Source organism: Benincasa hispida, chromosome 6, assembly GCF_027475165.1.
Source record: "Benincasa hispida cultivar pf3 chromosome 6, pf3_genome.v1.1, whole genome shotgun sequence".
NCBI lineage: Eukaryota > Viridiplantae > Streptophyta > Magnoliopsida > Cucurbitales > Cucurbitaceae > Benincasa > Benincasa hispida.
In genome coordinates, this window is record NC_143483.1 from 24486578 (window position 1) to 24558666 (window position 72089).

At 34.6% G+C, this 72089-nt stretch overlaps 2 protein-coding genes across 2 annotated transcripts; both read left to right on the forward strand.

The window, feature by feature from the left end:
- Nucleotides 1–3480: 3480 nt before the first annotated feature.
- On the forward strand, nucleotides 3481–6097 carry LOC120079365 (sphinganine C4-monooxygenase 1-like). Its single transcript, XM_039033528.2, has 2 exons — nucleotides 3481–3947; nucleotides 5350–6097. Exons 1-2 carry the CDS (start codon nucleotides 3726–3728, stop codon nucleotides 5887–5889), a joined length of 762 nt encoding a protein of 253 aa, XP_038889456.1. The 5' UTR covers nucleotides 3481–3725; the 3' UTR covers nucleotides 5890–6097.
- A 28322-nt stretch (nucleotides 6098–34419) lies between these two features.
- Nucleotides 34420–56508, forward strand: LOC120079810 (putative apyrase 6). The gene is made up of 8 exons (XM_039034220.2): nucleotides 34420–35434; nucleotides 35591–35703; nucleotides 41251–41358; nucleotides 43482–43539; nucleotides 54971–55153; nucleotides 55266–55363; nucleotides 55547–55743; nucleotides 55838–56508. The coding sequence occupies exons 1-8, from the start codon at nucleotides 34840–34842 to the stop codon at nucleotides 56115–56117; spliced, it is 1632 nt and encodes a 543-aa protein (XP_038890148.1). The 5' UTR covers nucleotides 34420–34839; the 3' UTR covers nucleotides 56118–56508.
- The last annotated feature ends 15581 nt before the right edge of the window (nucleotides 56509–72089 follow it).

Below are 72089 nucleotides of genomic sequence, written 5' to 3' on the forward strand. Positions count from 1 at the left end.
GATTTAAACATGAGACAACATGGGTGGTTAGAACTAGTGAAGGATTATGATTATGAGTTTTTGTACCACCCAGGAAAGGCAAATGTAGTGGCAGATGCTTTAAGCAAAAAGGTAGTTCATTCAACAACCCTTATTACCAGACAGAATCGATTAAGCAAGGATCTTGAGTGGGCTGAGATTGCAGTAGTAGTGGGGGAAGTCACAACACAGTTGGCACAGTTATCAATGCAGTCGAGTTTAAGACATAGGATTATATTGATGCTCAGCAGAGTGATCCTTACCTAGTTGAGAAAGTTCGCAAGGCGGAGTCATGACAGGGTGGTGAGTTATATGTATCCGCGGAGGATGGTCTTCTCTATCAAGGGCATTTATGCGTGCCCACAAACAATAATGATTTGTTGTTGGAAGCTCATAATTCCCCATTATCGATGCATCCTGGTAGTACTAAGATGTACAAAGACTTGAAGCGTTGCTACTGGTGGAATGACATGAAAAAGGAGATAGCTGCGTTTGTCAGTAAGTGCTTGGTGTGTCAGCAAGTGAAAGCCTCAAGGTATAAGCCAGTAGGCTTGTTGCAGCCCTTAAGTGTACCAGAGTGGAAATGGAAGCACATGTTTATGGATTTCATTGTGGGGTTGCCCCAAATAGTAAAGAGTTTCACCGTAATCTGGGTTGTAGTACACAAGCTCACTAAATTAGGAATTCTCGGTAAATAAGTGGGCACAAATATACCTGAAAGAGGTGGTGAGATTGCACGGGGTACCTGTGTCCCTTGTGTCAGACAGAGATCTTCATTTTACATCCAACTTTTGGAAGAGTCTTCAAACAGCATTGGGTACTCAGCTGGATTTTAGTACATTTTTTCACCCACGGACTAACGGGCAGACATAACGTTTGAACCAGATCTTAGAAGATATGTTATGTGTCACAATCGCACTTTCAGAAACTTCACTTAGCATTTGTGCAACACTTGTTCCCACTCACAAACAAGTCGACCAATTCGAAAACGAAACGTCAATGACACACCAGGTGCCTCTTGCAACTTCCACCCCCATTTTAGAGAAAATGGGTTTGGAGAAAAGGGCTTTCGCAAACGTTTTGAATGTATGAATAGAGAAGAAAAAGATTGTAGTAGGCTAGAAAGCAATAAACAACAACGACGACTTTATAGCATACCACTCTGAGTATGGGGAAGTGATGGTTAGTCTTATCCTCATTTAGTGCATTATGAACAAAAATAGATCTGTCACCCTTGCCTATGGAAATGGGTGAATGGTCACTCACTAAGAAAAATACATATAAAACCAACTACCTAACAAAAGGAAATATATAGAATGAAAGCATAGTAAAAAGAGGTGGAGAGGGACATGTGGCCATGGGCAATACGCCCCTAGACAAGTATGACCGTGACATTCTCCCTCACTCAATTGGTTAATGTCCCCGTCAACCGACTTTACTCAAACTCAGCATATTGTTGAGTAAGCCTTTGAAGTATTCCACACGCTCCCAACAAACTTTTCTGTCTTGGAGGCTTTCTCCACTTCTTTTGAACTCTTCCTAGCTTGGTCATGGTCTTTCAGTTATGTCGTTTATTCCAACAAGTCTCTTGCTGGCTTCTTCTCCTACCATTCTCTTCGTCGTGGCATGCAGACGAGCATCCGATTTAATTTTTCACCTTTATGCATTATCCAACTCAAACCTTGAACTCTAGACGGTCCGAATTAACAAAAACATGAAAACCGAAACGAAACAAACTCGAAGTCCAGCCAAACATGCAAGATATGAAAACAGAAATGAAAACCGTGTCGATCGAGTATTGAGTAACATGGAAGCGCATATCAAGGAACTTGAGGCAGAGATAGTCGAGTTTTGAGTGAATGATGCCAAAATACAAATAAGGAGAAGAATGTTACCTGATGTAGAGATAGTCAAGTTTCAAGTGAATGATGCCAAAATACAAACAAGGAGAATAATGTTACCTGATGCAGAGATAGTTGAGTTTCGAGTGTAGAGGTGTTGTCGTCGAAGGATATACAATCAGATGAATAGAGAAAATAGTCTGAGCTCGTTAGAAGTGGTGAAATAATGGACTTCAAATGCCTTCAAACGGGTTAAGAATTCAAAGTAATTGAGTATAAAATAATCGAGCATCAAGTATGACGTGGATATGATCAAGTATACATGTGTAGATTGCAGCCGTATCGAGTGACTATGAAGTTGGTTATCGAGTGACCATGCATTGAGAAACGTGTAACGAGCCATCGAGGATTGAGTAAATTCGTATTGACAGGCACACTGGGGTGCATCTCAGGGGTAAATCGATAAAATCACATGCTTATGACGTAAGCAGAAGACGACTTTCTATTACTTTGTTTACAGGTGACCATTTTTCATTTGGACTTCCCAAATGAGGCCATTTGTACAAAAACCCACCACCCTTTAGTCCCTTTACTTTTTTGAAGTACACATCTCACTTAGGAGTTATTTGTCCCTTTTTTTTTTCCAATAAAGACTAAAGAAAAAAAAAACATGTTTTGATTAAATAGTTTCATACTGGCTTTTTCAATTTATTTTTAAAAAGCAGTATTCTTCTAATTAACCTTTTTTATTACTTGAAGTTTGACAAACACTGTCCCTTACTTTCTTCAAAATATAGACAAAAATGATTAATCATACCATATTTTGAGTTAGTTTGGAGTGATTTAAATGCTTAAAATATGTTTTTAAGTAACACCTTAAAAAGTCATTTCAAACATATCATCAATTATCTTCAATAAAAATAAGTCATAGTAAAAACTAACTAAATCCCTTCTCGAACATAGTTAAGTTAATTAAGTCATATGTAAAATGATTAAAATGTCAAATGTTCAAATTTTCATTTTCTCATATTGTATTGAACTCAAATAAAAAAAATAGATAAATTAAAATTATGATTCAAATATACAAACAATAAAAGTAGTTACTAATTCTTTTTGCAGTCCACACATTTGTCTAATCACAATTTGTCACGTGACAAACTCTTTTTTCTTGTTTTCATAAGCGCCATTGAATTTTTCTACTATGTAATTGGAATGAACCATAAAAAGATAGAATGCACCAAATATTCCTATTTAGAAAATGATTGTTTTTAAATATAAAAAAATGAGCCAACATATTTACAAATGTAATAAGATATCACTGTCTATTAGTAATAGATAATAATAGATATTTATCAGAATCTATCTATTATATTAATAGAGAGTGAAGTTTGGTTATATTTCAAAATATTTGAAGAAATAATTATCCATTTAAAAATGTCATGAGTTAGAGTTGTATTCAAAGTTTGACACATGGGTAGGCGAGGAAACAGAGGGGAATTTGGATTTTATTTTATTGTTTATTTTTTCAGTACTGGCATTTTGGATCATTGATATCATCGGTCAACGGAAATACAAAAATACGAAAGAGAATATAATAAAAATAAAATTATAAATATTGTTCAAACAAATTTAAAAAACCGTCATTCGGGTTTTTCCCCTAAGTCAAGGATTATTGTAATTTAAAAAATTGTGAATTAGCGATTGCTTTCCTGTTTCCTTCAGGAAAAAAAAAAAAAGAAAAAAGAAAAATCTCTCTTCCTGTAAACCAGAGTGGGAAGGTTATTCCCGATTTCCTTCCCAAACGCCCTGCGAATTTCTGATTTGGGGATTTATGGTTTTCTCTTCCAATCTCTGAAATCTCTATCAATGGAATTCACTATCTCCGATGATTTGTTGGGTACTTTCGTCCCGATTTTCGTTTATTGGTTCTATTCTGGGATATACGTGCTTCTCGGTTTCTTCGAGAATTACCGATTGCACTCCAAAACAGACGAGGATGAGAAGAACTTGGTTTCAAAATCTACTGTTGTTCGGGGCGTTCTCTTTCAACAAATCATTCAGGCTATCGTCGCCATCATCCTCTTTAAGGTTAGTTTCTTGTTTTGTTTCTTTTCTTTTATCAGTTTTGCAATTCATAATCACCGTCCTTTCCCGGCTTTGTCAATATTATTGTAATTAAGCTCATTTCTGATCCTAATTGTTGCTGAAACTTGCCCTAGAAAATTTTAACTGAGATTGTTTTTTTTGCTCGTAGACTTTGGTGAAACTCTTAGTCTGATCTTCTTGAAATTTCCTCAGTATAGTAGCTCTGTGTGGTGTATGTTGATTATAGTCTTACTAGCCTAGATACAATTCATTGTAGGTTTTGTTGTTTGTGGACCTATGGAGTTTGACAAAATCAAATTTATAACTCCGCTTCTGTTTTCATGTGTTTTTTTTATTTTGATTTAGAAAAGAACAGACTAGACTACAGCTATGTCATAATTGACCTATTATCAAATTTCGGTTTCTTATAGTTATAACTATTGTATATCTTAAAGAATATTTGTTGCTTATTTTGGTAAAGTGAAATTGCTATTTCGAATTGATGAAACAAAGATCGAAAAATTTCACATCAAAATAATTTAGATGGCAATTGGAAAATGTTAATTTGGTTCAAGAATAAGGAGTTAATGATTCAAGTTAGGAAGTCGAAAGACAAAATCTCGCTGTTAGCTTTTGACTGTAAGTATTTTTTATATTGGACACTACAACAAAGACTTTTGGTGATACCTTACTTCTTCGTAGATATGGACAAAATTTTAGGCTATGACTCCTTTTTCATAGTTAAATTGTCTATGACATCCTTTTTCTGTTTTGTTTGAAAATTAGATTCTACTTCCTTTAACTATATTATCCTTTGGATACTATTTATTTTAGGTTACATATTTATTCACAACGTTTAGTACCAATCCCATTTTGTGTTCTGCATCGGCACTTGGTAGGATGTCACCGACTTAGGCAAACAAAAAATTTTGGACTTCCCTTTAATCTTGTTGTGTGTTGAATGTATTTGCTGCAATGTTGTTGCTATTGCTTCAAAGCCGTCTAGTTCCTTTTTTTTTGAGTCCCATGCTAAATGAGATGCAGAACGGTAGTTTAGTGGATGTCCATGTAAAATATTATAGAGTGAACTAAAACTATCATTATTATTAACCTCATTCAAATGTTGCTAAATGAATTATTTGGGTTCGTCCCTGTGGTTTAAGTAGCAAATCCTGAACACAAATGTTTTGAGCTTATGAGCTCAAACTAAGATGCCACCTATTCAGGACATCCTTAGAAATTCATTATAGTTGTCTCATGAGATTGTTCAAGATGTATGTATACTTGCTCAGACACTCCCAGTTCTTGAAAGAGAGAGAAAAAAAGGGAATCAATGTTAACTCTAGCATAACTCATTGATATCTAGTTTGCCTCTGAATTTATGATTGCGTTTTGTTATGTTCAGGTGACTGGAAATGATGATGGGAGCAATGCAGTTCCAAAATCGTGGCCAATGGTTGTTTTGCAATTTTTAACCGCGATGTTCGTTCTGGACACGTGGCAGTACTTTGCTCACAGATACATGCATCATAACAAGTTTCTGTACAAACATATTCATTCACAGCACCATAGGCTTGTTGTTCCATATGCATTTGGGGCTTTGTATAATCACCCTGTGGAAGGTCTACTGCTTGACACAGTTGGTGGGGCGTTATCATTTCTAGCATCTGGTATGACTCCTAGAGTCTCCATCTTCTTCTTTTCCTTTGCGACTATTAAGACAGTAGACGATCACTGTGGATTATGGCTGCCTGGTAATCTCTTCCACATCATATTTGGCAACAATACTGCGTATCACGACGTCCATCATCAGCTATATGGCAGCAAGTTTAACTTTTCACAGCCCTTCTTTGTTACATGGGATAGAATACTTGGTACGTATATGCCTTACTCCTTGGAGAAAAGAGCAGGCGGCGGCTTTGAAGCACGGCCAAAGATTGAATAAATACTGTAAGCAGCAATCAGTTGCTTATATTATATTATTTGTATCCCACAACTATATAATTTGTATATTACTCCTATTGTTCCTTTTCCCCCTCCATTTTCCCTCTCTTCCCTAACGTAGTTTTGAAACATGAGTTAAAGATGAGCTAGGTTGTGTTTTGATATATATCTTTTTTAATTTTTAATTTTTTTTTCCATTTTACTCAAAATCATTGCGATGACTTTTCAATAGTTGATCCAATCCAACCGATAGCTTCTTGTCTTTGTTAGAAGGTCGTCATAAATGATGGATAGGTTGATAATGCAATGGGATCAAGCAAATAAACGTTGTGTTTTTTTTCTTAAATAATAATCTCTAGCTTTCTGGCAAACAAATCAAAACAAAGCCCACAAGATAAAACTACATAAAAATAAAGACACAAACCACAGGGAGAAAACCAGAGAAAAGAACCCAAAATCTCACAAACTAGGGACAACGACAAAACAAAGAATAAAGATAAAAAAAAAAGAAATATTTGTAAACATACTAGATAAGACCAAGAAGGTCAACCCGTTAGGAAGCAGCACGAGCACGAACGGTAGAGATCATAAGGTGAACCACTGATCGACCACCCGATGCGACGAACCCAATTGACGCAACACTTAGACCACACCTCTCTCCTAAACCCACACTCAATATTATAAAGTAATTATGATAGTTTGAATGAACTTAGTTCAACAGTAACATAACCTTACTTCTTAGAGGTCGAAGGTTCGATCCTCCCTATAGTTGTACTATAAAATAAAAGATAAGATATATTTTATAAAATATACCTATACGGATTTTCTCTAATTAAGTGTAGGTTTGAATTTGATCGTATATTATTTTTGAAAAAAATTATTAGAAATATATGATGGTTTTCAAACATTAAATTTATTAGAAAAATAAAAGCTGAAGCATACTTATTTCTTAAAGAGAGAGGATGCAGATATTATTAAGTAGTAGTTGGTTATAGTGGGTAAGAGGATCATTTAACTAAGAAATATTTAGCAAAATAGACCATTGAGATTGTAATTTCATAAATGTCCAAATATTTGAATTTTTATATAAATAGATTTGACTTTATTTAGTACCATTTAGGGGTTATTAATTGAAAAATGTCATCCAATTTTGTGCATGTCTCCACATTAAATAAAAAAAAGAATATTATGAATACTTTCCTTACTTGTAGGTAAATTTTTACATGGTTAATAAATATATTCTAAACTTAATAGGATATGAATTTAGAATTTATGGATCTTAAATTTATTAATAAATTATTTCCTTAATTATGAATTTTATGCACTCTTTTCTTTGTTAGTCTAAGGTTTTAAAATTCTAAATTTAATTGATAATTTTCAATGATTTTTATTTTGGATGAAATATAAAAGTGGTCCAAAATGGAGAGGACTTTCTCCCTAAAAATTTCCATTTTTAGCCAAATAATTCAAGATTTTAGAATATTTTTAATTCTATCCTATAAATTTTATGTTTTTAGCATAATAATTTCACGATTTTAACATATTTTGTTGGGTTGTTTTTAAATATAGAAAAATAAATCAAAATATTTACAAAATATTGCAACATTTTAGAACTTTCAATAATAGACGCTAATATTGATAGTATCAGTGTCTATCAGCGTCTATCATTGATAATTAAAAAAATTCGCTATATCTTATAAATATTTTCAACTGTTTTACCATTTGAATAATATCTCACTCAGAATTTCTTCCGACTAATTTTTCGATATTATGTACGTTGGGTATATTCATTTTTTTTTTTAAAATAATGTTTTCACAATATATACCGTATTCTACCTACACTTTTGTAAATGGCAGTTGCAGTAGTAGCCAAATAAGTTTTCAAAATTAAGTCTGTGTCTCTAATTCTTTGAATTTGCAACAATGGCAAAAAGACAAGACCAACCCAATTACTAAAACGAAGAAGAAGTCCAAAAAGCCCACCTCTTTGTGCCTTCTTTTTGTTCCTCAAATTGCAACTCCCGTCACTTTTCAACCTAATTGGAGCTTTGGGTTTTCCAGAGTATATTTGGTATACATTAACAAAAGACCAAGTATATTAGCTTGCTTATATACTTTTTCTTTTTTCTTTCTAGTGAAGCTTGTTAGGTGGTTTACCTGATACACTCTTCGTCTTTCCCGATACATTTGATATACTTTATTGATATTATTATTTATAAGCTTGTCAATTATGTAATGGTTTATACCGTTAGTATACTTGATACACTTGACCGATATACTTGATATATTTGATCATGATACGCTGCACTGATATACAATTGTCAATTATTTTATTTTAGGTTATCGTCTTAATGATATACTATCGATACACTAATAATATGTTTGATATATATATGATATACTACTGATGTACACTTGATTACACTTGATTGATATACTTGATATATTTGATCATAATACAATGCACTGATATACTACTATCAAGTACTTTATTTTAGGTAATCATCTTAATGTTATACTATCGATACACTAATAATATATTTGATACATTTGATACACTACAGATATAGACTTGATTACACTTGACTGATATACTATCGATACACTAATTATTTTAGGTAATCATCTTAATGATATACTTCTGTTTTCATGATATACTATCGATACACTAATAATATATTTGATACATTTGATACACTACATATATAGACTTGATGCGCTTGACTGACAAACTGATGATAAATTAGTCAATCATTCACTCATTTATACTGCTGATAAACTTGATACACTTGATCAATGTACTCGCCATTGATACATTTGATTGATATATTACTGATAAACTTGATAATTATGCACTATTTTATAATGCTTATACATTTGACTTATATATTACTAATACACTTGATTGATATACTGGAAATTTCTAAAAAAATGTCGTTTCCATTAATTCAGATAGCTTTGTTAAGATAAGAATGACTTCTTCAATGGCGGAACCAAAGAGCCCACCATTTCAAATCGGGGAAAACAAATAAGTCATCAATGATAGCAAGTGTTCTACCTTCGATTTCGCTCTGATCGTGCGATTCTTCTTCCTCCCTTCGATTTTACTCCAAAATTCAAAAGTTACGTCTCTTCTTCTCCATTTTTCGCCTCTTCTTCCTCGTTTCTTCGTCTCTTCTTCACTGATAACAAATCTTTGAAATTGTAGAGCATCATTCTTCTTCCATTGACAGTAATAATTTTGATTCTTCCTAAAATCAGTGTGAGTAGGTTTGATTCCAATTTCAAATGGTATTTGTGTTGGGATTTGTGTACTAAATCTCTTGTATTCTCATAGTTTGTAAACATTGTATAAAAAATATTAATAAAATAATAATTATTTTATGAACATACACACAATCCAATAAATTAAGATCCTAGGTTATTTTATGTAATTTAAACAAGTATGTAAGACATACAAGTGGATCTTGTTTAAATAATACCTAAATAGTCTGTAGTAGATGGATAAGGTTGGGTACCTTATCTTGGTGACACTATGGATACGACTCGCTTTATAGATGTTACAAGTGTTATAAAGTGCTACAAATAATATGATCCTGATCATTCATATGGAGACATGTGAGCAAGGATATCCTCTATACAAAGAGTTTGTATAAGACCGGATAACAAAATGATTAGTCTTATTATATATCAGCATTAATAGTAGAGACTTACATTTCACAAGGATGACCATAGGTGACATGACCTAAATCCTGAGTCAGTTGTGAACTTCTTTTTATGAAGGCAGTTGATAACTTGTAGAAATACAAGTTATTTATACCATCTTATTTAGAATATGTGGCAAAAAAAAGGAAAAAGTTGCGTCGAACGTATAGAAATTGGCTTATAAACGCAAAAGTTGTAAAGTGTCGGAAACACACCCGCTAACCCCATTGCAATGGCAAAAAGGGATGTCCAAGTCTTTGTTTTGCAGGAAACAAGTCACCGCATGCGACAACCGCTCAAGGACAAAAAGATCAACGTGTTTGCACCACATGCTGATAACGGGCAGAAATGTACGTTATTACAGTACTAAGTTATTAAACAATGCAGGTTTGCGTTGATAAAATATATAAGATTGCGTCCAAAAAGCATTAAGTTCATGACATTGCGTCGTATGCGTTCATCGCACGAAAAAAGTTATCTTTTGTATTTTTATGCAGAATATGCGTTGACGCAAGGCGGAAAATGCGATCATAAGAAATCAACGGTCGAGCGCAGCGTTACCGCAAGGCTTTGTGGTGATTTGTGCTCGCAAACATCTGCTCAAGAAGGATTGCCGCATAGAGCCGGCGCAACTTGGTGGGTGCATCTAGGTGAAAAGCATAATTATCACGATGGGACAGAAAGCTGATGACGGTTGAGTCTGAATTAAGTTGACAAGCCGCTAACGAACTATTGTAGCAAGTACACTCAACATTTCGGTGACAAACATTTGCCGCATCAAACAGAGAATTAATGTTATCCCATCAGTGCAATCATAAGAGAAAAGATGTCTTTCACCCCGAAACTCTATAAATACCGAAGGTAGCCTTCAGTAAAGGAGTTCAGATAGTTAGAGAATTTTTCCTTAGATAGAACAACCTTGTTCATAGTTTTCCTTTTTATTTATAAGGCTGAGCGAGAGAAGAGAAGAGACGTCGAAAGATCGCTCTGGGCAGCTCGAGAGAGAACCCAAAGGCGTGGAAAGCAGAAAGAGGGCCGACTCTCGCGAGAGCGAGACTATCTTTTGAACAAAGTAGAAAATACAGAGTAAAAGTCTTGGGAAGCAAGAGATTGCTATCAGGCTCTTTATTCTTATCTTGCATTGTTATTTTGTATTTCAACTCTATATTTATACAATGGAACTTCTTTATCTACATTTGTTCACTCTCATAAAAGCACGCATGAGTAGCTAATTTTATTGAATGGGTTGAGAAGAACTAAGCTAACATGACCTAGGATCTTCATTGCATGCGATTATCTTGTTTTATGCTGTACCCAACAACCCTTTAGAGCTACTCGAGAGAGAGTCTAAAAAAAGAACCTAAGACTTGAAAGAGTTAGGTTAGAATCTAGACTCGAGAAAGTGAAATTAGATTTGCATAAGCAAGAGATGAGGACTTAGAGATAAGCTCTATTTGCCAACCTGCATCACATGCACCCTAGAGATAGGTTATGATATTATGTGGTCGCCTTATTTGTGTATGTGTCATTTTGTCATCACATAAACTAGAATAGAGGCTTATGTGTAGGTCCTATAGACTCATCGCATTTATCGCATGTGTTCTAGTATTAAAAGCCGTAGCATTTGCGTCGAGAGATGATTTGCTATTGTATGTGTGTTGCATGATCGCATAACATGAACGCATCCTAGGAAGTGTTAGTTGAACCACTTCTCAACCCTTTCCCTGCATATTCATCACATCTTCCGTATTATCAACTCTTTTCGTAACTCCACCGCATACATTTATTTTACACCGCAACAACAACCCAAAACAACTATTTGATTGATTGGTTACCGCAAAATCTTCTTGAAAACTATCACCGAATACCGTTTTCTTTAGTCCCTGAGTTCGACCCCGGACTTACCAAGAAACTCAGTGGAATTTATACTTGGATTCCGCTGAGAAAACTTGTTGCTCAACGCATTTCCATCACCGCATTCCCTTCCATAATTTCATCACATAAAACAACGCATCAATTTTTTTGTGCCGTTGTTGGGGACTTCAGTGTGCTAATGGTAATTTTTCAGATTTCTTTGCAGCTCTCAATCTTTGGCGAATTACGACCCGGAGATTGAGAGGACATTTCAACGAAGACTGAGAGATTGCCGCTAGCAACAACAACCAGATAAAGACGATATGGCGGAACAGCTTGGAAACAGAACACCAAACGAAAACAATGTCACGGCGCATCCAATCCTACTGACAAACGATTGCAATAGGCCCAGGAATCATGAGGCCTGCCCTTGATGGATCTTGATTCGAAATGAAATCGGTGATGCTGCAAATGATCCAGACGGCTGGATAGTTCAGAGGACGGCATGGTGAGGACCCGCATGCCCACTTCTGGAGCTTCATAGAAATCTGCAACACTTTTGTGTTCCCGCATATCTCTACTGAAGAAGTTTGACTAACTCTATTTCCATTTTCGTTGTGTGATCAGGCACGAATATGGGCATATTCTCTCGAACTGAGATCACTTACTGGGAACAAGTTGTAGAGAAGTTTATGAAGAAATATTTCCCACCTACTAAGAATGCTAGAAGAAGGAATAACCAATTTTGAACAAGACATGGACGAATCGCTCAGCGATGCCTGGGCGAGGTTTAAGAGGCTGGTAAGGGACTGTCCACACAATGGATTACCAGACTGCTTGCAAATGGAAATCTGTTGTCACAGATTAAATCCCGCTTCACAGACCGCTGCCAATGCGGTAGCCGCTGGTGGTCTACTAGACAAAACATATGATAAGGCTAAGAACATCCTCTATCGCATCTCTAAAAATCACGAGGACTGAAAAGAGAGAGATCAGAGACTGAGAATAAAGGATAATGACGCAAACAATGGTGCTATCGCATCACTTCAGAGTCAAATGACTGTAATGATGAACCTAATTCAGGGAATCGCAATCAACAGCCTAACACCGCATAATGGACAAGTAAACACAATTAATCAGACTATCACAAGGTGTGCGACTTGCGATGAAGGACATGCAATGGAAGAATACCCACAGAACCCACAGTCTATTTATTTTGTGAGAAACAATCCATTATCTAATATCTACAACCCTGGATAGAGAAACCACCCCAACTTTGCGTGGAAAAATCAGCAACAAAATTTTCAATCAGTGGCGTAAAAAGAAGGGTCACCTGGATTTTTCCCGTAAAACAACGGTCAGACGAGTAGTCAAGCTAGCAATTCGCAACCACCGCAATCTTCCTCCTTGGAAAGTTTGTTGAAGCAGCATATCGAGAAGAACGAAACTGTGCTTCAAAACCAGACGACGTCCATCCGCAACCTGGAATTACAGATAGGCCAGATTGTAAGCAAACTTAAGAACAAACCGCAAGGGGCCCTGCCGAGTTCAACAGAATTCCCACTCAACCTAGGGGGATCAAGTAAAGAGCAATGTCAAGTCGTGACATTATGGAGTGGAAAAAATGTGGTTAGGGAAAGAAAGAAGCCCAGCCGGATGACTCCAATTGCGTTGGAATCCAAAATTGCGGTGACTCGAGAAGAAGAAGGAGAAGAAGAAGCGATAGAGCTAGAAATTGCGTCCACTTCAGAGCCAAGAGAAAAAGGGATCGTGAGAGTACAGTTGCCACCTTTCCCGCAAAGACTCAGAAAGAAGAAAAATGACGAGGTACAGTACCAACGCTTCATGACTATGTTAAAAAAATTGCATATTAATATTCCATTCACTAAAGCGATTGAAGAGATGCCCACAGATGCGAAGTTTCTGAAGGATATGGTAACCAAGAAGAGAGGCATTGGTAAGTTTGCTACGGTGGCTTTGACCTAGAATTCGAAATCAATAATCCCGCCGAAGATGAGCGATCCTGGGAGTTTTATTATACCTTGTTCCATTTGAGGATTGTACATCGGGCAAGCATTGTGTGACCTTAGAGCCAGCATCAATTTGATGCCTCTGTCAACTTTTAAGCAACTGAATGTGGGGCAATTTGCACTCACGACTGTGACTTTCCAACTAACAGATAAATCTCTGGTGCATCCAGAAGGGAAGGTGAAGGACGTGTTGGTTACAATTGACAAATTTATATTACCACCTAACTTCATTTTCTTAGATTACGAAGCCGAAAAAGATGTGCCCGTCATACTGGGGCGACCATTTTCATCAACAAGTCGTGCCCAAATTGATGTGCACAAAGGAGAAATCACCTTGAGTGTAAAAGAACAAAAGCGCAAGTTCAACATCATCCGTGCCATGATGTTTCCTGACGAAGAAGACATGAATGAATCTGACGACGACTAGAATTTGAATGAAGAAGAGAAGCCTGACAATGAAACCGAAGATGAGGATGCAAGCACATCCATTGTTGCATGTAATGCGATCATAAAAAAAATAAACAAGGAAGATGAGATGATCGCAACCCAAAAAGAAGAGCTAACAATAAATGAAGAAAGAAAAACAATGCAACCGTCCATAAAAGAACCACCAATAATAGAGTTGAAGACCAGGAGAATGTGTTGGTGAGCATTCTGAGAAAGTATGCGCGAGCGATTGGATGGACACTCATAAACATTCGAGGAATCAGCCCCGCATACTGTATGCATTGAATTCGTCTTGAAGAAAACCATAAAAGGATCGATCAAATATCAGTGCAGGCTCAACCCTGCAATGAAAGAGGTTGTTAAGAAGGAGATAATCAAGTGGTTAGATACGGGCATCATTTATCCGATAGCAGACAGCACGTGGGTCAGCCCCGTGCAGTGCGTGCCGAAAAAAGGTGGGATGACGATAGTCCCTAATGCAAATAATGAGCTGATACCGCAAAGGACCATCATCGGATGACGTATTTGCATGGACTACCGCAAGCTGAATGCGGCCACGAAGAAAGATCATTTTCCTTTACCATTCATTGACCAAATGCTAGATCATCTAGCTAGAAATGACTTCTACTGATTTTTGGATGGGTATGCCGGCTATAATCAGATTATAATTGCTCCCGAAGATCAGGAAAAGACCACATTCACCTACCCATATGGAACTTTTGTTTTTCGCCGCATGTCGTTCGGCCTCTGCAATGCGCCGAGCACGTTTCAAAGGTGCATGATGGCCATCTTTTTAGAATATCTTGAGGACTCTATTGAAATATTCATGAACGACTTCTCTGTCTATGGGCACACATACGTTTTTATGTACACATATAATAGTCAAGGGACTTAGGTTATTAGATTTCTAAAAAACAATATATTCAACAACAACTTTATTGAATTCTCAGAATAAGTTCAAATGTTTACAAACCACGAGTTTTAGGATATAAAACCCAACAAACTCCCACTTGGACTTAAACTCCAGTGGTAATGTATATATCTGATATATAAGACTGAGTTTCTAAGTTTTACTGAGAAATACAATAAACTAGAGCATCCTATACCCATGGTTTTACCATTCAGTATTCCTGATATTTCTCCCACTTGCCCTAGGTTATTAACCTCTGGTTTTTCTAGTCTTACTAGATGATTTTTAAACACTTTAGCTGAGAGAATCATTATTAACATATTAGCGTACAATAAGCTTCTTATGGGGAATTCATCTAATTCTCAATAATGGCTAGGAAGCACATTTTCCTCCCACTACATTGAGGTACTCTAACTCTTTGATTAAGATGGTCTGACCTGCCTTAACAACTATTGTTAACAGTCAGAGCTAGAAATCTTAAATTCATTATATTTCGATCTTAACTGTTTAAATAACTAAATATTCGCAGATGGCTATTAACAGTTTGATTCTCAACAGAAGTTGCTATGAGATAGAACAAACATATTTCTTGAAAAAGAACATTTCATTCTAAACAAAAATATGTACAAAAGGTTCATTACAAGTTTTACCAAAACAGGTAATTTATATCTTCATCAGCAACTTCTCCTACTGAATGAGCTGAGCAAACGGTCTCCAGGATCTAAGCAGCCTGTTTTCCTTTCTCTACTCTCTTCTCTGCAAGATATTTAGGACAATTTCTCTTCTAGTGCTCTAGTTCGTTGCAGTGTTCATTTCCCTTTCTCTGCAGCGATTTTCTTGCTTTTCTTGCTAGTAGGCTTCTTTTTCCCATTCCCTTTGTCTTTCTTCGCTGGAACACTCTTAGTCTGCGAAGACGAGGCAACTTCAGGCTCGGAGTACATTTCTCTCTTTTTCAGAAGAAGCAACATTTACTTCTGGTACTTGTTTCGGACCCTTAGTTCTCAACATGGTCTGAAAAGCTTGCAGCTTATTAAGTAGAGTTGTCAAGTTGTATTCGATTTTATTCATCAAGGAATTGGTACAAAATTGTAGAAAACTCTTCAGAAGAGATTCTTGAATAAAGCCAATTTGACTTCTCTCATCCATCATAACACCGTTCACTTCAGCCACATTAAAGTAGACCATTATGTCGAGGACATGTTCACGAACATTGGTCCCCTCTTTCAGATGACTATTGTAAACGTATTTGACAACTTCATGCCTCAGAGTGAAAGACAACTGTCCAAACATCCCTCTCAGAGATTCCATAATCTCTGTGGTAGTGTTCATATCCTCATGTTTTTTCATCAAAACGTTAGACAGGCTGGCGAGAATATAAGCACGGGCTTTATCATTCGCCCTGATCCATCTATCAAACGCTTCCCGAACATACAGTATGAATGAGATTCATATAATAAAATTTTAGTATAAATATGATTTATGTTAAATTCCATGCATAGTTGAGAGAAAATAAAACTATAGGTTATATGTTATATTTGATATAATATACAGTATGTATATATAATAAGGTAATTATTATATATAAATATATATTAATTTTAATTAAATTATATTTTATTTTATTTTTAGGAGGGAGTTACAACTCCCTCCCCCTAATTTTCTCAGCAAAAAACGTGTAATGTGGGTGGTTCAAAGTGTTGAACGTTTTCATAATCTTCTTCCTCTGGATAACAAATGAGAGTTCTCTCGGGGAAAAACCCTCTCCTTCCTCTCTTCCCTCTTCCAAAAGTGTAGAGCCCACCACTCCTGCACATTCTGATTTCCAAGAGAATACAGAGGGTTCTCAAGTGGTGGTGCTCAATTAGGATTCCATATTTTGGAGATCGAGGGTTTTCACGAAGAATTTTGGGCTTCAAAGGTAAGTGTAATTCTTCTTCCCTTTTTTCTAATTTCTTTGTAAAAATTCCATGCCGTATTATTTAGATTGATAATGCATTCTGTTCTGATCTGTAATTTATGAATTTTTTGAAAAATAAAAATTGGAAACGATCCCCACTTCCGCACAAAAACCTTCATCAATTTTCTTTCAATTTGTTGATATGTTGTTGATAGTTGATTGATTTCTTTCAAATTAGGGCTACATGCATTCTCCATCTTTTTTAGGTATTTCATTCATTTATTACACGTTTTCATCAATGTTATAACTTTCTTTCTGAAAGAAAGTTGATTATGTGAAGTTTTTTTGTACCGTGTTTGATTGCTAATTTAGTTTGCAAGTAATCACAACTATATTTTTATGTACGTTGTTTTTGCCGATTGTATTAATTATATGATGATAGTTTGCTGATGAATTTATCTCTGTTTCCTATATTGTTATTTGCTGATCATTTAATTATGCTAACATTTTTATAGCTATCATCAGTGATACTCTTTTATTACTATCACTAATAGTATCACTAAGAGTATATAACATTAGAAAGATATTGTTGATAGCATCTTTAAGTGATATCCCTAAAAGACTACTATTAATTATCTGAATGTTATATTTCCATAAAGTGATATTGTTGTTGTTTGTTTTTAGTATAAATGGAGAAAGGAAAAAGGAAATTATTGGAAGGATTAACATCATTGAGAAAAAAGCACAAGAAGCTCAAGGTCCACAATCTAATGAATTTACTATACATTTATGGTTGCTTTTTTCTTATTTTTATGTTGTTAGATAAATAGGAAAATGTATTAATCGTTCCAAAAAGTGAATGGATAAACCCATTGAAAGTCAACACCTTCATAACCTTAGAAGTCCTATCCAACATAGAAAAATTAGATGAACTATCACTCCAACAATTTAGGGAATGTCCTTTTGGGCACTTCTTAGATATAAAAATGAAAATGGTGCCCATCCAACTCATATCACACCTGATTATAAGGCAATGCATGACTACAAAACAAAATATCTTGGTCTTTAATATAGAAGAACATATTTCAAAATTGACCTCAAGAAATTTTGTTTGATAACAGGTTTAACTTGTGATGATTACCTTGTAGATAGTATCTATAGTGAAAAAGAATCAATAGGCAAATTAAGAACTTCTTTTTCAAGACAAATACGAAAATTGTAAGGAGAGAGCTTCACCATACTTTTAATTTGTTAAGTTCTGATGCTAATATACCCATTGATGTAAAGGTCAAACTTGCAAACTTGTATTTTTCAGATAGCTTCCTAATTCCAAACTTGCAAACTTGTATTTTTCAGATAGCTTCCTAATTCCTACACAAGGACCTAACAAAATAAGTTAGAAACATTTAGAAATGTTGGATGATGAAGAAAAGTTTAGATCTTATCCATGGGGTAGGGTGTCCTTTGAATTGATTGTAAAGTTTTTTAAGAAGGGTGTCATCAATAAGCCATCTTCAATTTTCCTCTAAGGATTTCCACTTGCTTTGATATATTGGGCTTTCAAGATTATACCAAGATTATCCAACCCTACTATTAGATATTCCGATAGTTAAAGTGGATTAAATAAATTCTCCACTTCAAAATTTAAACACTAATCCATTCACATTAAACACTTGAAATCCGTGATAGAAGGTATCACTGGCAGCGTGATATCAATAATAGAAGCTATCATTGATAGCTTGATATCAGTGATAGAAGCTTTCATTAGTATATATCAGTATAGAGAAATATCACATGTTTCTTTCTTTCCTGTGGCTAAAGCAAAACAAAATCATCATATTGGCTAAAGAATATAGATATATCAATAACAAAGTCTGTTTCACTAGCTATCATTGATCAATCGACAAAACATTAGTAAGAAAATAAGTTGTCTCACTATCTAATGGATAAAATTGACAAACATCAATAACAAGCTGTCTCATTGTCATTAATAAATTAGCAAATATAAGTAACAAAACAAGCTTCTTAATCAAACAACTGGTTGCAATTTGCGTGTCCTACAATTATGGATACAACAATGACATTGATTGCACTTTGAGCTGCTTTTCTTTTCACAAATTGACAATATTCTTTGTTTTTGTGGTCGTCCAACTAGACGTTTAACTATTGGAGGTAATACATTCACACCAATATCAATAAAACTCCAGTCAGAATTATTTCCAATAGGATAAACTGATCCTTTATAGGTCAATAACAATGTACTGGAAAAATAATAGTCTAACACAAAAGCATATATATCTAAATTTAGCTCATAAATAACAACACAAGCATGAATGAGCACATGCAATCTCCACCAAATCCCAAACACAACAATTGCACGATTTAGAGGCCAAATTCACCACAAAATGATTGTCTCTATTGACTACTTTATATTCTTTATTGTTAATAAGATCAATCTGAAAAACAAAATAATCAACTAGGTGAACTAATGACATGTCACTGAAAACTAAACTATAAATGAAAATGTAAGTGATACTATCTTTACTTGATGAAATGTTTTCAAGTTATCAGTGAAAACAAAAAATATAGTGATTTCGAGCTATCAATGATTGTTTCTATCGCTGATAACATGTTATCAATGACAGAAGCTATCATTAATAAATTGAAATTAGTGATATCTTCTACGCTAATGGCTAATTTTGTACCTTGAAGCTTCTTGACTAACTGTGTTGCTTTTGCAACTCAAACTCCACCACACTAGTCAAAGCGAACTTCACTGAGATATTCTCAAATAGTAGGATATATCGGTTCCATCCATTTCATATAAAACCCAAACTTGCCAATTGTATAAGCTTTTGTACAACTATAATATATGTCATCAATTAAATAATCCTTATAAGTCAACTTCATATTTTGCAAAAGGTGTCGTAGACAAACACAATAGTCAACAGATGGAAAACATTCATAACACCTTTTGGAATGCTAAACTGCCAATCGAAAGTAATTACTAGTCCTTCTCATTCACCAAAACTTTTCTTTAGATTCTCAAAAAACCATCTCCATGATGCATCATTTTCAAATTTAACAATACTAAAAGCAAGAGGAAAAATCTTATCGTTACCATCAATTATTGACGGCATTAAAAGAGTCCCAACATATTTACATTTCAAGAACGAGCCATCAACCGATATATTAGGTCTACAATGCTCCCAACCCTCAATTGACGCTCCAATAGCCATATAACAATACTTAAAATGCCCATTTATGTTAGCTTCATAGGCAGTGAATATACCTAAAAATAAGATATAACATGAAATTGAACAAGTAAGCCAGATTACAAAAGATATATAATTGATTGATGCCTATCAATGTGATAGCTTCTATCACTAGTCTATCACGAATAGCTTCCATCACTTTCATGTTATCAGTGATAGACTCTTTCCAGTGATAGAAGTGATCACTGATAGATCATACAACCCGTTAATAAGTTGGAAACAAAAAAAAAACCTAAATTCCTTTCTTCTAACTTCATAAAAAACTTTAAAATCAAAGCATATAATTCATGTGCATCGCCTTTCAAAGACTTCAGTATTTACTCCTTTTCCCTCCATGCTTTATAATGATTAATATTTACTCCAAATTCCTTACGAAACAATTGTTGAAATATGGTGCATTAGCCCTAAGGGCATATTTGTTTTTTCCTTTATGCTGACTAAAATTAGGGTTTTCCTCATTCTATTTAATTTGAGTTTGGGGTCTCTTGTATGTATGACATTAATGTAATAAAAACTTCTCTATCGTGGTTTTTTCTCCCTAAATTAGAGTTTTCCATGTAAACCTTGTGTTATTTCTTTTCCTTTTCACTTTCAATATGGTATTAGAGCAAGGTGATGAAACCCTTGTCTCGATAGAAGAAATTCAGTCATCAGACGTGTTTGGTGATAGAGCAATAGTCGACCCAACAAATATGGCATGATTTAAGCGGATGTGGATTGGTATCTCCGGACAATCTTGAACCCACAACCCTAAACCGCCAATCGACCTCAACACTACAGTCGTCGAAGTCGCACCGTCGAGTAGCCGTAACCCAATCTTCGAGTAGCCATGGACGATCCAAACGACGAGCGGTCAAACTTTAGCCGGTGCACCATTGTTCACACAGCCGCAGCAGCACGCCTTATATAAAAGGGTTTAAATTGTGGACATGAGGAGTGGGGGTGTCCTTATGCAAAAGAGTTTAATTCGTTCATGTTGGGACGTGAGGAGTGGGGTTTGAAGGATCTCTTAACGAAGAGTTCCATGAGCGCGTTCAGATTACTTCAATTTCACTGTGACCGAAACACACCATATACATTCAAATGCATAGTTATGCAAGCAAACAGTAATTAACAGCATGCTTTGAACAAAAAAAATAACAAGGGAGATAGTTCTCATACCAGTTGAAGACGCTCTTCAAACTATGGAACTCAATGCAGTGGAAGACCTCTACCCGATCAACCAACGCCCACCAGATGCATCGACTACAGCAGCACGAATAACTGCAAATACACGAACGCAGCGGGGATGACACCACCAGAAATGAGCCTTAGGTATTCTCGGAGTGAGAACCTAAAGCGTGGTCTTCGGTGAGTTTGGTACAGGTAGGAGGAAGAACTGATTGTGTAGGCGATAAGCAAGTGGGAGAGAATATGAAGCTATCCCATAGCAAGATGCTTGTCTCTTAGAAGAAACTATATGATCGTGTAGATTTTACTGAACGTTCGTTTACAAAAAAGTAGGCGATTGTTTAGCAAACACGACACACTATATGATCGTTTAGGAAAGTTAACCAGTCATTTAAGATTTAATGTGCGATCGTTTAGGCACTAGATAGGCGATCATTTAGGCGCGAGGTATGCGATCGTTTAGGCGCTGAACGATTATCATATAGGCTCTCGACTTTAAGTGATCGTTTACGTTTTCACACCAACGCAAACCTTCCGATATTTTTTTGAACTTTTCAAAATGAAAAAAATTTCATTTTTATTCATCGGTTACAATAACCGATGTTGTTTCCCCACTAACGCACGCCCGAGAAAGATTTTAGGTTAATTATCATATAATTAACTAATTAAATTATTAATAAATATAATCATATTATATTTTTATCCTATAGTTTGATATCATATATCTACTATAGTAATTTCTCCTCTACTAGATATAAATCATGTTTATATCTAACTTCCTCCAAAATAATATATCTCATACATTTAGCCAATTATATCATATATAATTAACCAGGCCATATATAATCGAACTTCCTCTTGTCAATTTGAACATTTCAAATTAACCCAAATACTGATTCTCGACTTTATCCAAGCTACCCAGGGAACCTAATGGACCTGTGGCTCGAAGCTCCAACAGTCCATGAATAGCTGACTAAACTCTTTAGCCACGAGATCCACCATCTGTTAACTGTCATTCCACTAAAGACCAACAACTGAACTTTTCTTACCATAGATATATTTTTGTGTCCATCGGATATAACCAATCATGAGTACGATGACCCTTTATAGATGCTCGTAAGTGCAGCTGGGCTAAATTACTGTTTTGCCCTTGTAGTTACATCTCATTCCTTAAGTACCACTGATTCCTCTAATGAACAATACAACATAGTCCAACTATGTGTGAACACCTTTCAGACCAAGAGAAGGTGTGTGGCGCCACATCGTTCAAACCCCGGAAGCAGCCCTTAAGGGAGCTATCTATCTACTTACCCCTGCCTCGAGGAAGAAGTGAATTCCATCTTGTGGTGCTGAGTTCCCAGCTTCAAATCAGACGAATCCCCAAAATGGTAGGTTTGAATTGGCGACCTAGCCACTCATACCCATACAAATCAAAGCACCGCCCTCAATGACAGGGTCATGTTACCTATAGTCATCCTAGTGAAGTGAAGTCTCTATCATGAACGGTGTTATATAACAAGATGTTAACACTTCGTGGTCAGGTCTTATACAAACTCTTGGTATAGGCTGCCCCCGCTCGCATGTCCCCAACACGAATGATCAGGATCAGACCACCTGTGACAAGTCACAACACTTGTGACCATTCCACAAAGCGGGCCGTATCTACAACGTTACCAGAATAAGGTTTTCCTTCTATATCCATATACTACAGACTATTTTGGTTATCACTCAAGACATGATCCAATTGTATATCACCACATACATGCTTGAGTTACATACAGATAACTAGGGATTTTAAGTTTATTGGTTCTTGGTAAAGCAAATAAAACATACAACTGAGCAAAAAACAAAATGTGAAGTAAAATATCATATATTATACAACACAAGCGTTCTGACAAACTATTTACAAAATACAAGACACGAGACTTTAGGCCTTAGGGCATCAACCCCAACAAGGGTGTCTTTTTGTATAAGGACACCCCCACTCCTCATGTCCCAATATGAACGAATTAGAATCACTTCATTTGTAGCACTTTACAACTCTTTGTAACAACTACAGAGAAGACCACATCCAATAGTGTTACCAGAATAAGATATCCAACCTTATTCATATACTATAGATTATTTTGACTATTTACTCGAACCTGATCCACCTTCCACATAAGGTTCAAGTACTCATCCAATAGTCAAGGGACTTTCAGTTTTATTGAATTTCTATTAAGCAAAACATCTATTCAATAACACCTTATTGAATTTCTAGAATAAGTTCCATTGTTTACATACCATGAGTTTTAGGACATAAAACCCAACAAACTCCCACTTGGACTAAAACTCCAGTAGTAACTTATATATCCGATATATAAGACTAAGTTTCTGAGTTTTATAGAGAAATACTAGGGCATCCCATACTCATCTTTTACCATTCGGTATCCCATACCCAATATTTCTCCCACTTGCCCTACGTTATTTATTTGGTATTCCTAGTCATACTAGGTAATTCTCAAACACTTTAGCTGAGAGAATCATTGTAAACATGTTATTATACAATAGGCTTTTAAATAAACTATATGAGGATGCATCTTATTCTCAATAATGGCTGGGAAGCACACTTTCCTCATACTACAGTGAGATACTCTCAACTCTTTGAGTAAGATGCATCTGACCTGTCTCAACAACTCTTTGTTAACAGTCAGATCTAGAAATCTTTAAATTTCTATACTTTGATCTAGTCGTTTAAATATCTGAATATTTACAAATGACTTTTAACAGTTTGTTTCTTAACAGAAGTTGCTAGAACAAATATAATTTATGAAAATGAACACTTGATTTATCACAAGAAATATATACAATTTGTTCTTTACAAGATTTACAAAAATAAGTAGCAACTTCTCCCATTGATCGAGTTGAGAAAATGGTCCACGGAAACTAGTTAGCCTGTTTACCTTTCTCTGCTCTCTTCTCGGTAAGATACTGAGGTAGTTTCTCCTTCAATGCCCTTCATCGTTGCATTGGAAACATTTCCCTTTATTTGCAGCATTATCCTTGTCTTTCTTTCCAGCATGCTTCTTCCCTTTTACTTTGCCTTTCTTCATAGGAATACTCTTACTCTTTGAAGAGGAGGCAACATCAGGCTTGGAAGGCGTTCTTCTCTTCTTGGCAATAGTAACATTTACTTTTGACACCAGACCTTTTGTTCTCAACATTGTCTGGTAAGCTTGTAGCTCGTTCAGCAGAGTAGCCAAGTTGTATTCAATTTTATTCATTGATGCATTCATACAGAATTGCAAAAAACTCTTCGGAAGAGATTCAAGAATAAAACCAATTTGACTTCTCTCGTCTATGACCACACCGTTTACTTCTGCCACCATAAAGTAGACCATCATGTCCAGGACATGTTCACGAACATTGATCCTCTCTTTCATACGACTATTGTAAACGGATGATGGCATCATGCCTCAGGACGAAGGATGGTTGTCCAAACTTTCCTCGGAGAGATTCCATAATCTCTTTGGTAGTACTCATATCCTCATGCTTCTTCGCTAAAACATTAGATAAGCTGGCGAGGATATAAGCACAAGCTTTATCATTTGCCCTGACCCATCTATCATATACATATACATCCCGAACATTTTGGTTGGTGTTAGAGCTAGGAATGGGAGGACAATTCTCAGTTAAGATAAACTGCAAATCGTCTATCACAAGTATCATGTTCAAATTTGATTTCCAGGTCACGTAATTATCCTCGATAAGTTTATCCGATGCCAACAATTGTACTATTGAACTCATCATTTTGAAATTATAAACAAATTCTATAAGTGAATAGTTTTTAAATCCAATCAAGTTTTAGCGATTTTAATAATGTACCCTTGCAACGATACTACAACAAGACATTCTTGACTAAATACTATCTCCAGAATAAATCATATTTCGATAGTCATTTAGGTACCGCTTTTGGTCAGAATTTATTAACACTTAATAATTTTGTAAGTGTAGACCCGTCATTTTCAGATTTTATAGAATGGTATGAGTATGCCTGCGAAATAGAAGACAATACCCAAGACGGAACTATAAGACCTTATTCATTTTACTGAAGCTTGGATTGTTCCGAATCCTATGTTACAACCCTCCGTGGGGATAGCCGTCATTAAACGACTAGCAAAAGGCCGTTAAAGCTAACCGGTAGGCTCAACATATGAATCTCACGGTTCAGACTAATGGAAGAGACTACAGGATATGTTGACACATTTCCTTCACCCACTTACTATGAACTACTTCCTCCGTTTATCTTGATATTGATGCATACATCCACTTTTCGTATGGAAGTTACTCCCAGGGTGACACAAAGCGTCATATGAATCTCACGGTGTAAACTATGTGGACACGTGGCAGTTGAAATCGTAAACTTGATTTTTGTTCGAACAACTTCCCCTTATTCACCGGAATCTAAATTTAAGCTATAAAAAAATACTTTCTGTATGGAGGTCACTCCTAGGGTGACACGAAGTACCACTTAAATCCAGATCGTGAACTCTTAGGGATGCGAAAGCTAAGAATCACGTATCATATATGTTATTAATCTCCCACTGAAGTTTTCTAATAACCCTATCATATAAAAGTTATTGACTACCACTGAAGTATTCTAATTTTTTAGTAAATTTATACTTAGGTTCTTTTTTCGGCTAATAAAAACAACTATAAGTCTATGTGGTTTATCCAAGTATAACACTTATAAATGGACTTAAACCTACGATGTCTAGGTGATAAACTCTTTTATTACCTCACATTGCTCACGAATACTCATAAAATCGATTACCAACGCTAAATTATTTTGCTATAATCCCCTAGTAGGAGGTGTTCCATAGATCGTCAACTTAAATACCTCCAGCCTTCGACAAGATTATATACTGGTTGAGTTTTTAACCCTAGTTTTACAAGTTTAACGACCTATTTTAACTATTAAAATAAGTGGTTAACCTACATAAGCATGCAACTGTTCTTTGTTATGGATTTTAAATGTCTAACCCAATTTTATAACAACTTATAAAACTTTAGACATGCTAAATATCCACAACATCATAAAGGCATTCAATATTTAATATAACACTTATATTAAATACAGGAAACCCTAACATGCATAATTTATATTATAACAAATTATAACATACTTTCAATGCATGTTGCATGCTTTGTATGGTGAGATTTTAAATCTAAATGGCATACTATATGCACATACAAGATTTATTTAATTATAACATACATCCAATGCATAAATAATTAAACATAGACTGATATGGTTTTAGTTTTGGCAAAAACAAGCAAACAAAAATCTAAGTATTACAAAAACAGCTCCAAAACTGCTTGAACCACTCTAAGACTGCTTGAACCGGACCAACCACAAACCATTTGAAGCTGAACTAGACAGGACCTCAAGAGAACCAGTCAAATCGGTAACTCTCTCTTTCTCGCTCAATATCTCGCTAAGGCTGATCGTTTAGCATCAACGACCATCGTCATGTGTTTGCCTGATCATTTAGTATTTGCGTGATCGTTTAGCAGCCAATGCATAGTGTCTGACTAAGCTACACGATCGTGTAGTGTCTACCTTCTATTGCATAGTGTCATCGTCTAGTGCCGAAGGATGCTACACGATCACTTAGTGTCCAACACTATCGTGTAGTTCCATCGTTTAGCGCCAGATATTTACTACACGATCGCTTAGCTCCATCGTCTAACGCCTGATTTTGATCGTTTAGCACATGCACAAGGTAAGCGATCGCTTAATGCTATCGCATAGCTCTCAACGCATCATCCAGCCACCACACATAGGTAAATGATCATGTAGCGCTATCACTTAACTCTTCAACGCATCGCTTAGCTGCCGCATAGAGGTAAACGATCGCTTAGTGCTATCGCATAGCAACTCAACGCATCACTTAGCTCCCACCTAAGCTACATGATCGTAGTGCCATCACATAGCAATACAACGCATCGTTTAGCTCCCGCAGGTACACGATCATCTAACGCACAACACCTCAACGATCAACACCTAAAGCTACATGATCGTTTAGCTTTTCTTCACATCGTCTAACGCATGAAGCTAAATGATCGTTTAGCTATTGAAACTCAATGATGATATGAACAGAGGCTGATTTTCTGGAATTTGCAACTCGACCTCTTCGCTTGTTTCTTCAAATTACAGCTTAATTTCAATTCTAATGACTCCAAATAAATTATAGACTTTTGAGAAGACATATAAGCTCATCAAGCAAGAGCCAATTACAAATTTAAATGAGAAATTAAAGAGAAATTAAAGGTCAAAACTCAAAAAACCATATCAGTACAGCAGTTTCATATTTCTCATATAAAACACCCACCAAACCAAAATTAAACTGAATTGAATGCTTATATGATGCTCTGATACTAATTGTTGGATAGGTACCAGCATGCAGCAGAAGCAACGAGGATTGATAAACACTTTAATTGATTAATTTTGGCAGAAATGAAAACATGCTTAAGCAGAATTTAATGGGTTTCAAGACATACCTTTGAAGAACTTTTGAAATCCTTATTTCCAGCTACTAATTCCTCCAAATCTTTGTGCAGACCACCACAAGAGCAAATGTGTCAGTCTTTCCCATATTCTGAAATATGTAAACATCATTTATTGGTCATAAACAACTTTTATGACCTCTCCACATCTCATATGGAGTTTCAGAAACACTTATAATGGAATAATGTTCAAAAAACATTTAATAGTCACTACTGCATATCCTCAAAACAATTTAGACAACTAAGCAAGTGCTCATCTAACAATCGTACCATGTTTTAACAAGGTTACGTTTTTCTTCCTGATACAACGTCCTGCTGAGGCACTAGGTGTAGAGAGATGTTACTGGATTCCAAATTCTATCAAATAATCTCAAAATCTCAGATTTTGTATACTCCCCACCTTGATTTGATCGAAATGACTAATAAGTTTTACCTAATGAGTCTTATACACCTTGAACTTTTCAAGTGTTCTAAACTTATGATTTAGGTAAATATTATTGTAAAAAATCCATACCCTCCTTGTACCTAAGGGTTCTCTGGCTGTTAAGATTTTTTCTTATAAAAAATATTTCGGTCATCTTATCTCCAAGATAAGATACCCATAGTGTTTAAAAGGTTGTCTTCTAACTTATTTAGATGACCACTTTTAACTTTCTTTTTAATCTTATTAAGATTTATGTGATCAAATTTTATTTGCCAAAGATAGTACTTGAAGAAATTGTTGCCTTTTATTTGTCAGCTGTTTAAATATCTAAATATTTAAAACAACCTTTATTTTCGTTGGTTTTACCATAAAAGTTGTTTTATAGTAGAATAACTAAAATACTTCTTTTGTCAATGAACACTTCATTTACAACAAAAAGATATTTCTATATAACTTGTTTTTTTACAAAAGATAGATATAAAAACCTTCCATTACATTAACAAAAGTACATAAGTCTATCTTCTGATAACAATTTCAAGATCTCCTACTGGTTTTTCTGAGATAGTCTCCCTTGTTCACAACTTGGATAATTATCTCTTCTTCTGTAAGAAATCTTCAGGAACTAATTTCCTTGTTTTGCTTTCTCGCTCTCTTTTCCATAAAGTACTTCGGGCAATTTCTCTTCCAGTGACCATCTTCGTTGCAGTAGAAACATTTTCTTTTATCTGCAGCTTTGGCCTTACCTTAGCGGCCAGTAGAAGCCTTCTTTTTCCCTTTATTTTGTTTCACCAGAATACTTTTATTATTGGATGAAAGAAGTAGAGTTAAGCTTTATCTTAGAGGACGATCTTCTTTTATCAGCAGCAACATTTACCCCTGCTTCTTGTCCCTTAGTTTTCAAGAGGGACTGAAAAGTCTGTAGCTCATTAAGAAGAGTGGTCAAGTTGTATTCTATTTTATTCTTCGTCGCATTGGTGTGGAACTGTAAGAAGTTCTTCTGAAGAGACTCTAGAATAAAACTAACCTTACTTTTCTCGTCTATGACAATTCCATTTACTTTTGCCACATTGAAATGGACCATCATGTCCAGGACATATTCTCTAATAAAGGTCACTTCTTTCATACGACAATTGTAAACGTATTTGATTGCATCATGTCTAAGGGAGACTGACGCCTACCCGAACATCCCTTGCAGAGATTCCATAATCTTTTTAGCGGTATGCATGCATCATGTTTCTTAGCCAAAACATCAGATATGTTGGCAAGAATATAGGATCGGGCTTTTTCATTTACCTTTAGCCACTTGTCATATGCTTCTCGAATAGTTCGGTTTGCATTTGAGCCGGGGTTTGGAGGACATTCCTCAGATAAAATGAACCTTAGATCATCTATCACCAGTATCATATTTAGATTCGATTTTCATGTAGCATATTTGTCCCCAATAAGTTTATCATAAGCTAATAACTATATTAATGAGCTAGTCATTCTAAAAAATAAACAAATTCTATTAGTGAATTGATTTTGAATACAATTATATTTTAGCAAAGTAATAATGTACCCAAATTTCATTATTTTTGCAACGATACTATAGTGAGTTAGAATAAGTGCTACCGAGGGGCAGTCAAATACTCCTTCACTAAAGCAAGACATTCTTGACTAAATACTATCTCCACAATAACTCATATCCCAATAGTCATTTGGAGAATCAAGGTTGAGAATTGACCTAAGAAATCTTATCCATTTTCTGAAGTTTGAGTTGTTTCAAATCCTATGTTACAACCCTCCGAGAGGATAGTCGTCGTAATAACGACTAGCGTAGATCACATAAAGTCGACAAGCAGGTGCAAGATAGACCTCTCCTGGTCCAAAACTAATGGAAGAGACCACAGGACATGTTGACAAATATCCTTCACCCACTTACTATGAACTACTTCCCTTATTCACCTTGCTATTGACCCATGCAAACACTTTCCGAGTGGAGGTCATTCCAAGGATGACACGAAGCGTTGCATGAATCTTATAGTGTGAACTCTTAGAGATGTGAAAGCTAAGAGCAAAATATCGTATATGTTATTAATCTCCCACTAAAGTGTTCTATTTGTTTTTGGTAAATATTTACTTAGGTATGTTCCGACTAATTAAACAACTTAAGTCTATGTGATTATCCAAGTATAACTCTTACATTTGGATTTAACCTACGATATCTAGGTGATAAACCGGTTTTAAAATCTTACACCGATCACGTATGCTCATAGAATCGGGTTAACAACACCCAATTATTTGCCATAATCCCAGGTAGGAGGTGTTCCATATACCGTCAACTTAAGTACCTCCAACCTTAGTTAAGATTATATACCTGTTACGTTTGTAACTGCAGTTTACAAGATAACGACCTATTTAACTATTAACATAAGTTGTAACCTATGTGAGCATGCAACTAATAAAACTTATAAAACTTTTAGACATTCTTTACATCCATAACAATCATCAAGCATTTCGTTATTTAATATAACACCTTATATTAAATACTTGAAACTCTACACATGCATATTATATATTATAACTCCTTATAACATACTTTCAATGCATGCAACATGCTTCCTATGGTGAGATTTAAAATCTACATGACATACTATATGCACATATAAAATTTATTTAATTATAGCATATATCACATGCATAAATAATTAAACACACATTGATATGACTAGTTTTGGCATTTAAAGCAAGCAAACGCCCTAAAATATTACAAAAATATGCAAAATCGACTCCCAAACTCTTTTAGACTACACGAGCCGACCCAAATCGGACTCGAACCACCCGAACCAGAACTTCGAAGGATCAAAATTGGCTGAACTGGTCTGAAAAGGGTTGAATTGGACCTCTCAAATCCTGAACCAGTTCACTCGGACCGCTTATTTGGGCTCGCGACATCTTTTGGGTTGGGATGAATAATGTCGCAATGCTTCATCGCAGTGTTGCAACACCACGGGCTGGTTCCTTTAAATCTGGGCTGAAAGATGAGCAAAATTGCAATGCTATAGAGGCAGCGTCGCAACTGGTAGAAGCTTCAAAACCAGATTACTGCTACTGAGCACCTTTGCTTCTTTCTTCAATTACATCCCAAATTCAACTCTATTGACTTTAATAAAATTACTGAAACTTAGAAACACATTAAGGCCCATCTAACAAGAGCCAATTACAAGAATTACAACAGAAATGAAGAGAATTTAATGCCAAAATTGAGAAAAACCATATCAGTCCACCATTTTCATATATCTTATGAAAAACACCCACCAAGCTAAAATTAATACGAACTGAGTACTTAAATCATGGTCTGATACCAATTGATTTCAATAAGCATGTATCAGACGAATTTAGGATTACTAAACACTCTAATTCATCAATTTTAACTTCAAACTAAACATGCTCATCAAATGAAAAGAGAGTTTCAGTAAATACCTTTGAATACTCTCTTCAATCCATGAATTAAGCTCCAATCTTCTCAGCTACCAAGTGTAGACCACCAGAAGATCTTCTCGACTATCTTCTAGTAACCTTAGATTGAGTTGTGGGACTCAAAATAAGTTGGATCAAGGAAATTTTTTAGGAGAAGGTGACTGATTCTTTATAGGTATTGAATAACTTTTTCTTCAATAAAGCTTTCAGCAAAACACCTTTCGCATGCTTTCAAACTTAGCATAAAGTTGAAATTTTATACCAAGGCATTATGTAATCTAATTGTATCTTCATGAGCCCGCTCTTACTTAGGAGAATCTGGTGGGGTTAAGTGGGAATATGACTTAAATTGGAAAAACCCACTAAGAGTGGTTTTTCCAATTTTCTTAATTTAATATCAATTTTAATAAAATAAAATTGATATTTAATTTTAAAAAAAAATTCTTTTAAAAATGATTAAAATAAATTATTTTGAATTTTCATTAAAATCCAATTTTAACCTAATTTTCCAAAAATTAAATTAAACAAAATTGATTTTCTAATTTTGAATTTTCACAAAATTAAATTTTTTAATTTTAAAAATAATTTATTTAATTTTTTAAACAATTTAATTAATTTTATTAAGTTAATATCAAATAATAAATTAATCAAACACCAATTCCACAATCATGGATCCCTATTCATGTAATTTGATATTTAAATCGAATTTAAATATCAACCTATTCTCTAATTTCGTTTAGTTCTATAATTAAACGTGTAATTATATCGTATATAATTATTGATTCCCTTAATTTGAATTTGAACATTTCAAATTAACTCATCACACTATTCTAAGGTTTATTCCGTTTGTTGAGCTAGTAGGGAAACCTAATGAACCTACAGATCAAGAGCTCTAACGATATAAGATTAATTGGCTAAATTCTTTAAACCAAATTAACCCTCATTTGTTAACTATCAGGTCACTCCACTAAAGTCCAATAGTTGCACTTCCCCCACTGTAGATATATTATGTCAACTCGATATAATCATAATTTGTAACCCAACCCTTCACAGGTTGTTCGTAATAACGACTGGGTCAATAGCTGTTTTACCCCTTAGATTATCTTTTGTTCCTTAAGTCCTGTTGATCCTCTAATGAACAATTGGTTTGAGATCCAATCATCAAACCGAGTCCCTCTCGGGCCAATAAGAGGGTAGAGCTCCTTGTTCAAGACCCGGAGTCAGTACTTAAGGGAACAACCTCTCTACTATCCCTAAAAACGGGTAGGAGTGAGTTCCATCTTGCATTCTATGTCCCAGCCATCTACCCGTTCTTACCCTTGAAATGTGGGGCTTATTGAGTCGGTGCTTCAGGCCAACTCTCTCCCATGCGAATCTAAGGATAATCTCGAATAAATAAGAGTTCATAGTTAGCCCAGGATTAAGGTTAAGTTATCTAGGTCATCGTTTTGAAATAATCAGTCTTAAATAGTAAACAACGTTATAAAGTAAAAGTGACTTATTTTTTGGATCGATCTTATACAAACTCATTGCATAGGACATCCCCGCTCCTCATGTCTCCACATGAAAGAATTGGGATCACTTTGTTTGTAGCACTTTACAACGATCATAACAACTACAAAGTAGACTGCATCCATTAGTGTTACTAGAATAAGGTACCCAACCTTATTCGTATACTATAGATCATTTTGGCTATTTACTCGAACCTGATCCACTCTTATGTCTCTACATAAATTTTAAGTACTCGTGTAATAGCCATAGATCTAAAGTTTATTAGATTTATTTCTAAAATGAAATGAGCAATTCATGTATTCAATAATTACTTTATTAAATTAAGCTTCAATAAACATCTTTATTGATTAACAGAATAAGTTTATTTTTTATAAACCACGAGTTTTAGGACATAAAACTCAACAGGTTCAACTATCCACTAGATGGCCATCCCATGGAAAGTAGAGATTTATGAATGTCCCACTAGACAGTGGCATCTAGAGGACATAGATGCTTAGCCTGCCCCTGGTAGTGTAGTTACTTACTGAGTATTTTACTTTTTTAGGTAAAGGTAAGAACACATCGGCAGATGACATGCGAAATCCGTAAACGAGCCACTGAGACCAGTGATATGCTTCTGCTCATGTTTTCAGGATTTTATGTTTTAAAATTCTCAGTTTTGTTGTTTGAACTTGGAGTTTTGGTACTTGTGCTTTTAAACTTTTTAAATTTTTTTTATAGTTTTGTTTTATGGTTTTAAGGGTACCCTGTTAAATGAATTTTAATTATTTAGTTTTAATAAAGTTAATTATTGTATGCTATTTATTTGGTTTTACTAAGTCATGAAAAGATGTCAATTTGAATTGTATGCATGCATGTCTATAGTAACAACCTAGTTTAAGTCATATGGAGCTGGGTCGTTACAGAGACTAAGAGGGATACAGACAAAGGAAGGTAGATGGGTGGAGCCATTGAGAACTGAGAGGAATGAAGGTCAAGAGGGTGACGGAGTGTCCAACGTCTGTCGAGAGGTAAAGAGCCATGAGGTCTAAGGGAGAGAGTTGTGAGGTATGGGCGGTGATAGTTCAAAATTGAAACCTGAAGGTGAAACTCTTTCAACCCTAAAATATATAAATTTATTAGAAATGGGTCGGTTTGGGTTGCAAGAGTGGTTTTCGAAATTAAAATCAAATCGAACCGAATAATTCGGTTTTAGAATCACATGGAATCGCATTTTTTGGACTTTATTGATATTTCGGTTCGACTTTTCAACGCGATTTAGTCTTTGAAATGGTGTACCCTTAGTTAGAAGCCCACGTTGAATTAAAACATTAATTTAATCGGCGATTTTTGGATGGGGTCGAATCGAACCACCGCCTGATGATGAGGGAACAATTTTACGCGCATTGCGGAATGCTGGGGAATCCGAGTGACTATTTATACGTAGAAAGTAGAGACACAAACACTTAATTATTTAATTTTAATATTTGAATAAAGAGATCTTGTTCTTCGTCTCCGAGACAGAGCATTGCCGGAGAAGAGAGCAAGACCGAGACAGAAAGGGCGATATTTTTCACAGATTGCCCTCTCCGTCTCGATCGACCTTAATAATCAACAATACCATTAACAAATAATCCCTTTTTTACTTTTCTTTTCATTCTTCGTATTGGATTATTCCACTGCTTGGTTAATCTTTGATTTCTTTGTGATGTATTTCCTTCCATTAATCCGTTCTCTTTGATGCGACGGTTGAATGCCCGTAAGAGGGACGATTCTAAAGTTCCCGATATGGATCCCACCAAGCTGCACCTTCGACCCAGCAGCAGACCCAATTTGTTCGCCAGGACCAACTCCAAGAACTCTAAATCCAAATGGTGGGTTTCTCTTGCAGCCCTACTTGCGTTTGCTTTCTTCCTCTTTTCCCTCTTCGTTTTTGCAAGGAATTTGCGGAACTCTCTGAAGAGAAGGTATGGAATCGTTATCGATGGAGGTAGTACGGGGACTCGAATCCACGTGTTTGGGTACAGAGTCGAGGGTGGTTATGGGGTTTTTGATTTTGGGGAAGAGGGATTGGCGTCGATGAAGGTGAATCCTGGGCTGTCGGCCTATGTACAAGATCCAGATGGAGCTGGAAAGTCTTTGGTAGAGCTTTTGGAGTATGCGAAGAGTCGGGTTCCAAGGGATCAATGGGGAGTCACAGAAATTCGGTTAATGGCAACGGCGGGGCTAAGATTGCTGGATTTGGATGTACAGAACCGCATATTGGAGTCTTGCCGGCTGCTGCTTCGGTCTTCGGGGTTTAAGTTCCAGGATGAATGGGCGTCGGTCATCACAGGTTTCGACTTCTCTTCTCAGCCTGTGGATTGTTGTTTGTTGATGTGCTACTGTTTTTATTTTTTTTTCCTTTTTTTTTTGAAAAGTATCAGGTCTAGCTTCTGAATTTGTTTTAAATACATATCTGCTGATGTGATGTAAGTAATGGGTGTGTTAGGCTCTGATGAAGGGACTTATGCGTGGGTTGCGGCTAACTATGCACTGGGTACTCTTGGAGGTGATCCCCTTGAGACAACTGGAATTATTGAACTTGGTGGAGCTTCAGCTCAGGTTTGGTCTGTTCTTATTTGCCTTCAGTTTGTCTGTCGAGGGTGTTGCCGGCCAAGCATAAAAGTATTTTATCGTTCTTTTTCTTACAGAGCGAGAACTCTAACCTATGATCAGCTTTCTTAAAGCATTAAAACTACAAAGCTAAACAGAAATTATGTTTTAACATCTGCACTAAAAGAGGGCTGCTGAAATTTAGTGGTTCGTGATTTGACTTCTTTTTTTCCCTGGATAAGAAGAATTAAAAAAAGCCCTACAAAAAGGGAGTCAAAGAGCTACAAGATAGGATTTCAATCTAAAAGAACGAAATTTGATTACAATGCTATGACCTAACGAAAATTGAGTGGTTTTTGATATGATGATGTGATTAAGCTTAGTCATTTGAACAATTTGTAGTTTATAATAAAAAGATGGAATAAGGCATCTCCTCCTCCTAAGCACTAAGGGAATCAAGTAAATAACCCAATTTGAAACTCTAACATTCAGAGGGGATGTAGAAAAGTTTCTATGTAGTTTTGTCCACAAGGAACCTTTATTTATGCCTTTGGCTAAATGTTAGATGCTCACGATGGAAGTCTTGCTCTGATCTGTGAAACTTTGATTGGGAAATATATCAAACATTCCATTTCGTGCATATGCAGGCACACTGTGGCCCTCCCCCTCCCTCTTCAATTCTTCCTCTCCTTCCATTAGCCAAAAAACCAAGATTGTCCCAAGCATTGGTGCAACAGTAGATTCGACCATGGTGCTGTCAGTAGGAGGTTAGTCTTTTTTTGAAGACTATGTTGTCTAATTCAGTTCAAAAGTTGCGTGTAGGGAAAAAAAAGTTTTGTTAATGTTAATGTAGAAAAATCTCACTCTATCCTTTGAGATAATGCTTGAATCAAGGTTTGTCAGTTGGATGACTGATACTTTGGAAGACTTGCTCGTTACATCTCTTAATAAGAAGTTCTCTAGTAAGACTCACAGTGAAAACAGATTATTTGGATCCAAAAAGTTCGAAAAATAGAGGATGGTTTCGTATAGATATTCAAGATTTTTTCCTCTGGAATGAGAGAAACTGAAGGGGAAATTTTGTCTCAATGGAGGGAGTTCCTAAATATGGTAAACAACCTTTTCAATGGTGCAAAGGCAAATACACACAGGGAAATTGAAAGAGTTCCAAAACTAAATAAATCTTATTTGGAGATTTAAATACGCTAGGGGAAAAAAGATGGAAACAAGCATTGGTCAAGACATGGGGAAAGGAGTTTGGAGAAGAAGGAAAAGACTCAGTTATTGCCCTAAAGAATGTGGGAAGATTATCTGGGAACAAACATTATTAGTCACAAGGAGATGCTTCCATGATGATTGGATTGAAATCTATTACACATCATGCAATACTTTTTGAAGGGTTTAGATTATTAATCCTTCTAATTTGGATAAGGCTCTCCTAAAATGATTGGCCACCTTCAAGCAATAGGAGATGTTTGTGGGGGATGTATTGATGATTGCAGTGAGAAGTGTTTTGATGTAGTCTAAGAGATAAAATGAGAACTTCCTCCAAGAATCAAATCAAAGTCTTTATTATCAATTAAAAATTGTTGTTTACAAGAGAAGAATCCTCTATTTATAGAGAATTAAATGTAAGATTGAATCCTAAAAGGATAACTATAATAGGAAACTAAAAACTAATTAGGAAACTAAAATGTAATTAATCAAGGATTAACCAAAATTAATTTGAATTTACCAAACTATCCCATTCCTATTACATCATGTTCTTTGTTTATAGGGTGTATGGTAGTTGTCACTATAGTTAAAAGGAGACTAGTGTGGTTTTTTCTCCCTACTAAATTGTGATAGATCATTATAAAGGTGCTCACATGATTGTCCAAGTGGTAACTTCTGAAGATCCTTAAGGGGCATTTGGGGCAATGAGTTGGTTATTATAGTTGGTTTATAATAGTTTGTGTTTGGGGTGTAGATTATTTTAGTTTGGGTTACGATAGTATGTGTTTGAGGTATAAATTATTTTAGTTTGAGAAGTAAATACTAAACGCTATAGTCAAGAATAAAAAAAATGATAAATGTAAAGTAGTAAAAATTGTAGCAAATAATAAATATTGTAGCAAATGGGGGTTTTGAAATAGTGATGATTATAGCTAATTGGGGAATACAAAATAGTATTTACTGTAACAAGAGGTGGTTATTATAGTCTTAGGATAGTCCTTGTCCCAAGCACACTCTTAGTTGCTTGATGGAAGAAGAGTGGATATCCATGGAGGGGCTACTAATAAAGCAGTTGGTGTTTTCTTTGAAGAACATGACAAAAAGAAAGGATGGTGTACGCTTGATAAAGGCAAAATTTTGAATTTTTTTGAGTGTCTCTATTGAAGGGTACTAAAACGGAAGATTCGGGAAAGAAGTCTCTGTGTGATTGAAGGAAAAGAAAAGAATAAAGAAGAAAACAGTATGTCGGCAAGAGAATATACTTTTATGAAAAAGTAGCCTTGGGCGATGGGAGGGGCCCACCATTGGAAAGGAAATTAAAAAGGCTCATGTGATTGAAATTTATTTACCAATCAGAATTGCCTTCTAGGATCTATAATTTCCTCAAAATATCCAATATTTATGGATAGATCTCCCGGCTATTCACGAGACGTGAAAAGTAGGGGAATTATCATCTGCTTTCGAAAGCAATAATGTGTTGATCTAGTTGCAACAAGATTTAGTATGAGCTGGCGATGCCATGATTCTCCTGTCTTTCAATAACGACATTAATTGCATGGTGAATGTGAAGAAGTAGACCATTATTTCATTATTCAATTATATATAGCATAAGCATTTGTGGCAGGTAGGGGTGTGCTAAAATCGAGCTAAACCGCCAAATCGAGTTGAACTGGTTGTTTGGTTTGGTTTTCTTTGAAAAATTTTGTTCCTCGGTTCAGCAGTACAGAAACCTGTAACATTTGGTTCAGTTCTCAGTTCAAAATCTTAAAAAATTGGAAAAAACCCGAACCAAACTGGAAATAATAATAACAACAATAATAATAATATGTTGTATTTAAATTAATTGTTTTTTATCTTCCCATTCACCCATGTGTTCTTTCACATCTCCCAAGTCTACCACTTCTCTTTTCCAGCACTGATCCTTCGTGTGCCACGGTTTCTTACAATGCTCGCATATCGGAGGCGATTTGCCACTTTGCTTGTCATTCTCCGATCGGGATGATTTTACCCCAAATGCAGCAGAGTCCACAGCTGTAACAACAGAACCATTCATAGCACTCGACCTATCTTTCTCCAATCGAACTTCAGAGCAAACCTCCATAAGGGTCAGTATCGGCCTCTGTCCCAGTATTCTACTGCAAACAGTATCAAATTTTGAATTCAAACCAGCAAGGAAGCCATAGACACGATTAGTCTCCTCAATCTTCGAATACTGAACCCCGCCACACGAGCAATTCCAGACAATTTCCCGGCATAAATCCATCTCCTGCCATAATAAAGACAACTTATTAAAGTACGATGTCACGTCCATGGTCCCTTGTTTGCATTCATGGACCTGTTTTCGCAATGTATACAGTCGTGATGCATTTTGTCTTTTTGAATATAGCTTTTGGATCACATCCCAAACGTCTCGAGCAATTGTAGAATAAAGCAAGGGCTTTCCGATCTGAGGTTCCATGCTATTAATCAAACATCGAGCGGAGTAGAGAGTCCTTTCCCTTCCAGACACGTTCTTGAGGATCCCTAGGGCTCGGTCTTGGTATTTCACCAGTTAAATATCCGAAATTTTGTCGCCCCTCGAGAACCATTTTAAAAGATTGGGACTAGAAATAATAAATCTGGCCATTTAGTTTCCCTACTGTGATTATTCCTACGGAATTTCTCACAGATCCAGATAAAATATTTGCAGTAGGTAAATTAGGGAAAGCTGTTATCAGATTTTCCGCGTCTAAAGGCAAACTAGAAGATAAGTCTGGGTTAGGGTTCGTCTGAGGATTGGATGTGGTCCCAAAAAAGCCCCAAGTGTTGCAATTTGTTGTTGGAGACTAGCAATCTGTTGTTGAATTCCAATCGGAGATAAACCCATTGATCCTAAACCTCCATAACCGATTGACCCATAGGTTGTAGAATGCTACTGCCCACTCAGACCTGAAGGAGGATGCTGACCTGTAGGTTCAATGGCTTGAGCGTGAGGTTGTTTGATTGGCGGCTGCACGTGTCGCGGCTGGAGCCCTGGATGAGTCGTGACCTGGAGGGCGTTGAGGAAGGCTGGAGCGGCGCTGAAACTCGACGAAGGATGGGTCGGAGCCGCGTTGGTGGATGGATCGGCTAGCCCTGGGTGACACCCGAATGGCTCGGCGCTGAACAGCAGCGTGATCGTCGGCTGCTGGACCTGTGCGTCGATGGTTTGGATCGGCTAGGTGCCGTGGGTCTGGATCAGTTAGGTCGTGGAGTTGGACTGAGTGGCAGGTTGATCTCCGAACGGTGGCTGGAGCACGTGTGGCGCGGCTGGGATTCCAATTGGTTGTTGTGGGTTGAAAATCGACCTGAGGTACCGATCAATGACAGCCTGGATTGTAGCGGTATTCGTTTCTTCTATTGTTGTTCCATCACCCGCTAGGGTTGATGACTGAATTTCTTCTATCGGACCTAGGGTTTCATCACCTTGCTTTGCTATCCATATTGAAAAATAAGGGAAAGAAGATGAACACCAAGTTTATGTGAAAAACCCTAGGTTAGGGAGAAAAAACCACGATAGGAGAATTTTTATTAATTTTTGTCACTCTACAAGACACCACAGACTCTGATATAAATAGACATGGCAGAAACCTGAATATTGTAGGAACAAGTATTGACTAAAATGCCCTTAGGGCAAATACATCTTATTTCAACATTTCTTTATCTCTGAATTAATCAAAAGGTAGCTCCAGTAGTGCTTTTCCTTTAAGGCACCTCTAAAAATGTTAAATTCACATCTTCATGAAAACACCAAACCGATCTGAGATTGTTTCATAATCTGGACTTGTCTTCCACAGCCAAAGGCTAGCAGAAAGAGAGGTTTTTGGTTACTTTCTTGCTCTTTACAGTTCATATATACTTGTGGAAGAAGATAGATCTTAGGATTTTTCTTTTCAGCTTTGTCATTATGCTTTTGGTGTTTCTGCTCTTTATCCTCTTGGTTCATGATTTGTAATGTGTGGGAATGAACTGTTTCCTAATTGCTAATTGCATTATGTTACAGATTTTGAATTTTTTTTTTTCCCAGATTTATTAGCAGTTTTTCTAATTTCTTTTTAATTATAAAATATTTTGAGGAACCAAGAGGTTTCCCCTCTAACATTATAAGCCATCTTCATAAAATTTTAAATTGAACCTAAAAGATAATAATAGTTCTCTGACATGTATGTATGGTGTGTATCAAGAGGTAATAAATACCCAATTTAAGAAGTGAATTTAGATATACAGGAAAAAGGAGAACAGAAAACAAACAGTTAAATTTCGCAAGTTGGGAAACTCAAGGTATAGGATTATTATATTGATGTCTGATTTTCTCCGTCTCAGGTTACTTTTGTTTCAAGTGAATCAATACCTCCTGAATTCTCACGTACAGTTAAATTTGGCAATATGACATATAGTCTTTACTCTCACAGCTTTCTACATTTTGGGCAGGTAATCATTCTTTTTATGATTTATGAGCTATATTCTCTCCTGAGTTGTACGTATAAAATTTTGGAATTCATGTTACTATAAACCCCTTCTGGTCCTTGTTATGTAATCAACTTATCTTTCGTTCTTATTTCAATGATTTTTTTTGGTTTCCTTTTCAAAAAAAGAAAAAAAATCATCTTCTCTTCATTTCCTATCCCTCACCGCTCCAATGAGATTTTCAGATGTCTGCCCTTTTCTTCTTATCTTCTAATTCATATTTTATAATAAATTGTTTGCCTATAGCTGATTTCTCTCATCCACCACGAATTTCATGTTTTTTATCTACGAACGACCTAACTGCTGGTAGTCTTATTTCTTGGGTAAAGTAAAAGGTCAGGTTTGATGTAGTTTTTTCATTTTTCTTTGAGATAAAATCACAAAACAAAGATCGTTTGGAGGGAGTATGGGGCAAATAGCTGTGTGATTTTTCTAAGCTCAAAAGATCCTTGAGGTTTGAGGAGCACGACCCATTATCTATGCACTCTCTTAATTAGTCTCATCTTTTGGGAAATGGCATCTAATTTATCTGCGAAATTCATGGGGAGCATAAATTCTATTTTCAACCATAGCCATTCCATTGTGATAATACCTCTATGCAATTGGAAAAGGACTTACAAGAGAGAACCTTGGGGCTTCTGGTTACCAAAATCTATTATCCAGTCAGGAGAGGGTTCAAAATAAGCTACCCCAGAGTAGTAAGCGAAGCATCCACTAATCCACTTTATTTTGAAGTCCTTCCTGAATTTGGAGTCCTAGATTGGTTCCGTCCGTCAAAATCTTAATCACAGATCTCTATCCAATATGAAGAAAAGATTTTTTCTTTGATAGATAGCAAATTTGAAGAAAAGATGGTGGAGGAATTAAATGGCAAAAGAGACTCGCTAACTCATGTATCTTCCCAAACCTGGTGTGATACTGTTGCAAAGTCTAAGAGCAAGGGACATTCATTATATTCAGGATGGAATTGTGAAGTTTTAGAATGGGATCCATTTTTGAAATGAAAGACCACAGACTATGACTGCTATCCCTTTTGACCTCCTGTTGTATCCTGCTTGTTGACAAATACCTCATATTTGCTAACAATGATGAAATTCTACAGTGAAGGTTCTTCTTTGGGATCTGCCTCTATTAGTTGTATGAAAAGCCAGTTTTTTTGTTTTTGTTTTTATTCTTTTTATTTTTAACTTTTATTATTATTGTTATTATTATTTATTTATTTTCTTATGTTTGCCATCTTGTAGTGTATTTTGTTGGAAAGGAATAAGGGAATCTTAGGTTTAGATAGGTTGTGGGACCGGGTGTGGAACTTGGGGCACTTTATGCCTCACTCTGGGTTAATTATTAATTTTTTCCACTTAGTGGGAGGGTTAGTTGATTGAAGAGCCACTATGGAGACTTCTAGCTTATTCGCAAACTAGTTCTTTGACTTCCTCCTCAAGGACAAGGTGAAAATTTGGGTGGGCAGGCCTCCGATGCACTTCTTATTTGCATGGAGGAAGGTTAGGGCATATTTGTGGGGAACATGGTATGGACTAAAAGGCCGTTTGGTAATAACGAAAAATTAATGGTCTATTAGAAGGTAGGATTATGTATGGGTAGGTCGTGTAAACTGAGAGGCCCAGTAAATGTATGGTCTAGAGGAAAGAGTTCTCTAGTTGAGGGAGAACCAGGACTCTCAAATGCTTGAGTAGGTTGAAATGCTTTGATGTTGCAATATGGAATAGTGCCCGCTTGTTTTTTTTTATCAATGGACTATTCAGGGCATTTAGGTGACTGCAAAATAGGTTTGCACTGACCGCACCATTATCTTCTGCAAGCTATCAATCACAGCAATAAACAAGTGGTTCTGGATGATGACAACCACTTTTTAGAGTTTTTATATGCTTAAAGAAGTTCACTTCTTTTACGACAGATCCGTTTCTAATTAAAGTTCTGGTTGTTTAATTTTCCTCCTTTTTTGTCTTCACATCTTGAACGTAAAGTGCCTATTCTTTCTGCCATGTTTCTAGAGTTTCACCTATGTGAACTTTCTTGATTTGTAATGTTAAAAACCCTTCAAAAATTTGATTAGCCTTGTCTTGCAGAACGCTGCTCATGATTCCTTAAGAGAAGGACTTATTACAGGAGAGTTCAACTCAGGAGGTAAATGTGCATGTTTTTTCTTTTCTCTAAGTTATCTAGATTGGAAATATTGTGTAGCATTCCTAGTTTGTCTATACAGTCGTCTCTGTTTACTGTCAAGTTTGATGTCACGATCTGGATTGCATGCTACTGTTGTATGTTGTAACAAACTGTAATTTCTATTAAGTAATAATATCTTTGAATTATTTACTCAGGTAGGCCATTATGATTCTTAATATGTTCGTAGTCGTCTTGTTGTCAATTTTACTTATCTTTTATATTCACATTCATTCTTAAGAATTTCCAGGTCTAAAATCTCAAAAAGATCCTTTAGAACTTGTGGGATGTAGTTTAGAAATGATGGTTGGTAATTTAATCAAAATGTTCTCCTGAATTACCTGCACACAAGACTGATGGATTTTGATTCTTGAATTTCCTATATATTCATTTATGATGTTTAGTATGGTTAGATTTGGCTACCTGGAGATTTTCCTTGATATTTTTTCATGGTTTCTGCCTCCTAAGCAGCACGGATAACGACATGGAACAGCGACACGACACCGCGACACATCAATTTTAGAAAAAGTAGGACACGCACATTGGGAAAACATTTTATTTAAATTATATTATAATTATATAATATAATATATTTAAAAAAACATATTAATTAATAGATAAAACATGTAAAACATGTAAAACATGCTCGCTTCCCTCTTCTTATCGTTTTTCATTCATTTATATAATAGTTAAATTATTTTAATTTATTTCCTTCACATATTTCAAGGATTTTCAGTTTTCGAGGATTTAAATATTAACTTTCTAGAATCCCAGATTTGAAGGACAATAATGTTTAAAATTTCCCAGATTTCAATGATACTTTTCATTTTCCTCCTTATTCTCTTTACCCTTTGTATTCTTTTCTTCTTCTTCCTCACTTCACCATTTTCCTTTTTCATCTTCCACACTTCACAATTGTAATTGGGGGCTCTATCCAAGTGTTGTACAAAGGAAAATAAAGGCTGTTGGTACAAGTTTATCCACCAACCCTTTCTCTCCGCGGTGGAGCCACAATATCTTTTAGTTTTTTTTCTTCCTGTTTTTTGTTTTCTTATTCTTTGATCAGCCATCACCGACGTGTCCAGGCCGTGTCCAACCAAGTCCCGTGGTATCCGAAATTAGAAAATAATAAATATTTTATTCGGTCACGTTTTTGACGTCTCGTACACGTGTCAGGAGTGTGTCTGGACGTATCCATGTCTGACAGACACTCGGCCTAAATCAAAGTATCCGTGCTTCCTAGTCTGCCTCCTTTGCCTTCATTTGGTGATTTTCTATCACGCTGAGGAATTGTGAAGGGGTTCACTCCCTTCTTTTTACATAGAACAGATTGCAAGAAAGATCAAGTTCCCACCTTTCCAGTTTGGATTAGAAAAGAAAAAGAAATGTTGGATTTAAATCTACCTTCTCTGATTGTGGTAACAAGATTAATGGAGTACTACTCATGGTCTGAAATAAAAACAACTTTAGAAGATTTTTTCCATGGACATTCCAATTAATCCCTTCCTGTGATGATAAGGCATTAATCAAGTTTCATATGGAGATTGCTGAGGAGTTCTTGTCAGGTAAATGGTATGAATACGGAAGGATGCATTTGAAGCTTGAACATTGGTCAAAACAAGTTCATTCCATCCCAAAAGCTACTTCATGCTATGGTGGTTGAATTTCAATTAAGAATCTTCCATTACTGTTTTGGAAGAATTCGGTTTTTGAAGCTATTGGGCATCATTTAGGTGGTTTAGTTGAGATCTCATCAAAAACACTAAATTTTTTAGAGTGTTCATCAGCCTATATTAAGATCAAGGAGAATATTTGTGGTTTTATTCCAGCTTCTTTGGAAATCGAAGACTTATTGCTTGGAAAAGTGGTTATTACTTTTGAAAGATTAGATCCTTCGATCTCTCAAAACAATCAGCAACTTGCCAACACTTGTTTTAGGGCAGATGACTTTTCAAATTCCCTGGACATCTGTCGCATTAAAGAAGCAATCATGGATGAAGGCTTCTCGGTAGACTCTTTGAAGGAGGATATTAAAGTTTCAGAAGGTATTCCAAGGGCCATTGCACCAAATAACACGAGGAAGGTTGAAAAATTGAATTTGTCTGTTGATTTACAGCCGACTATTAATTTGGAGAGAGAAAATTCCAGCCCAGACAACGAGGTTAGTAATAATATGTTCATTGAAAATTCTTTAGCAGGCCAAGAAGTCCATTCGGCTCCCTATTGCACTCTTCAAAAAGAAAACTCAAAGGTTGCGTCAGAAAAAGAAAAAGAAGGCCTCGAGAACGCTTCAGAAGCTGAATAGTCATTCTCTAATTTATGCTCTGTGTTGCATTCAGAACAGAATCTGTTTACTCAAAAAAAAGTTGTAGAAGAAATTGAGTTTGAGCAAGAACTTCACATCATTAATGAAGAGGTTTTGAATCCTAGAGATCCGGCATGTTCTTCACCTCAAAATAATTCTCAGAAGTTTACAAAGACAGCAGGTTCCTTGGTGCATCATTTTCATAATCCAGATGTTCTAGAAGATAAATGTGTTCGAGTACTCATTCCACAAGAGCCTAAACTTTCAAGAAAACGCCATTCCTCTCCTGTAATCATTCATCATAATTTCAAGGTAACAGGGTCGAAAGTCTCTTCATCCAAGACACATTTTCTCAAGAATATAAGAAGCTCTCTTCTCAAGAGTTGGACGATGAATCAGATATTAGTATGAGTAGTGAAGAATCTGATCATAAAGAGCCTGAAAAAATTGAAGATTATTTTATTGATCAAGTGGGGGAAGCACATAGAACACTATTTTTTCAGCAACAACAATCTCTTGTAAGTGCTCCACACCTCTCTCCATCTCAAATTCCTTCCAAATTTTCCTCTTTATTAGCGGGTTTTGGTTTCCACTTGTAGGAAATAGCACCCCCTAAGGAGGTGTCAAAAGCATGAAGATTGTTTCTTGGAACACGAGGGGACTTGATGAAAAATCTAAACAGACCATGTTGAAGCATTTCTTACAAAATCAGCATCCTGGTTTAGTGTTGATTCAAGAAACAAAGCGACCTTTTATTGATGTTCAATTTATTAAATCCATTTGGAGCTCTAATGACATTGGCTGGACATTTGTGGAGGCTTTTGGTAAATCTAGAGGTATTCTTACCATGTGGGATGAAAGCAAAGTTTTGCCTTTGGAATTCTTAAAGGGAGGATACTTACTTTCTGTTAATGCAAAATTACTTGATGGGTTACGAATGTTTATGGAGCAACTGATTATAGGGAAAAAAGACATCTTTGGCCAGAACTTGTTTCAATTTCTGATTATTGTGAGGAAGTTTGGTGCATTGGAGGAGACTTCAACATAACAAGATGGAGTCACAAAAGATTTCCTATTGGAAGAGTTACAAGAGGAATGAAAAAGTTTAATAAGTTCATTCAATATGCAGGGCTGTTAGAAGTACTATTATCTAAGGGAAAATTCACATGGTCTAGAGATGGTATCCATCACATTCTTTACTAGATAGATTCCTCATCAATAAAGAATGAGACGATTTATTTGATAACTCAAGAGTTAGCAGAAAAGCAAGGGTATTTTCTGATCATTTTCCCTTGCTCTTAGAGGTTGGAATAGTTTCTTGGGGTCTTTCCCCTTTTCGTTTTTGCAATAGTTGGAGGAGGATTAATGAATGCTCAAAGGTCATCCAAAAAGTCTTAGATCGTGATCAATCAGAAGGTTGGGCAAGTTTTACAATAGGTCTTAAGCTGCGCAAGGTAAAAGATAAAGTTAAATCTTGGCTTGCGGAATATGAGCTAGAAAGAAAAAGAAAAAGAGAAAGATTTATTATCTGAGTTGACCTTTTTTTATTCAAAAGTCGAGAGAGAAGATCTTTCAATTATTGAAATGAATATTAGATTAGGATCTTATGAATTTATACCTTCTGAAGGAGAGAAATTTAATTCAAAAAAGCAAACTGAATTGGTTAAAGTTGGGTGACGAAAATACCAACTTTTTCCATAGATTTCTGTCAGAAAAAAAGAGGAAGAATATGATTACTGAATTAGTTTCAAGCAACATGTCAACAATTCAATCCTACCGAGAGATTGAATTAGAAATCATATGCTATTTCATGTCTTTGTATGCAAAAATCCCAGGTTCTCGAGCCATTCCTTCTGATATTACTTGGAATTGTGTGTCGGTTGCTCAAAATTCAGCTTTAATTGCCCCTTTTCGAAGCGAGGAGATCCTCCTAGCAATTAAATCTCTTGGCAAAAACAAAGCTCTCGGGCCCGGATGGTTTTACAATAGAGTTTTTCATTGAATTTTGGCAGAATTTCAGGGCTGTCTTTCAGAAATTGTTGAGGAATTTCACTTTAATGGAAAGCTGAATCCTTGTATCAAGGAAAATTTTATTTGCCTAATTCCTAAGAAGGCTGATTCGTCACAGGTTAGACCTATAAGTCTAACTACCTCCACTTACAAGATCATTTCTAAAGTACTTGCAAAAAGGTTTAAAAAGATAATGTCAAGCATCATTTCTAGTATACAAAGTGCATTCATTGGAGGAAGACAAATTTAGATCCCATTCTAATTGCAAATGAAGCAGTTGAAGACTATAGAGCAAGCAAGAAGAAGGGGTGGATTCTAAAGTTATATCTTGAGAAGGCTTTTGATCAGGTTGATTGGATTTTTCTAGAATGGATCCTTAATCTATTGGGCTTTCATACAAAATGTATTGCTTGGATCAATGGGTGCATTCAAAATCCAAAATTCTCCGTTTATATCAATGGAAAACCTAGAGGACGTATTCAAGCTTCCAGCGGAATTAGGCAAGGGGATCCATTATCTCCATTTCTTTTCCTCATCATTAGTGAGGTGCTAAGTGCATTGGTTAAAAGAGCCCATGACAATGGACTGTATGAAGGATTTTTAGTTGGCAAAGACAAGGTGCACTCGTCAATTTTGCAATTCGCGGATGATACCCTTGTCTTTTGCAAGTATGGCAAAGCCATGTTAGATATTCTTATTCAAACAATAAGTTTATTTTAATGGTGTTTCGTACAACAAATTAATTGGGAGAAGTCAACACTTTATGGAGTTAATATTGATGAGGATTTTTTGATCTCTACTTCTAAGAGGCTAAATTATAAAGCCGGCAGGTTTCCTTTAACTTATCTTGGCCTACCTTTTGGCGGATACCCGAAACAACACTCTTTTTGGCAGTTTATCATTGATTAGATCCACTGTAAACTCGATAGATGGAAAAGGTATAACTTGTCTAGAGGAGGTCGTTTAACTCTATGTAATGCGGTTTGGCAATCTTCCCACTTACTACATGTCCTTATTTCTAATGCATTGATTGGTGATTTCTGAATTGGAGAGAATTTTACGTAATTTTTTTTGGGAAGGCCATAAAGGTAGCAAGCTTCCAGATCTTTAATTGGAGGCCTTGGGATTGGTAATATGAAAAACAGAAATTCAACTTTGTTGTTTAAATGGAATTGAGGGTTTCTAAAGGAACAAGACTCCATATGGTGCAAAGTTATTAAAAGTATTCATGGAGTTGACCCACATCTTTGGCACACATCAGGCAAACAGGGTTTAAGCTTCAGAAGTCCTTGGATCAGCATCTCAAGAACATGGAGTGAATTAGGATCCCTCGCTAAGTTTAAACTAGGCAATGAAAGGAATATTTTCTTTTGGACAAATTCATGGTGTACAGAAATACCTTTTAAAGGCTGTTTTCCTAAGCTGTTCCGATTAGATTCTGCTCCAAAAGTCAGTGTCAATGATCATTGGGACCCGGTTATTGGTTCTTGGAACCTCTCACTTCGAAGGCAACTAAAGGAAGAGGAGATCATTGAAGTTCAACAATTGCTAAGCAAGATTGAGGGTAGCAGAATTTCACATTTACAGGATTCCAGATTTTGGTCTTTGGATGCTTCAGGAAGGTACACGGTTAAATCTTTGTCAAAATATTTGATTGCTTCTTCTCCAATTGATAAAGCATGTTATAAAGCTCTTTGGAAATCAAAGAGTCCTAAAAGAATTAATATTTTGGTGTGAATTCATTTGTATGGTTCCCTCAATTGCTCATCCACATTGTAACACAAGCTACAGGACAAACTTATTTCACCCTCAATATGTCCTCTTTGCTTAGCCAACGGGGAAGAAATGTAGCATTTGTTTTTTGATTGTTCCTTCTCAAGTAATTGTTGGTGGAAATCATTTTCTTGCTTCGTTGTGCAATGGGTTTTTGGGAATTCAGTTAAGGACAACATTCTTCATTTGTTGGTTGGCCCTTCTCTTGCCTATAGAGCTCAGATATTATGGGCAAATGCAGTTAAAGCTTTGGTTTCTGAGATTTGGTTTGAATGCAACCAAAGAGTTTTCATTGATAAATTTATAGATTGGCTTGATAGATGGGGGTCAGCCCGACCACTAGCTTCTACTTGGAGTTCACAATCCAAGCATTTTGAAGATTATTCTATCCAAGATATTTGTCTTAATTGGAATGCGTTTTTATTCTCTATGTAATCAAGACAAGTGTTTAGTTTGTTCGTAATCTCTGAATTATTGTATCTCGTATTGGAAATGATGAGGGTGCTATGGGGGTGTCAATATAGTTGAGATGTCCGGGTGCACCTGCTGATCCTCAGTTTTCAATTTTTAGTTCTTGTTTGCTTTGGTTTGATATTTTGTTTCTTTGTATTTTCTCTCATTTATTGCTCTTTTCATTATATCAATGAAAAGTTGTTTCTGTTTCAAAAAAAACTGAGCAGCCTCATCATAGGGCCTTGGCCCAAAGGGCAGCTCAAGCCCTGCCCGGGTTTGACCCAAATCGATTCCAAAGTCAAACCTTGATGGGCCAACTATCCAATCTTTAGATTGGATATAGATCACATTTGGGTTGTCCAACGCTTATAAGTGGGTCAATCCAAATATTCATTATACTTTATATTGTATACGGTATATTACCCATATCTATCTATCTATCCATATATGCATATATATATATATATATATATATATCATAGTTTTAGTTAATAAAAAAATATAGGTGTAAGAAACTATCAAAAAATTTTCTTAAAAAATAAAAGAATTAAAAAATTATAATTAAAAAATCTTATAAAATTAACATAAAATTTCAAAACTTTTCAAAATAAAATATAGGAAAAAATGTACTTAAGTCCCAGAAGTATGAAGTTGATGTCTATTTGGTCTCTGAAGTTTGAAAGTGAACACTTTAGTCCCTGAGGTTTTAAAAATAGTTCTAAATGGTCCTTGAGGCTACTTAGACTGTTTGTTAACTAACAATAAAATGACGTGGCTGATGACATGCAGAAATGCATGTCATCTTAGGCCTTTTACTTAGAATTACGAAGGTTGTTAAGTAGAATATGCGGTAATTATGCTAATTCACGAGAAAGTGAGTTTGTGTCGATCAGTATGTTGAATCTCAGCTAACTCGTTATTTAGCATTATTATGCGTTCAATGTTATATTTTTGTAGCTAATGCAGGAAGTGGACGCAACCGCGGAAACTGGACCACCGCATGTGGAGAAACTCTCCATCGCAAAGGCAAACGCATTCGATCAATGCATGGATGTTGCGGTGATCAGCCGCATGCATCCATCGCATGGGAATTGCGCTTGTCAAGCGATTGTGGTCATCATGTAGAGTTGCGGTATTAAGCGAATGCGGTCATTGAATGATTGAGACTACATGATAACGCATGCTAATGGGATCAACGCAAGGTTGGTGGAATGAACGCATCAATGCATCTACCTCGAAAAAATCATAAGCTGATGCTGACATTTCACCTACCACGCCGTTAGCAGTAGAGGTTCAGAAAGAACTAACGCATCAAAAATGTCAGAATCAGAGCAGTTCATTAATGCTGTCGGCGATCCAAGCTCTATATAAAGAAGCTGATGAGCAGAATTCCAACTTGTTCGGGGATTAGCTCTGCAATCCAAGGTTTTCGCTTGAGATTCGCCTAGGGCAGATCTTTGTGATCCAGACAAAATGCGTGAGAAGACGCTTGAGAGTTCTTCACTCCCTTCATCCATTTCGAGTGACGATTGGAGCCTTCAACCGGAGCTAGATCTCGAGAGAGTTAGCTCTATCGCCCATCCATGGCACCACCGGCAGCCTTGACGCACATCTGCTGGAAGCAAGTCTGCTTGCAGCCGGTCATTTCATTTCCCTTTCTTTTCTTATATTGTATTGTATACATTTTGTTAAGAATTAATACATTTTGTGTTCAACACATTTCTATGTTTTCTTCGATTCCATCTCCATCTTCTTTACTTAGCATCTTTAACTTCATTGCATCACTGCGTGAGATTGTTTGAGTATCGCATACTTAGTCATGTGGATTAGGGATATGAAGCATGTAGCAAACCACCGAGAGGTGTGTGTTGTGCGAGTATGTGAGAAAACCTTATTTGCTTAGTGCGAAGTTGTGGCAACGCCTGTCTTTAGGCTAACGCATTACTTGTCTATGAGTAAAGTCAACAACAACCAACTGCCCAGGAGGGTAAGTGGTTGGTCGCATTATGCATTGTAAGTCATTGTTCACTAGGGATAGGAACAATATTAGGTCAGCAAAGTTCATGTGGTTACCTTGTCCTATGAGCGCTTCATTCATCATTTAGGCATACTTGGGATAGTAGTCTAAAACCCAAATCTAAGACTTGGGAGAGCAGATTGGAACGCATAGGCAAGAATGGGGAACTTAGAGATAAGCTCCGTTTGCTTTCACACAGCATATGCACCCTACGGATAGGATATTGCATGCATCCAGGAAGTAGGATATGGTGGATGTATGCGGTTATCTTGACACTTATGCATACCCATCGCATACGTCCTAGATTTAAGCTTTTAGTGTGTGTAGCATAATTGCATGACTTGCGTTGACTAAGGTTGCCCTTGCGGTCACTCTTAAGGGTTACAATGAAATCATCTCCATATTTTTTCTGTTTTTCCCATTCATTTATTTCATGTCAAGAGTTGTTGTGTCTCTACCTCCCATGCATATTCTCATTGCGTTGTCTGTTAGTTAGGAGTAGGAGTAGGATTAACTTAGTAACCCTTCAACATTCTTTTATTTAACCGCCGCATGCACATTATCGCATTCACTTAGTTACAAGTCCTCGTGTTCAACCTTGGATCACCCGAGAAACTTGCGTTCGTGTTATACTTGGCATGAACGCAAGAAAACTTGTGACAGGATGCATGGTCATCACATACATTCGTTAATGCATTATTATTCCAACGCATGACCATCGACGCATGACTATCAATGCATATTTTAGGATCATGCATCGCATACCGCGTTCAAGGGATTTTAGTTGTTGAATATTTGACGTCTAATTTACCGTCATCAATGGCCGTAAAATGAGGAATTAGATTGCTGATTTGGCGAATTTTGTTATTTTAATATTACCTTTTCAATGACATCGCATTCTTTTCTTTCCCTCTTCCTCTTTACCATCATCTTCTTCAACCCTCCTCCAATGAAGTTTCTGCCCGTGTCATCGTGCTTTTCCGGTTGCCACCCACACCACACCTTTCCGAATGCTTCTCGTATGTCGATCGTTGTCTTGCACTTTCTCCCTCTTTTTTCGATCTGATTGTTGGTCGGCTGCATCATGGTTCGAATTTGATCATGTCCGATGTCACCAAATAAAAAAGCCTCAAATTAGAAACTCTTTCATCTAGACCTCTTTCAACCTCAATCAAATGCTGCTAGTTTGGTTATTGGACAAGAGCTATTAGAAAGTTACAAGATAACCTTGGGAACCAAGGTAGTATGAGATGCCTTTGTCCCACATTGGTTAGAATGGGATGACCAATGTGGTACTTATGTGGCTTGGCTCTCCCACTCTAATAGCTAGCTTTTGGGGTGGTTCTCTAAGGTGCTCAAGTACCTAATAATGGTATAAGAGTCGGTTGTCGACATTTCGGAGTGGAACCGACGGAGAGTTCTGACTGGTGTGGCCAAGTGAAGTACCGTCGGAGTAGCCGCAGGGACGTTGGCTTTCCAGGGATAGGGTATTGTTAGGAACCAAGGTAGTATGGGATGTCTTTGTCCCACATTGGTTAGAATGGGATGAATAATGTGGTACTTAAGTGACTTGGCTTTCCCACCCCAATAGCTAGCTTTTGGGGTGTGGTTCTCCAAGGTGCTTAAGTACCTAACAGATAAGCACTAACAAATGCTGTTGGAGAAGAAGCTGCTGGTTATTGGACATGATGCTTGGATACTACAAGTGAGGGATCCAATTTTCCCAAATGGAACTAGCCTCCCATGGAACCAATTCAACAACAGAGACAATTTTTCCAAATACTGGGAGTGGGATTGACCAAAACATGAACGAGAAGAGGACAAAGACTCCTTCGTTTAGATCTAAACTTGAACGAAGGAGAAAGCTTCTTCTTCTTTGTTTTTTTACCCAACAAAGCACGGTGCAAAGGTCCTCGTCTTGGAAGTGCAGCGATGGTGGCCCAAGCTTCGCTGGAGGAGGATTGAAACAGACAAGAAAAGGAAAAGAAGATCATGAGGCCACAATTGGCACATCATTAAGAAAATTAATATTAAATTAATAACATTTGCCAAATCAGCTATCTAATTCCTCATTTTACGCCTCGTTATTTTATTGTTAGTCAACTAACGGTCTAAGTAGGCTCAGGGACCATTTAGACCTATTTCTCTAATCTCGAGAACTAAAATGTTCAATTTCAAACTTTAGAGACCAAATAGACATCAACATCATATTTTAGGGACTAAAAGTACATTTTGTTCTAAAATTTATTAGAAAATATTATTCTAATGACTAATAAATTTTGGTGTAGAAAATTTATAAAATTGTTTACTAAAAATATTTGAATAATTAATTATCTAATGGGTTAATTCAATGAGTTGACCCAACTCAACTTAAAGTTCAATCCAAGGAGCCAAGCTTGTACCCGAAATTTGGAGGCACCTTGGCTCTTAGCCTAAAATAGTATCTTAAACCAGTTGGGTCAGCCTAGGTTAAGCTTGTTTCTGTCCTTCAGGGTTGGGCTGGCGATGTTGTGACTGCGTTTAAGGATGCAAAGCATGATGGTTATTTTATTGTGGGATTCTCAAGTTTTCAGTTCTCTTGTCTCTTCCTGCTTGGCAATTTTGTAGTGTTGTGCTTTCTGCCTTTCCATTCATTTGGGGGTAGGACTACCGTTTTTAGGGATTGAGAAATTCTTTCTTTTTGCATCGAGACTAACGTTCGTTGGGACATTCTTCTTTCAAATTTGCTTGTTTTTTTTTAGTATTCTCGAGTTTTCATTCCCATTTGTTCATGCAGCTAAAACTAACGGATCGTCTGTGGATTCTTGTACTCCCAATGGGTACATTTGTTCATGCAGCTAAAACTAACGGATTGTCTGTGGATCCTTGTACTCCCAATGGGTACTCTCATACTTCGGAGTCTGAAGCACTATCTCCAGGCTTTATGGTAGAAAGGAATTGGTATTTATCAACTTTCCATTCCAAGGGAAACTTCTCTGAGTGCAGATCTGTTGCTTTATTGCTGCTGCAAAAAGGAAAAGGTTGTACAAATCTTCATATGGTTGACTTCTTAAAACCCGTCTGATAACTGATCTTTCTTTTAGAAGTGCATAACACTTCCCCCTTTTTTCCTCGCTTGTTCTGTCCCTGCAGAGAAATGCACCAATGGGAACTGCTCTGTAGGATCCATTTACACACCAAAACTTAGAGGGAAGTTTTTGGCTACGGAGAATTTCTTTTACACATCAAAAGTACGCTTTTCTTCCACACTTTCTTTATTATTTTCATCTATATTCTTTAGCATGTTTCTTATTCAACGTTTATACTCTTTTACTCTTTTACTTCTTTTCCTCTTTATTCTTCCTGATGAAATGTAATGGCACGTGGTCTTATCGTTCATGTTTAATATGGACCTTTCTGCTTTTTCTCGTTAGTTCTTTGGTCTTGGACCGAGAGCTTTTCTTTCAGATCTGATGGTGGCTGGACAGGAGTTCTGTGGTGAGGACTGGTTGAAGTTGAAAGAGAAATACAGGCTACTCGATGAAGATGATTTGCTGCGTTATTGCTTCTCATCAGCGTATATCGTGGCCCTACTTCATGACAGTCTTGGAATTGGATTAGAGGATCAGAGGTACACTTCTCATCTCATGCTAGTAATATGCAAATACATATTTCGCGTATGCAATTAGTTGGTGTTTCTTACCGGTTGTGAACTTCGTGATTAGCATCACTGCTGCAACTCAAATACAAAACATTCCGCTTGATTGGGCATTGGGAGCTTTCATCTTGCAAAGCACAGCTGCAATAGAGTCAGAACCAGAGCAGTGGGATTGGATTATGGCCATCTTTGGCTATGAGTTTCCTACAAAGCTCTCACTAATTGCGGTATCAATTCTGTTGTTGTTTATAGCATGGTCTGTATCAAAGTGGAGGAAACCTCAGTTAAAGACGATTTACGATCTAGAGAAAGGACGGTACATAGTGACCCGTGTGAGTAAATGCTGATAAAAACTAGTTAACTTTCCTGGGTCGGTTTGATTGCACAAGGAAAGAACACAACTACACTACATAAAATTATTATACAATTTAGCCTCCGTATCCCATAGACCAAATCTGCAAGTCCAAGATGTTTGAGATTGTATATTATGTGATTTTAATTCACATCTCATGTAGACTACAACTGTTGTAGAAAAAGCTTCCCTTTTTGCTTAGCGGGAGAACAGGCGACCATTCCCATTTCCATTCCCATTCCCATCGTCAGTGCCATTCCCAGTGCCGACTTAGGGTGAAATGAAATTGTAGGAGATTGGATTCCCTTTACGTTAGAAGTCCTCCCCCCACCATTGTATTATGACTGGTTTTATGATGAAATTAGATATGCTTCCTGTGTCATCAAGTCATCATGGTGTCTGTGAAATGTGTGTTCGGAGGAAAAGATGATTTCAAGGTTTGGAAAAGGCTTAGGACGTGTTTGGTAGAGAATCTAGATTATGTTTTACGTTTTCAGATCTATTGAGTTCAACAAATATGTATTTTATAGATAACTTGGATTTTGTTTTTGAAAATTGTTTGTGTAAATTTTGAAAATAATATTTTTTGTCGTATTCAGATTTTGAATTTTAAATAGAATTATATTAAATAAAGATAAAAATATTTAAAAATACAATATGATATTCTAAACTGAATTCATTTTTAAAATTTTTTAATATGTATTACGTAATGTGTTATAAATTATATAATATTACAAAATATTGTTTTTTTTTCAATAGATTTTTACATGTAAGATCCTCTTTGATTCATATTTCATGAATGTCTTTAAATTTGAAAATTTTCACTAAAGGTTTTTAGGGTTAATTTTGGACAATTTTATCATTCTTTTCCTTTGGTTAATAATATATTCATTTTTTTCTTGTAATTAATGAGCTGTTTTTTCTTTTAGCCAGTAATGTGCCTTTTATTTATTTACATTTTGTTGTTTATAAATATCCATTTCCATTTTAATGTATTTAATATGTGTGATTAATGAGTTTTTTTTTTTTTTTTTTAAATTTTATTATTATTTTTTTATTTTAATTATAGGGGTGTTAGTTTCATCTTCTTCATCCCTTCATTAACGATATTTAGTTGTTCTTAATTATAGGAGTGTTGATTCATCTCGTTCATCAAAGTGTAGAATTATGGTTTCAAATATTCATTTTTCTTGTTTTTTATGTAAATATATGAGGCTTATTTAAAATGTATACCATCGTATTTCAAATGCAAATCCACACTCATATTATATGCTGCAAATCAGATCATAAATTAAAATAAATGACATGATCAAATTATTTAAAGAAAAAAACCAATGCATAGAGTTCAAATTCTTAAGTTAATCCTCTAAAATGTGTTAGTAATTTTTTCCTTACAATATAAATTTTCCATTTTATATTTATATATTGTCGGAGAGAACTGTATGAATATACAATGTATAAATATATATTTAAACGAATATCACATACTAACTATAATCAAATAACAGTGGTATAATAGTAATAAACCTATATATATTTGAAATTAAAAACAAAATGTACAAATACACCCAAATTCTGGTCCATTCATCTACAACCTCAAATTCGTTGACCAGATCGACTACATATATAAGGATTATTTGAAATGAACCTAAATATATATGAATTATTTGAATTAAACTCATATACATCTAGCGATCAGATCAAGATTCATTGTTGACACCCATCTCAACTTCATTTATTTGTAACCTTAAATCCGGCTTCACCGTGCTCTACTCAGATACCTCGTCCATCTGCGAAGCTCTCCAACCTCATATCTAGCACCGCCCACCAGTTCTAATGTCACTAGCCAATATTTGATGTCGATTTAACCCATATCCATCATGGACATCCATTCGTGGATCTTTGCAAACTCAACCCAACTTCATCTGTTCGTTGTTGCTTCAACTAGCTTTGCAACTCCTTTGCTTGCGATTTTAGGGGAGAGGTAGATGATTCTGTAATTGCAAGAAGCCATGAATGAAGGAAAAAGAAAAAGAGAGGGGAAGAAGAAGGGAAAGAAAAGAGGAAGAAACGTGAGAAACACATAAACTAGAGAAATTTTGGGAGAAAAAGAGAAAAATGGATGACTCGAACAATTTTTTCTAGACTATACATGAATGGGGGAGATACACATAACTCTAAGCTTTTTTTCTAAATATATTTTATAAAAATAGTGGATGAAGTCTTAATGGTAAATAAACCACAACATTAGTGACAATTTGTAATTTGCTGGGTTATTTATGTAATAAACGGAGTGTAGAAGACAATAATGTAATATGAGCCTACAATTAAGGCTGTGTATGTAGAAAGCTCAATTTTTTTTTTAACATAAATCATATTCATAATAAATCCATAATAGTTAATTGTCAATTAAATATTAGTGGGTAACTACAACTAATTTTATAATTTATAAATATATAGTATCAAATACATTTTAAAGAATTATTTAAATTAGAATTCGATTTCTCAACCTATTATCCTATTTCTGAATCAGTTATCAAACAAATATTTGAAAATATAAAATAAAACTGTTTTTATTAAATTTCTTTTCAATTTTGTGAGTAATTAAAACAATGAAAGTTTGTAGATCCACCTTGAATTCTTCTTAAGCAACTTTCTAAATTCCCAATACTCTTTTTAACTTCATTAAGGCATTAGATTTTCGTTGTTTAAATCATAATAATACATCTCAGTTTTTTTGTGTGTAATAATTGACTTAACGTACACCGATTATAATTTAGTACAGGTATTCAAAAAATCCGATGATTCGAAAAAAATTGATCAACCCAATCCAATCTATGCAGTTTAGGTTGAGTTATCAACTCATTTAGATTGGGTTTGGTTCAAATAAATGAAAATTCTATAGGTTGAGTTGGTTTATGGGTTCATTTAATATTACCCAAACGAACCAACCCGTATTTATTATTAATTTAAAAAATATATATTTTATTACTTATAATATAATTATTTATACAAATATTGATTTTAATTTTATTTAATTCAAATATTTTTTGAATAATTTATTTTTCAACAACTCTTAAAACTAGTTTCTTTACCCAAAGAAAATTTTCACTATATAAATTAAAATTGAGTTGTTAATCTTAATTCAATATATGAGAATAATTAAATTATATTTTTATATATTTACGTTTTGTTTCGTTTTAAAACAAAGTTTTAAATAAATGACCTGATTAACTCGAACCAAACCAACTCAAATATTTCATGATTGGGTTCATTTTTCAATAAAGATTATTTGAGTTGAAAAAATTTACAATTGGAATAATTGTGTTGGGCCTAAAAATTTTTTCAACCCAACCCATAAATACCGTTATAATTTGGTGTCAACTATGGTTTTTTTTTTTTTTTTTTTAATTATTTTTATTTAATTTCTAAGCTTTGTACAGAAAAAGGAAAAAGGAAAACTTCTAGGCTTGAGTTTTAAATATATTCATCGAATCTTGTTTTTGCTTCTATATGATCCAAAGTTAACATGAAGTAATAACTAAATCACGAGGTTATTTATTGGAAAAACTTTGACTTCATAGGCAAATAAAGTTGACCAAATAAACGATAAGTTAAAAATGGGGTTTTTATTTATTTATTTATTTTTTTCACTCGGAGATTATAAAATGAATTTGATACTTTGTTTGAAAGCAAGGTTTTATCTCATTAGTAAATTCGCTTTGCTTTTGGATCACATCATATTAAATCAATTTATTTTTTCATTTGTGACTATAAAATAAACACAATTAAATGTGATTAAATGTGTAATTTAAACATATATATAAGATTATAACTCGGATTACATGCTTTACATGTGACATTTATATGTGTAATAAAATAAAATCTCTTTGAACTTAAATCTCGTAGTTCGAATTCCATGATTAGAAATAAATTATTTAACCGGAGAAAAACAGCAAATTAGGGTTTTTCTATTTTCAATAATATATATATATATATATATATATTATCAATAAGGTTATATTATATAAAATACTTGAACTTTAAGATACATTTTAATTCTGTTACAAGAATTTGAAAATTTTCATTTTAACGATTGAAATTGTTAAAAAAGAAAGGGAAAAAAAAAAACATGTTGAGGGAGAGGGCATCAATTTTGGGATGTTTTGGGTCAGAATATCAGGTTGAGATATGAAGTATTTGGGTCCATTTTGTATGTCACAAATATTTTATATCCATACCTACCAATCTTGCATTGCACTCAACCCTCATTACCACCAATGTCCCCATTTGCCACTTCGGTCACCACAATTGGCCACATTCGACCACCATCATCGATGGCTAACTCGACGACCTCTGATGACAGCCACCTCCACCAACTTCAGCGACCATTATTTTAAATTATCACTACTACAAATTTGGACATTGTTGATGCACAAGTATTTTGTTTAGATGATGCTCGTGACATAAAACCGTCCATAAAACTTTGCTTTAGAGCTTAAAAGTAACTATTAGTTTAAAAATATGTATTCTAATGTTATAAAACGTCAATAAATGTTTATATTTAAGTTGACACACAAAAAATCAACAAAAACACCTCTATTGACAAAAAGTACGTAAGTATGTTCTATTATTTTAAGTAGCTTTTTATCAAAAGTGTTTAAATGAAAATGACTTTTTGGAAAATATTTTTTGCAAGCTAATCTGAACAGAAGCTTGTATCATGAAAAAAAGATAAGTATAAACTTGAGTTAGGGGGACAGAAGGCAGTTATTGAACATATCTATTAGATAGAGAATTTGGATGGACGTCTATGTATGTTTTTTTTTTTTTTTTTTGTAGGTGGACTTGGTCATTTGTTGGCCCATATCATATATAATTTTTTTGGGAATTGGAGTGTATGGTGGAATTTGAGGTTTTATTCTGAAAAATGGCAAAACCGTACCGGAATAAAAATTATGGCAACTCATGTGACATGCACATGACCACAAATTTCTAAATCTTTGATTTGTCCTTGCCTTGTTTGTAGATGTTGTTGATGAAATTACAAATATTAGGTAATTCCAAAATAGAAAACGGGGTCGGGGTATATATACAGGATAATTGTTATATTTGTTAATGACAATCGCCCTCCTAATTTTGTTTATGTAGTTAACATAATTTCTATATTTTATTATTATTTTAGATTTTATTTAACGGCTTTTCGAATTTATCTCACCTTAATAAAATATCCAGATTTTTCTATCAAATTTATATTTGAAATATCCATATATTATTAAAAGTACTTTTATCCATATATTTTATTCAAATCTCTATATTATTTTTCATAATTGTATAAATACATTTTTTGAATTAGCTGTATATTTCTCACATTTTTAATAAATTAGCTGTATATGCTATTTTTGATATTATTTTAATGTTTTGGGAAAAGAAATATCACTTCCTAAAAAAATGGTCATACATTGATGGCACAAGGTTGCTCCATACATTGCCATAACTTTTGTTATTTATGCAAAGGTTTCATTGATTTAGGTTTTGTTATAGTTTCTTTAACAAGCTATTGTTTTTGCTATAACTTTCCAATTAGGATTTGATTTAAAATAAACCAATATCTTCCTCATTTTTTCTTCTTTTGAAATTTAAATTTATTTTTAATGTAAAAAATTATATTTTGATAACTACTTCACGAATTGATTTAAAATAAACCAATCTCTTCCTCATTTTTCTCTCCTAATTGATTCAAATTCACTAGTTTTGATTTGATTTAACCACTTTTCGAAAATATTCAGAATTAATCAATATTTAATTTGTTTATCACCATTTGGATTTTAATTTATAATACATCTTTAGATTTTATATTTTTTTATTCATTTTTTATTATTCTAAATTCGGATTAATTTTTTTTAATTTTAATTAGGATTTTACGGAATATTTTATACATATTATCATCTAATAAACTATATATTTCATTTAAATTTGATCATTTTTTGTATTTTTAATTACCTTTTATTCATTATCATCTTATTATATTATTATATCATTAATTTGTTTTTTTGACAAACAAATAAGTATTTACTTTTGCAATCTTGCAGTTTTTGTTATACCTCTACAACGAGTTAGACTTTTTCATAGGTTTTTATGGTTGATGGAGTTATAAATATATTGTAATTGTTGAAGCTTATGAAAATGGAATTATAAATACAGTGTAATTGTAAATAAACGAACTCTCTTTCTGATTTTTCTCCCTAAATTGAATTTATATTTTATTATCAAATTAGATTTTATCTAACTACTTATCGATTTTTTTTAATCAGAATAAACAAAAACTTACTGTTTTTTCTCTCCAATTTATATTTGAATTTATTTTTATTATCAAATTTGATTTTATCTAACTAACTTTTGATTTGTTTATATGTTTGTTACAAATTCAATTGTATCTAAATATATTTTTTAATTATTTTATACATATTGTTATCAGATTAATTTGATTTTTTTTCTTTATATTTTCGATGTTTTCAATTTTTCATATACAAACATGTAAAAATGACTTGTTGAGCCTACAAAGAAACATATAAATGAGAATTAAATTTTAAATGTTATTAATATTATTATTTGTTATTCTCAAAGATTCCAATAGAAGGATAGGTGGTATCCCCAACTATTGGAAGAGAGTGAGGAGGAAATTTTTTTGGGAGAGTAGAGAGGATTTCTTTTGTGGCTTAGGAAAAAAATTGCACAATGAATGCTTGCAATTTTGTTGTGTTCTGTGTCCCCAAAAGGGTCATAAGGAAGACTTTATATAGAGAAGGGTCAAACCCTTCTCCTAGTCTTTTTCCAATTTTTTCTTGTGCACAATTAATTAAATAATATTTATTTAATTAATTAGTACAATCAATTAAATAACACTTATTTAATTAATTAGCACATTAATTAAATAACTATTTATACATTAAATCTAACATATATATATATATATTTAATTATCATAAACATCATATGTATATGTGTAACACCTCTTTATTAATTAATTCTTTGTGAATCTAATTCACTTGAATTAATTATTTGAATCTTATTCAAATGTTTCTTTCCAATTTAATTTGAATTATAGATTATAACCATAACCAATTACATATTAATTATATTAATATGCAATTTCCTCAAATTGATTTGAACAATTCAAATCATCCCTCTTTAATATCCTTTAGTGAGCTAACAAGGGGACCGGTAGATCAGAAGCTCCAACAGTATGAGATTAATTGGCTAAACTCATTAACCAAATTAATCAATAACAACAAGTTAGTCCTTTTTACAACTCCAACTGGGTCAAATTACCGTTTTACCCTTAGGTACCTCTGACTCCTTAAATACCAATGCTTCTCTAATGAACAACCTGTCTATGGTCCAACTAATAAACAGAAACTCCTCTCAGGCCATGAGAGGGTAGGGCTCTTTGTTCAAGTCCTAGAGCCCCACTTAAGAAACACTCATCTACTTACCCTAAAGACGAGAGAATGAGTGAATTTCATTTTGTATTATTATGTTCCCAGCTTCACTCGGTCTTGTCCCCAAATGGTAGGCATATTGAGTCAAGAACTGGCCACCCTCACCTATACAAATCAAAGGACAATCTCTCGTGAATAGAAGTTCATAATATACTCAGGATTAAGACTAAGTTGCCTAGGTCATCTCTATTGAAATAGGAATCTGCTCTGGACAGCTCTCTAGTGTTAGCATGGAAATTGCAAGTTGAGAAATAAGATCCATCTCAATTAGCACAGGGGCTTGAGTCTCTAGTGAAACTCAATAGACTCCATGCATGCACTAAAAAGAACTACAACAAGTTCATACATTAAAGGACTCAACGTCATACCTTGGTTGGGAGTGTGAGGAATCAATTGCTCATTGGGGTAGTCGATGTCAGTCAACTCTGTGTTCATCCCATAACTCTCAGAAGGTGGATGCACCAAGGATTTTTCAAGTCTTCCAACTGATTCAGTGATCTAAGCAATAAGGTCATTCAGACTCTGAAAATCAGTTCTAGCTTCGGATCCAGAATAGAAGTTATCTTGCCAATAACTTGAGAATTCCTGATGACTAGGTTCCTGCACACACTCACTAAAGTTATTAGAAAGTTTCATAATCAAAACTTCCAATGAAATACCTGAATTAGTAGAATAAGCATCCATCAATGTCAAACTCTGGCTAAGCATCTCCTAAGGGAAATAGGTATCGCGCACAGGATCGCATGAAAGCGGGGACATGCTTTGGATGGATGACCTTGAAGCAAACAAACTCTACATGCCCCAAGTTCTTGTAATTATCTAGTAACCAAAACTTGAACAAGAGAGGTTAGTTCAGATATTTGATTTCTAAGCTCACAAAATTCTTTAGTTCTTATTTTCTTTGTTGAGCCGCTCGCTTCGCAAGAAGTGCATAATAAATGTTCAAATCATCTGCCATGATAAAACAAGTAGACACAAGAAAAAGAAAGAAAAATATTTTTGTGGTTTTTAAAGTTTACAAGTCAAATTCAACTAAAAGAGATTAATTGGCTTGCTTCCCTAACAACGGTGCCATTTTGACAGGTGTAGAAAATCTAATGTCGTTTCTTAGACCCCTAGCCTAAACAAAAAATATTTGTAAATTCACCGAACTACTACTTATACTACTAGGTAGCACAAGTAGAAAATATAGGGTTGAACCACAAAGAGGCCAAGAATTAAATCTCTCCTATGCTAAATTTGATGGTGAAAAACGATAAAAACGAGGAGTTTGTTATTTGATTGACAAAAAATCTAAATATAAAAATTAAAATGAGGAAAGGTAAGATAGATTGAGAAAGAGAGAGATCGAACATAAGATTACCTTTGCTGGTTTAAAGATTGTAAAGTTTTCTATGAATCTAATCATTGATTAATTATGAAACCAATATTGAATTAACTATTTCTTAAGCCTAATCGAATGTAGGGACAACCCATACAAACCCCCCAATGAGAATCAACATGTCGTTAATCCCTAAATTAACTAAGCTCATTACAAAGACAATTTACTTAGTTAATTACATTATGCTCATGGATTGATTAAGACATTAAGCAAGAATGACCAATTTTATCCTAATGCATTTCCAATCTTTAGGTTTTGATATCATAGGTGATCCTAGATAACCTAGAAATCATGCGATAATTTGAACTAAAATCTATTGCTACTGAATTAAGCATGCTTTTACTGCAATTACGGACATAAAAACACACATAGCAAAGACAAACATATAAGAAATTGAGTTGTCAATTCATCAATCCTATATGCTTGTGCTAGAAATTGAATCAAAGAATGGAAATCACAAAGAAACATAAACATCCAATAAAATATTCATAACAAACCTCAAAGAATTGAAGAAAATTCCTACAAACCTCAAAAACCGACGTCGTGGCCTTCAATCGTTCATAAATTCTGACTCACGATGCCAAGATATAAAATTACAACTAAAAATCAAAGGAAATCTCATGAATTTTGACCTAGGATGGCCAAAACCGAGCAACATGCTCCCTAAGACGGTCTAATTCTCCTATCTCCTTTACCTAATTCAGAAAGAAACAATTTATATTACAATCGTAGTGTTGCAGCGTTAGTAGGAGCGTTACAACATTCTTATCGATCCAACCCTTGAACATTGGAGTAGGGTTGAGGCAGCATTGCAACTTTGTTGCAAATTTGAGGTGCGCAGGGATTTCAACACTTTTCCATCAAAATTCGTAGCATCGTAACGTTGTAGGTAGCGTTGTAACGCTGATCCTGCATCTACACATTTAGCCTTACAGCGTTGCGTTAGAGCGTTGAGAGGGTTGCGACACTTCAATCAGGGGCATTTTTGTCATTTATCCTCCCTTGAAGCCTGCATGCTCAAGTTACCTCCAAATTGCTTCAAACTAACCCTGTTTGATATCTTAGGCTCGATTCTACCTCTTTGGTGCTCAATATCTACAAAATAGCATAATTAAAATCCGTTAACGAACCTAAATTAAACCTAGGAAAATAGTACTTCTATAGCTCTAACAAATGCTAATCTTTTTACTCACTATCACAATCATTGCTTGCAGTTTTATTCAAAATTATTTTAGAAAGAGAAACATGAGTATACACAATTAGTTTTCACAACAAGTCCATAATTCTTTTTCTTCAAACAAAACATAAAAATCATTTGAATCCCTGAGAAAAAAAAGAGACTAACTTTCATGTCATTCAATCTTTCAATCATTGCGTACTTCCATTTTTATAGGAGAAAAGATGCATAAATGGAGTTGGAATAGTCGAGTCATATATGTATTTACTCATTAGTAAACTAACCATTCGTTCATTCAATTAGAGACATTAATTTGGAAGATTTGAATCTTCCAAAGACATTCAAGTCTTACTTAAGTGGTGCATGATCACATTCGGAGTACAACAGCAAACAACAAATAGCAACTCGTCCATTTCAAAGAAATACTAAACCACAAAACAATCAATTTGAGACAGATTTCAACAATACTTTCATGTGGTAGAAACAACTAAAAATCCACACCATAATTTAAGTCAAAATTCAAACCACATAAAAATACTTGCAAACATGAGTAATACTTTTGGGACAATCTATGATACATCTATCTTTCTACCATCCCTCCAATTACATAGAAAAATAAATTAAAATATATTAAAAGAAGAAAAAAATGTTTGTCACGTGCATGGAAACCGTGATTGGACTATTGAATGAGCTGCACGAAGATAAATGCAACTTGAAATACACCCAAATATTTCTCTTCAAACAAACACACTTTCAATAAGGGTTTATTTAGCCATTTTGAGTATTGAGTTTCACACTCCAAAGAGATGTTTAGCTGAAGATTGAAGGTGTAGAGAATGAATGAAAGTGCTTGGAGGTCGATACTCTTAGTTCTAGGGTGTTGATCATAGACTAGTGTTTCTTTTCTATTCTTTTCTCTCATTCTCTATGATTGATCAGTATCAAACATGTATTTGACAATGATGAATGGCTATACTCTTAGTTCTAGGGTGTTGATCATAGACTGGTTTATGCATTTGAGTTAATTTTTAGGATTTTATGGATTGTTATTGAATCGAATGCTTTTTATTGTTATCGTATTTTATCTTTATTGACTGATCATTAATGATTGTTAGGTTAAATATTCAATTTTATAAGATTGTATGTTTAACCGATTTAATCGGATCTATAACATTGAATTGTTATTAGTTTCTCATATAAATAATTAGGTTAATGAAAATTGAGTATGACTTTGTTTAATGCCACGTTACTTAATTTGATCTCAAGAAATTATAAACCAATCAGGTTGCATGAGAAAAGATTACACTTTAAAAAAGAGTAGTCCACCCTTAGTTTCTAGATTTAGGTATGTCAGTGAACATGAGAATCATAGAACCTATGAATGACTCAAAGAATTGAACACTAAAAGCAACACCATGGAATGTTTGCATCATTGAAATTCGACCTTTGTTTCTATCTTTTGCATTGAATAATTTAATAACTTATTTTGTTTCCAACCCTTAAATAATTAAAATCAACGTTAATTCTAAGATAGCTAAAGTAATTTGTGAATCTAGTCTTTTGCGGACGATATTTGACCTTTTGACCGCTAGTATAAATTGATCCATGTGCATGCGGTTATCATCTGTTGTCTAAAATTTTAAAAGGTGAATAGTTTTTAAGGGTTATAGATAGCGAGTTGGGAATGACAAACACATTTACATTACGACGATTCGTGGACCTCTAAACTCTAGTAACCTTAAGAGCGTTTTATAATAAAAAATGATTTCTTACAAAAGTGGGTGGCCAACCTTCTCTCCTTGAATGGCGGTTGGAATAGCGAGTTGGTTAAAGATATTTTTACCCTCATGAGCATTCCACAAGGCAATCTTTCTTGGGAAGATGAGATCATTTTTGGAATGAGAAAAAAAAAAAAAGGCAAATTTACTATTAAAAGTGCTTATTTTATGGGGAGGAGGAGTTCTATCTCCGTATCAGCTTCTCAATCATTCAAAGTTAAGCTTTCTCATTTTTGAAGGATTGTTTGGAATTCAAACGCGTTACGAAATGTTAAAGTCACCAGTTGGACAATTATAAATGATACATCCACACTACTAGTAATCTTTTAAAGAAAGGAATTATTGTAATCTCTCGTCCCTTTTGTAGGATGTATTTGAAAACCACGTGTCATATAACGTGGAAGTGTAAGATTTCCATGTCCATATAGAATTCTTTCTTTCCATGTAATGTTGGTTTGTTTTCAATTGGTAGGGATATTTGGTCCCCTCGTGATCATTGGGTGTGTATTATAGAGAGTTATTCTAAAGTGTAGTTGGAGAAAATTCCTACAATGCTTTGGAGCTTATAGAACCAGAGGAACATGATTCCTCTCTGACTATCTTCTCATTAAGGTCCCCTCCTGCTCCCTTTCCCTCCATTCCTATTGAGGTCCCTCCTCCAAAGCTTGGGTGGTTTACTCCTTTGGAGGGTCGCTTGAAGCTTAATATCGATGCGACTTGGTCTTAGATTTTTGGAGATTCTCTCAATCGATCTATTTGGGAAGATTGCAAGTTCATTGGTTACGAAGGCCAGAAGGAGTTGGATCGTAGGTAGTATGGCCAGAATCCTTCAATGGAAGTTGAGTCTGATGCTTTGAAGGTTGTGAGATTATTGAACTTTGAGACCCTTAGACTTGATTCCTAAGTAAATGTCATCTTTTGTAAAGTTCTTACAGAAGAGAACAAAGTAGCCTATAACTTAGCTTCTTTGGCATCCTCTTCTGAGATTTCTTGCATCTGAAATGATGTCTTTTTCTGCATCAATTATCCCCTTATGCGAAGGAGAGCGATTTGGTCGTTGTTTTATTTTGATTTCTTGTTTTGCATGTCTAAAAAAAATCTAAAAACTACTCTTAAACATGAATCTACTTAATTTTTCATTCAAAATAAAATAAGTACTTGGACTAAAATACAGCAATCGAAAAACTGTGTTTAAACATTTAAAACCCAGTAATAAATACTAGAACATAGTAAAATAAATACTTTTCATTACATAGTAAAATACCAAAAAAAAAAAAAAAAAAAACAAAAAAACAAAATCTAACTTTAAACCTTTAATTCATTCAATACTATCGCAAACTAAGAGAATTAAATCTGAAAAAGTTTCTGCTTCATAGAATAAAACTTTCCAAGATTTCAAACAGAATTTTGTTTTTAATTTTTAAAATTTATACGTTTTTTTTATTAAATTTCATACTATAATTTTTACATTTTTTTTAAGAAACTTGAATTCTTAGTCAAATTTTAAAATAAAACAACTTTTTGGAAATTATTTTTATCCCAAAAAATTTGGGTTGATTTTTGAAAAACATAGATGAAAAGTTGATAACTAAATAAAAAAAATTTTAGACAAACAAATAATTATCAAATAGAGCCTAAAATTAATTTTATATGGACTATTTTAACCTAGAAACCAGAACTGATAATTGCAATTAAACTACGGTGAAATGGTAATAATACACCCTTTTCATGTAGAATTAAAAAAAATCAACTTGTCCCAAAGAAAATCCAAAATAAACGCTAAAAACAACCTCAATTTTGAAGAAAATCAATGCTAAAAATATCTGGGAAAAAATCCCTTCATCAAAACTTGGAATTTAAACCAAAATCCCCAACAAAAAAAGATTTTCTAGAAAATATGGGAATCAAAACCCAAAACTTTTCCAAAAGAAAGAAACCACAAAAGATGGAAAGAAAACTTACTGCTGATCACTTGAGGAGGAAAGTAAAGAGTGCATTCTCCTCGACTCTCTTTTTTGCCATAAAAAAAATCAAAATTAAAATTAGGGTTTAAAGAGATCTTTAAAAAAAAAACAACTCAGTAAAAGATTCTCAAAATGTTATTATCTTTGGAACAAATAAAAGGATAAGTATCAATTTAATTAGGGTTGGCAAAAATCTCCGCAGAATCGGGACTGTAAATTCCCAATTTGACTGGAGATGGGGTCAAACCGAGGATTATAATTAGGTCCCCGATTGGGGACGAGAGGGAGACGGGAAGGTATCCCACCTCGTCCTCAACCTCGACCCCATCTCTGATAAGTGTTTCGAAAAAGTTAAAAAAAGGAAACAAATCCTATATTAAATAAAAGTTTATGAAATCTTATCCTTGTCGAGAGGTTTGAGAATTTAGCAAAAACTTAGAGAGTTAAAATAAATTTATTTTTATTAGTTAAATTTTATCCTCAATATATAAAATAGGACATGCCAAGCCTTGTAATAGTTAAATACACACCAACCAGTTGGCAAAAAAATTGTTTAGTTGCCAATAGTTTTCCTTCTTCCTTAATTAACTAAGGATGATACCATTGGAATAGTCATTGGTTTTGGCTCATTCGTATAAAAAAAATCTAATAAACATGTTAATTTCAATCCAACTTTTATTAGGGATATTAATGGAGATAAGGAGAGTTTAAGAGGGTAGAGGAAAAAAGAAAAAATGGAGAAAATGTTAGGCGATATATTGAAATAGAGGAGAGACCGGAAATGAAAGTGGAGGTGATACAAAAAATTTTTCCCACCATACACCATAATAGCAAGAGAAGTCTTGAACATTTTTTGAGAATATTAATTCGACTTTTAAAAAGTTTAGGAGTCTTGTAGCAATTCAAAAAAGAAACAAAGTTTAAGAATATAAATAATATTTTTCTTCCATATACAAACTGTGATAACATTTTCATTTTTTTTTTTTAAGTTTAAAGGTGTTATTGACATTTAAAATTCAAAATATTATTGAAACAAAATAAAAAATTCTAGTAGTGTTTTCTATAATTTAGTGTAGAGTTTAAATATTAAAATAAAAATGATTTCAAGACCAAAGTTTATTTATTTTTTAATTGTCATACCAAAATAAAGAAACTAACATGATTGTTTTTAAATAAAAGAACAACTTGGAACTATAGCTTTCCTAGGAAAAAATTTTTAAGCGACTAGGCAATTTAATTTATTATATTTAATTGTTTAACTGTTATAATATTGATTGAATAATAAAAAATACTTAGGATTTTCTCATAATAGTGATTTTTTGACCGAGAAAACTCGAAACCATAACTTATATAAAAATAAAAAATACTTGTTATTTTAGTTTTTAAGTTATAATTAAATATCATTATATGGAATACAAAAATCACAAAATAATTTGATATATTAAATGTATTAACAATTATTTAAAGGACTCTCTACACATATAACCTAATTATATAGGTCTAATTACTAAATTGTCTTAAACTTCCCTATTTTTCCACGAATAGCATGATGAGATGAAATATTATATAAAAATCTAGTCAAAATGTCTATATTAGCATCCACAAATTTCAAACCTTTTGAAAAATAATAAGAAAAAAATAGAAATGAGAAAAGACACCTATGAAAAAAAAAAAAACTATGTTCACATGCCTTAAATGATTTTTTTCATATTCATATGGAAAAAAAAATAAAATTTTAAACATTTTGAAAAATAATGTAAGGAAAAAAAATAGAGATAAGAAAAAACACATGTGTAAAAAAAAAATACTATATTCACGCGCAATAACTCAAAAAAATATACTATATTCACGTACAATAACTCGCACATGAAAGTCATGTAGGTTATAGTACATTATACATGTGAGATTTATTTCTACATTTTGTTTTCAATTTCAAATATATATGAATATATTTCAAATAAATGGACGACATCATCTATATGAGTACAATATACATATATGTACATGACAAAGTATGTAGAATATATATCTCAATAGAAACGACATCATCTATATGAGTACAATATACATATATGTACATGACAAAGTATGTAGAATATATATCTCAATAGAAACGAGACTAACATTAAAATATGAAGTATATATTATATAAAACCTTAAATTTG

Bases quoted from the DNA above. Each gene is read 5' to 3' on its own strand.
- LOC120079365 (XM_039033528.2), top strand. From the start codon at position 3,726: ATGGAATTCACTATCTCCGATGATTTGTTGGGTACTTTCGTCCCGATT. The intron at 3,948-5,349 runs GTTAGTTTCTTG...TGTTATGTTCAG, and splicing joins TCGCCATCATCCTCTTTAAG to GTGACTGGAAATGATGATGG.
- LOC120079810 (XM_039034220.2), top strand. From the start codon at position 34,840: ATGCGACGGTTGAATGCCCGTAAGAGGGACGATTCTAAAGTTCCCGAT. The intron at 43,540-54,970 runs GTAAATGTGCAT...TTGTTCATGCAG, and splicing joins AGGAGAGTTCAACTCAGGAG to CTAAAACTAACGGATTGTCT. The intron at 55,154-55,265 runs GTTGTACAAATC...CTGTCCCTGCAG, and splicing joins GCTGCTGCAAAAAGGAAAAG to AGAAATGCACCAATGGGAAC.